The 72089-nt window shown below is 40.4% G+C and overlaps 2 protein-coding genes and 2 long non-coding RNA genes across 5 annotated transcripts in view; 1 reads left to right on the plus strand and 3 right to left on the minus strand.

The window, feature by feature from the left end:
* Nucleotides 1-1302, minus strand: part of lum (lumican) — a 3155-nt gene extending 1853 nt beyond the window's left edge. Inside the window, exons 1-2 of the mRNA XM_053649857.1 lie at nucleotides 1213-1302; nucleotides 1-464 (exon numbers count right to left, since the gene is read on the minus strand). The exon at nucleotides 1-464 is cut by the window's left edge and continues 440 nt beyond it. Coding sequence (XP_053505832.1) covers nucleotides 1-431 — 431 coding nt within the window. The 5' untranslated portion in view covers nucleotides 432-464; nucleotides 1213-1302. The remainder of the gene's footprint in view (nucleotides 465-1212) is intronic.
* Nucleotides 1303-16691: 15389 nt separating this feature from the next.
* dcn (decorin) lies at nucleotides 16692-41877 on the minus strand. The gene is made up of 8 exons (XM_053649856.1): nucleotides 41723-41877; nucleotides 31792-32026; nucleotides 23534-23646; nucleotides 21640-21853; nucleotides 20559-20672; nucleotides 19920-20013; nucleotides 19262-19400; nucleotides 16692-19144 (listed from the first exon to the last, which is right to left on the minus strand). The coding sequence occupies exons 2-8, from the start codon at nucleotides 32012-32014 to the stop codon at nucleotides 18944-18946; spliced, it is 1098 nt and encodes a 365-aa protein (XP_053505831.1). The 5' UTR covers nucleotides 32015-32026; nucleotides 41723-41877; the 3' UTR covers nucleotides 16692-18943.
* LOC128623020 (uncharacterized) lies at nucleotides 25765-31785 on the minus strand. Its single transcript, XR_008388494.1, has 3 exons — nucleotides 27876-31785; nucleotides 27764-27791; nucleotides 25765-27651 (listed from the first exon to the last, which is right to left on the minus strand). It is a non-coding gene; the product is annotated as an uncharacterized LOC128623020 (long non-coding RNA).
* Nucleotides 41878-66066: 24189 nt separating the features above from the next.
* On the plus strand, nucleotides 66067-70000 carry LOC128623669 (uncharacterized). Of its 2 annotated transcripts, none has more exons than XR_008388628.1 (2): nucleotides 66067-68186; nucleotides 68582-70000. It is a non-coding gene; the product is annotated as an uncharacterized LOC128623669 (long non-coding RNA). The 2 variants fall into 2 exon arrangements; XR_008388629.1 differs by having other exon boundaries at nucleotides 68704-70000.
* The last annotated feature ends 2089 nt before the right edge of the window (nucleotides 70001-72089 follow it).

Genomic DNA, 72089 nt, shown 5'->3' on the forward strand with positions numbered 1-72089 from the left:
TTCACTTCATCCAGGGACTTGGATTTAAGGACAGGAGGTTTACTCAGCTTGTTGTAGCTGAAGAGGAGCTTCTCCAGTTTGCCCAACTTGTCAATGGTTCCTGACTGGATCTTGTCGCTGGTGATGTTATTGTTGTCAAGGACAAGCCAGCGCAAGTCAGTGACATTGTCAAAAACACCTGCCTTGATCTCCTCGATTAGGTTGTTCTGCAGGTAGAGGTATTTGATTCCCGTCGGGACAATCGGGATGTACTTCAGGTTGAGGCCATCACAGTACATGGCAGTGGGGAAGTTGATGGGACAGTTGCACTCCTGAGCACAATTGGGCGCGGATGGCATAGACTGTGCCGCAGGCTCGTAGTCATAGTCATAGTACTGACAGATGCACAGACTGACAAGGCCAGCCAGGAGGACAGACCGAACAGGGAACATGGTTTCACAGCAGTGACAAACACAGTGGAAAATCTGGTGGAAAACAAATAAGCAAAAGATACAGAATTAAATTCGATGTATTCTACCTCGACATAAATATCAACACAAATATTGTGTAGTATCTATGAACTCATAATCATCATGAGTTTGTGGAAAATCTTTTAACATGTGAACAATCAGGCCTCAACTGAAATTAAGTGCACACCCCATGTACGCAAATCCAAGCTTATTCCTCATTATAGCTTACTTAAACTGCAATCATGATCCCACCCTGCTTGCCCCTCCTCAACCTACGTAATACACGCCCTACAGCAACCCCTGTTCTTTTTTAGTGTAAACATTTACAGGTGGGATTCGAAGCCCAAAAACAACAATAAGAAAATAAATGACGTACCTCGACTAGACATCATACCAGTATATAAAAAGTTTGCTTAAAAAATGTATTGTATGTCTTGAATTTAGAAATTCCACTAAGCAGACCCGTACTTGGACACATTACTGTAATGTTCGAATATGCAAACTCAGCACAAATCTTTTTTTTTTTTTTTTTAGAAAATGCTAAAGAACATGTAAAGCTAATATGTTCACGCAGTGCACGCACACACATAATCGAACTAGGCAGTTTAATCTCCTCCTCAATCCTAAAATCTCGAATACACCGAAACAGACCACACTTTGAACCTACGCCAAACAGAAAGTCTAAAAGACGTTGCCAAAAACTGAGCACAATCGCTAACTTTTCAGAAGAACTCTTTTTCTTAACAGGTAGGATCTTTCTTACCTTATTCCCTCTCTCTGTGTTTCAGGCTGCAGGCAGAGGTGTCTATGGCCCAAGGTCTCTGGAGAGGACGAGAGAGGGAGGGCGAGAGAGAGGGAGGGATAGAGAGTGAAGAAGAAAGAGAGGAGGGAAATAGAGAATGAGAAGACTGGCTCAGCAAAACTACAGTGGCCCTAGAATGATTGGAAACAGCAGTCAGACAGCCTGCAGAACGTCAGCGGTCTGTGCACCGTGGTATGTCGGTTCTCGCGTGTAACGAGTTTCAGGTGCAGCTCACGCTCCGGCAGAGGTTCTACGCCTGCAAAGGCTCGCAACACACGCTGCAAAATATATATACCTGTGTGGTTTGCACCCACCCACACACCTCAATTACCCAATCGTCCGGAATGACCCTTTAAAAGAAATAAACGATTGTGAAGCAGCAAAACAAACACCAAGACATGCAAAGCATTGCGCCAGCGCTGAACATTTCCAACGCTTAACGTTTCTCTTCCTCGAACAAAATAAAATGTTCGCAACAAAACCGGTCTCATAAAATGTTGTGGAAAGTCGAAGAAGAAAGAAAGAAAGAAAAAAAGCATTTGGCTACATGTGATGCCAACCGCCTACCATTATATTAACCAGTCCACTGCGGTCGTAAATTAGCTTTGGAAAAAGTGACAAGAGGAAGCAGAAGCAGAAACTGAAGCCAGACCAAACTTACATAAGGCCTTTACTACTGTTGCCTTTGCTGGCTGTCTGCAGAGCATGGCATCCAGTGCGAGCAGGTCCAATGCTCTGCAGATGTGTAAATATAAATCAGCCATCCTTTTATCTGCAAACGTATCTCTCTCAGCATGCTCTCATCGTCATCTTGAAGCGTGCTTCTGGATAGCAGACACCCAGATTGCCGCAGAGCTCTCTTGACTGGAGAAAGGAGACTACTTTTATCTCTAAGCTGCGTCTGGTCATTGGCTGGAATGTTCTCTGCACATTTCCTGTGCAAACAAAATAAGATCTGGGTCGGTCAAATTTGTCCCCTTTTCACTTCGACAGTTTTTTGACGATTGTAAGATGCATGTGTTCTGTGATGAGACAGGGTTCCCATAAACATTTCGCACAAAACAAAACAGGCTCTGGCTTTCTCTCTACTTTAAGCTCGATCCCTCCACCCCACTGACATGTGTTAGCACTTGAGAGTCAGGGAAAAAGCAATATATTATTTCTTAGAGCATGCGTTTCTCCAAAGCCAGATTTTGTCTTCCTATTTGAAAGAATGTGATTATATGGACAAGAGCGAAGCCTAGATTCGCTAATATAATAGAATATTATTCATATGATGTGCATATGGACTCTCAGGTGGATATATATTTCAGGTGAAAGGTCTTTTGGAAGAGGTACACTGAAGCAAATCTGTGACCACTTAAGAAGATAGAAAACTGAAACGTCTTCAGACATAGTTTCCTACGGCTCCATCGTTTTTTTGAATTTTTGGGACTTTTTGCTTACCGCAAAATCAGCACAAGCACACACACACACACAGACACACCAAGACCTCATCATTAGTCTGTCTGATCTCATTTCAACAAGGGCGACTAGATTTGGTACAATTTTTACTGTGAAAGAACCTCACCCACAGGACAAGAATTCCATGCATGCAGTTATTTGATATTTATTAACGTGTACACGTGTAGGCTTCATCTCATCAGTTAGCTTAGAGACTCAAAAGTCCACACTAACAAGCGACAAAACGATTGCCAACCATTCGTTTTTTGTATGTACTTCTGTGAGGCGCAATTTTAGCGACAGTGACGAGCTACACTTGACTTGAGATTTTAAATGCAAATTAGGTATGATGCAGTAAAGTGACAAATCCAAACAACTGGCTCAAATGAGTCCTTGGACCAATCCTATGACACGTGTGGTCTGGCAATTCTTCAGTCTCCCACCACTAGTTCCTTCCTAGTCCCATGCGATGAGTTCACATTTACTGTTTGACGGCGAAAATGGAAGAAAACGTACAGTGGTTTCGTCTTAACCTGTTATGAAGCGGCCACTTTATTAGGAACACCTGAACATCTGCACGTCCATGCGGTTATCGAATCAGGCAATCATGTGGCGGTAGCTCAATGCAGAAAATCTTGCAGATACAGGTCAAGAGCTTCAGTTAATGTTCACATCAAAGATCAGGATGTCGGGGGGGGGGGGGGGATCGTGGCATGTTGGTAACAGATGGGCTGGTTTGAGTATTTCAGAAACTACTGATCTCCAGGGATTTTCACACATAACAGTCTATAGCGTTGGTGCGAAAAACTGCAGGTTGAAACACATTGTTGATGAGACTGTGGTGAGCTGAAAAACATCTCAGCATCCACAAAACATGGACAGTGAGTGTATATGACCTCTCATGAAATGTGTATAGAGACATTACAAAGAAAAAAGCAGCTTGGAGGAAAGTAGTAGAAAAATGGCTTTGCTAATCTGTTAGACAGTGACAACAGTAGCGGTTCTACAAGCTGACAAAGAACAAATGACAAGGAACACAAGGAGCTTGTCTCTTGCTAGTGTGAATGCTAGGAATGCAGTGAACCCAGGCAAATCCATCACCTCTACCTCAATGCTGTAGTTTGAGTAACCAAACAAGTGATATTTAGCAACTAGGACTTCAGAATTAAAATTGATTTGTTTCAATGCAGTTCAATTGAAGAACAGTATTGATTATACAACGTGATTTTATGGAGATGCCAGTGATCCTGACCCTTTCTGCTCTCTGGACTTGCCTGATCCGTTTGGATGCCCTACCTCTGGATGGAGCTCTCATCATCTGGAGGCTACAGCCTGTGGAATGCTGAGGACGGTGCCGCTTGAAGTACCATGGAAATGGTTTTGGACGTAAATTCCACATGGACGTTCTCGCTGTGGTTGCTGGGACTACGGTTGCAGCGATGGCCTTGGGACTGAAATGACCACATGCAGTTTTACACTCAGGTCTCCTTTAGTGAACAGTGGACTAGTTCAACAAACAGACTTCATATAAAAACCATAATGAACTTTCTATTACTTTCACACTATCCGTCGTTACCCAGATGAGGACGGGTTCCCTTCTGAGTCTGGTTCCTCTCAAGGTTTCTTCCTCATATCATCTCAGGGAGTTTTTCCTCACCACCATCACCACCGTCTCGCTCAATAGGGATAAATTCACACACTTAAAATCTCTATCCTGTGTTTATATATTTCTGTAAAGCTGCTTTGAGACAATGTCCGCTGTTAAACGTGCTATACGAATAAAACTGAATTGAATTGAATTGAATGTGCAATCAGGAAACAATTGAATTAAACAGAGCGCCACTATTCCATCTTAACTGCTGTTACCATTGACTATAAATGTTATACCATGTGACCCCATATGTACTGTGAGTCTACAGAAGGAAAAGGAGACAAACAACGTCAGCAAATCATGAGTGATAAAAAAAAAAATGAATCAAGCACCTGTTTGCAGTTTAAAAAAAAAGAAGAAGAAAAAAAACACATTTATCCCGTCTTTATATTTATTTAATATTTCCTATTACTAAATTTCCTATTACTAAACAAACAACAACAAAATGAGTGGATGAATAAAAGTCTCTGAACTTTGAATGGCACGTTCACAGAGCTTTATACAGATATTTATAAAGATCAATTTTCACCCGTGAATGGTTTATGAGTTGCTGTTGGCAGAAAAGACAGAAAACTGCCATGACTTATTATTTCACCAATGTTAATATTGCTTATGTCCACTGGCGAGGGTTTTTTTTGGGAGGACACATTGCTCATTGCTTGCTCATATTTAGTTTTAGCTCAGGATTTGGGCTATTACAATGAGAATGAGTCAGTAATTCACTCAGACGAGACATCGTTCTCAAACATCCACTAGGAAAATGTATCTGCCACTGTCTGGAACAGAGCTGGTGCCGTGTAAGAATAACAAATATACTGTTATACTGTATATATATTGTTCCTTGCAAGGATTGCGAGTGAGAATCATCATCTCAATTCTAAGCCAAAAAAAAATAGTGTTTCTTATTTTTTCGAGAATCACGGAGCAACGAACAACAAGCTATTGAGCAACATTCCCTCACCACTAATGGTAGGCTTTAAAACTGTGTAACCCTAACCCTAACCCTAACTGCTCAGTGATTTTCATTGTAAGGTTATAACCAGATAAAGTTCAGTGCAGGGTCTTCCTTCTTTCACCAGCCCTCTTCTCTCATGCTCTCAAAAGAGCAAATATTGAAAAGTGGATTCCTCCCCCCAACAGATCCCAAGGAATGGAAACTGGAAAGACATTCACATATGTTCCATCAGCAAGTCTGGGCTCTGTCCTCTTTTTTAAATTTGTTTACCGGCACATTTGTCTGAATATATTGAACTAAGTTCTCCCCTGCAGCAGCCTGCTGTTTATTATGCGTGTTTATTATTAAAAAGGTGGCTGAGGACCTTAAGAAAAGAAGCTCTGAAGAATGGTAATAAATAGATGATGTTGTTGGCTGTTAAGTCCTAAAACCAGGTCATTATTGGATCTTCCTGTAGGAAAATAATCCAAAGCATTCCCCCAGATGTACACAAAAAAGCAGACTGACCACAAAATCTGCCTTTGGTGATGGCCTTCCCAGTCCTCTAACCTAAACCCCAATAAAACCTATTAAGCCCAAAATGACAGCCATGGAGTATCAAAGACATCCTATATGGATGTTGACTCACTTGAGAGTCAGACATAGTGTGTATACTGTAAATGCAGAATCTCTTTAATTAGGCTTTTCAAAGAATCACGATCCATAGCTTGGATTAGATTAATGTAATACTGAGTCAGAAGCCCAGGAACGCTAAGGTTAACACCTGAAAACACCAGAATAATGAAGTGGAGGTGGTAGGCAATGTGGTATATGTCAATGCATTATGTATAAAGACTGATTGGGATGTTAAAGAAGATGACACAGGTGAAGCGAACGAGATATGTGAAGAGTAGAAGTGAGAATACAACAGCAAAATTTGAAGCACAAAAAAGGACAGCCACTGTGGTGTGAAGGGTCACGGGAGCAGAGGTAGAAGAAGGCCAGAGACAAAAGAAAGTGGACCAGGGTTTGGAGCATGTGGAGAAATTGTTCTGGAGAAGGGCGTAGCCATGGACTGAAGTCAAAGCAGCAAGTCCAGAGCAGTGAAAGAAAAGGGTTCAGCACTAGGGGCTGCGTTTAACCAATAATGGGTATTTACCGAATTTCAAAAGTATTGATGGAAAATTCTGAATTCATGTGTCATTTTGAAGGATACAAAATAAAGCTTTCAATCAAGCTGTGCACCGTATTCATCTTCTGCCATAGTCATAGCACATTAAAACCTTTCTAGGTTTGTTGTACAGGAAGAAAATCCTTCTGCACACATTCATTTAGCACCAGTGGTGGAACCGCACACTTATGAAAGTGTAGGGTTTTAAAACTTCAGGAGAGATAGGGAACAACAACAGCAAATACAGCTCGCCATCATTAAAGCTTCTATAATATAGCTTCTATATCTATATAATATAGCTTCTATAGCTTTTATGTTGACCACTCTAGCTAACTAGTTTATTGGTGTTGTGTTCATTAACAACTGCAACTTGGCCAGGTTGTTGAGCTTCACAAAATGGAGCGTGGCTATAAGAAAATAGTACACGCATTGAAAATGCCCATTTCCACCATCAGGGCAATAATTAAGAAGTTCCAGTCAACTGGAAATGTTATGAATCGACCTGGAATTGGACGAGTGTCTATATCGTCTCAACGCACCGTGAAGAGGACGCTTCGAGCAGCCAAAAAATCTGGTGACAGGATGCACCAAATCTGGAAGTTTCTCCTTCCTAATCATGCTTATACAGTGCTCTCCAGTAATATTGGCACCCTTGGTAAATATGAGCAAAGAAGGCTGTGAAGGCTTTATTGTTTAACTTTTTGATCTTTCGTTAAAAAAAAAATAATCACAAAAATACTCTGCTCTCATGGATCTCAAACAATTGCAAACACAATACAGGTTTATCAAAAAAAAAACTTTGTTAAATATAGTTGTGCAACAATTATTGGCACGCTTTTATTCAATACTTTGTGCTACCTCCCTTTGCCAAGATAACAGCTCTGAATCTTCTCCTATAACGCCTGATGAGGTTGGAGAATACATGGCGAGGGATCTGAGACCGTTCCTCCATACAGAATCTCTCCGGATCCTTCACATTTCGAGGTCCACGCTGGTGGACTCTCCTCTTCAGTTCATCCCACAGGTTTTCTATGGGGTTCAGGTCAGGGGACTGGGATGGTCATGGCAGGACCTTGATTTTGTAGTCAGTAAACCATTTTTGTGTTGATTTTGATGTATGTTTTGGATCATTGTCCTGCTGGAAGATCCAACCACGGCCCATTTGAAGCTTTCTGGCAGAGGCAGTCAGGTTTTCATTTAATATCTGTTGATATTTGGATAAACTTGGGTTGAGTTTGCAATAGTTTGATATCCATAAACAAAAGATCAAAAGGTTAAACAATAAAGACAATTTCTCACAGACGTCTTTGCTCATATTTACCAAGGGTGTCAATATTAGTGGAGGGCTCTGTAGCTCCATGACTGCTCAACATAGTCCACATAGTCTGCAATGACTAAACTTTCCAGAGCAGGTGCTCATACAATGTAATCAAAACTGAGGGAGGAATGGAAATGAAATCTGCTCCTATTCCCATAAGCCATTCCACTGCTGGGAAGAACAGTAGCCATGACCACGTCATGCCGTTCCACACCAACGTGGCCACTTGTAAATGCTCTTGGCTTATTTTTTCCATTTGTTGATCTTATAAAGAAAGTACCAAAGGCAAACTACAGTGATGACAGATAATTGTGTGCTGGGAAAAATGATAGCTGCCATATTTATAAACAATAAAGATGCATCAGTTGTTGCCATGGCTTCCTATTCCATTAACTGTTAATGGGTAGGATTTGTATTTGTATGAGGTCACTGGGCAGTTTAGCACATTGGCTCGGGGTTTCATCCACTTACCATTCAACAACAGTCAGTCAGGACTTGCCCTGAAACTCAGTGCACTGATAGAAATAAAAGACATGAGCTGGGTTTCAATATATCACTTTATGTTTGGTCATTGAACAGTTCTGCTGCATTGAGCCTGGTTAGTTAACCATGCTGAAAAAACTGTACCCAACATGGTGCCAAGGTGGAAATGTTATTGGAACAGTTACTCCCTGTGCACAGAACATTCTGGCCCTACGATGAAAAAGAGGCTATAATGGTTGGTAAACAGTGTCAAGTCCTCTGCAGACATGTGTGAGAATAATGCTTGGTAGAGTGACCAAAGACAAAAGCAGAAGCAGAAGAAAAATAGGAAAGACACATCACTAGACATGGAAAGAAAAAAAAAAAAAGACTCTTGTTGAAGTACTTGTGTACATTTTTCCCTGTAATCCCAGCAGACAGGGGACGTCCCCTGGACGTTGTGAACGTCTACTCAGGTCCGCATTTGGTCCGGTTTATAACGTCTGCTGGCGGACGTTCCGAGGACGTCAGAGGATATCAAATCATAACACTACTGAATGTGTTCATTTCAGCGAAAGTCCCCTAAGCGTCCCGAATGGCCGCTGGACGTCCTGTGAACGTCCCCTTGAACATCCGTAGGACGTAAAGGGGACCCTACACATTGACGTTCATAGAGGCCATTTAGGGGACGTCCTGTGGACCTTTTTTTGTCAGCTGGGATAGTACTTTCTGAGTATGGTTAAATCAGTGCTTTTACTTTTTGAGTTTATTCAAAATGATTTAAAAACCCGTTAAGTTGTAAACCAATTAAAAGTCGCCACTTACACCAGTAACCTGGTGAAGACACACTATCCTTCCATTCGGTCGATGACTACATTTGGATGGTACAAAGGTGCAGCAGATATTCATAGTTTTCTCCAGATATTGGCATGAAAAATACTTCTGAGGTGACAGTGGAAATGGAGATAGACTTTACAGTATTTCCAAAGTAACGGTGATAAAAATTTCTATTACCACTGTGGTAATCTAATTAACCCAGAGAACAAATAGTCCAGATAGCACAGTGGAACACAATGATTCAGACCACAGCAGGGGTGAGGTTAGAAATGGGGTGGCTGTGGCTTAGTTGGTAGAGCGGGTTGACCACTAAATGTAGGGTTGGAGGTTCGATTCGCGGCCCACGTGACTCCACATACCAAACTCCTTGGGCAAGACACTGAACCCCAAGTTGCTCCCGATGGCAAGTTAGTGCCTTGCATGGCAGCTCTGCTACCATTGGTATGTGAGTGTGTGTGTGAATGGGTGAATGGATGACTGAGACACAGTGTAAAGTGCTTTGGATAAAAGCGCTATATAAGTGCAGACCATTTACCATCCGACTGCTCATACAGCTGGCTGGGCAATGAGTCTGGGGTCGGCATTTCATCCTTCTGTAGCTTTCTGGTGCAAATATATGAGGACTTTTGCAAAGGCAAGCACGTATCCTCGTAGGCATAAAAATCCATCAGTGCTCTGGTGCTCAGCTATTTCTCAATAAACACAATGGCTTAAACCTTGCTTACTAAGTGTGATTTAATCATACAGTGATTTTTTAAAGTTATGATCAAGTTGTTAGATATGTATGTGCCATAGCGAAACAGACATAAACCGGTAGTTTTCCAAACTGTATGAAAAATTGATAAAATGTCAAATTTGAACCAATTTGTAAAGGCTTTTTTCATGGCTACAACACACATGATCAAATTATGCCACATCTGTTACTCATTGTAATGTCCCCACAAAACTGTAGGCACCATTTTGGTTTTTGTTCATATTACCTGTTTATACCTGCAGTGATGTGACAAAGCAAAGAGCTGGCTTTCTAAAGGCTGTGTCCGAAACTGCATAATAGCATACTTAACCGTATGGTTAAAATAGGACATCCTGATAACAGGTAACCCACAGTGTACAAATTCAACTGTGCTAGTATGTGATTTGATACACAGCCAGAGACGAGATGTGAAACAGCTGTTGAAAACATTATCAGTGGTTTTTTTGGGTCCAGGTATTTGTTCCCTTTCACGGCTCCTGAACCAGCCTGCGAAAGCTACGACAGGTTTGATTAAATCGAACAAATAGAACGGTACAGAGACGAGGAAAATCACAAAGAGCAAACATTGTTTTCGAATTGTTCAGACATTGGTAGACAGTGATGCACGGGCTGATTTTACATAGGTTTGGTAACCGGGCGATACAAGCGAGAGGAGAAACTCATTCGCTCTGTCAAAATAGAAGGGTGAGCTTGTAGTGATATAGTTTTATGTAGGGGTGGAATATTGTTCTGAAATTGTACAACATCATGCATTTGTAGGTTAGACACACCCCCAAAGAATTGGACAAAATGGGCACTTTTGGACTGAATAACTGCCTAGATAATGTTAGTTAGCTTGTTTGCGTCTCTATTTACTGCATTATTTTTTCACGAGAAGATCGCTGGAGAATGTAGAAAGCATACCGAGAGTCTCACGGGTCTTCGGTGATCCAATTCTTCCACAAAGTTTTGCATAATGTGTTTGTCGGTGATGAGAAACAGTAGCTTGGTTGTTTTCTGGATTTTTCCATGCAGGGGCAACTGGCACATGGTACGTATAATCATTCCGAACAAGTTGTTCAAGGGATACTAATGAATTCAGTACAAGTACTGAATTCTGTTTTGTGGATGTAGGATGTGGACTGAAACGATTTTGCGAATAGATTTTTAAAGATTACGGAGTGATTATCTGGTTATTGTTGAGTTAGTAAATTATCCCTCGTTAACTTGCTAACATGTGAGTCGATTGCAAAATCTGGAATTGTACCATGTCAAATGGGATTCGTAGTAAATCATATCATATTAGAGTTAGATTTAGAGAAACAAGTGATGGGGCTATGCTTTTATCCCTTTTACTGTCTGCACTCATGTAGCAGCGTAAAACCTATTAATTATTAATAGGCCCATGCTTTAAATCTCGCCAGATGCTTGTCAAGTGATCTTAATCAAATAATATCTTATGTTTAATGCTGTAACGAGACACATGTGGTTCCGATTCAGAATATTTACATGTGTCAGTGTGGCAGTAATTTAACCATGCACTAAATTATACAGCTTATAGAACCGCAGAGGCAGACCACAGAAAAGCAAGAAATACTGACTATGTGGGAGTGTGCTTTTAATGTCAGGGTGAGGAATACCTTGGACAAGATGATGAAAGAGAATAGTTGGCCACTTATTCATATGCATCTCGTAAACATCCAGGACCAGTTGGTGGGTCCAGACTTACCTTCCTCAGTCTTTATCTACTGCTTTCACTGTAGCTATTGAAATAATACGTTTATCTTATCTGCCTCAGGAATGAGCAGAGCTTGGTGGGTCGTCTTGTCGACCTCTGGGTTGAACATGTCATGGGAGGTGGTCTTGTCGGCCTCAGGAATGAGCAGAGCTTGGTGGGTCGTTTTGTCGACCTCTGGCTTGAACACGTCATGGGAGGTGGTCTCGTCGGCCTCAGGAATGAGCAGAGCTTGGTGGGTCATCTTGTCGACCTCTGGTTTGAGCATGTCATGGAAGGCTGTGATGTTAGTCCACCCTGTCGGCCTCTGGAGGGAGCTCGGCTGGAGAGGCTACCCTTTTGGCCTTTGGCTCCCTCTTGTAGTAAATGGTAAACGGGTTCGTCTGACAGGCTGACCCTCCCCAAAAATGTTTCCAGGTCGGGTTAGAGATTCCCTCTAGCGCTGAGCTCCAGAGCACTTCTGGTTTGTCAAAAAACCATGTGTGTTTTGTTTTTGTCGCCAGTACCGTACCGAGCCTTTAGTTGTTTCATTGTTCTTTGATTCATAGTTTTTGATTTGATATAGCCTTTGACTGCATTTGTATCTGTCTGCACTCTCCCTATACCTGACATCGGGAGGTTGTCAACTGGTGGACCATGGTGTGGATGTGGACCCGGTGTTGCAAACTCTTTTTAGAGGAAAGTAGCTAAAGTACACTCAAAAAGTCGCTCATGTCGCTAAATGATCTCAGAATAATTTGCATATTAATTTATTCCTCACAAATGTTGGCATATCAAATTACAAATTAGGGTACATGAAGAAGGATTTTCACTTCGAAGATAATAAAATTGAATAGAATAGAGTTTTATCAGAATAGAAAATAATACATTAGTCATCTTTGGTCATGGCACCACAAACTAAACATTACATATCAAGAACTCGGGACAAAAGGAAGCAGTGGCACTGAGTAATCGTGTGAGGTGAGTAATCATGAAGGAAATGGTTACTCTCTTTCTTTACATGCAAATATCTTCAAGAAGAGAACTTAAAATGAAGAGTGAAGAAGTGAGAAGGTGGGACAAACAGTGGAGATCATGGATTGGTCATTGAGAAACAGTGGTGATCAGTGATTGGTCGTTGAGAGACAGTGGTGATCAGTACATGATAAAATACTAAAACAAAACGGATCAATGTATTTTTTTCTTAAAGCACACCTATTATGGTTTTTCAAATATTCCCTTTCATGTAGTGTGTTATATACGTAGCTGTTTGTGAATCTTAAAAAGTCTGTGAAGTTTCATAAATCAAAGCGCACGACAAACGGAGTTATCAACTCCCAAAGAAGGAATCGATTCTGAACAGCTGAATCGAGTCGTTAGTGATTCCAGACTTTACTTCCTGTACTAACCTACGTAGGTTTATAACAATAAACCCCGCCCCTGGTCTTCATCGGCTGCTCGCTGACAGACGGAGCTGAAACTCGTTACGGTAGTGGGCGTTTCCTTTTTGAAACACGCTGACAGCGCAAGACCAATCACGACAGACTGGGACGTCTGACCAATCAGAGCAGAGTATACTCTCTGAAAGGAGTTGTTTAGAACGAATCCTTTAGAACGGATCATTTAACGAGTCGTTTGTGACACTGGGGGGAAACAAGGTAATGCTGCAGTTTAAATTATGAGCACGTTAAAGTGTTTTTTGACCTCGGATGCGTGTAAATCTATCGTATGAGAGCTTTGAAACAAAATTAGGCACGTTTCGAAACCATAATAGGTGCGCTTTAAATGGTCATATTTTAGGCAGCTCATTGAGAAAGGGAATTGTTTTCACAGAATTTAATAGATTTTTTATTTTATTTACGCTCTCTGGTCTGATAGGATACTGTACAAAAAAACAAGCAGTATGTTCTTGAGCTTCACTCACACACACACACACACTTAAAAACACACACGCATGATTGTGCAAGTGGTATGAAAGTCAGCAAGCAAGTGCAGGGTTAATACACATCCAATTAATGACACACAAAGTGGCACAGAGAGGGCATGTGACTGAATTAAAGCCGCTCACACACACACACACACACACACACACACACTAATCCTTCCTATAATGCTCCACACACGAGTCTGCTTTTATCCATGAATGATATGAATTATGATTATAAGTCCTGATTTTCAGTGTAAGCCTCCATGCATTGACCATCGGGTCCTCACAAAATATCTGGTTCCTCTCAAGGTTTCTTCCCCATGTCCACATGTCTCAGTGAGTTTTTCTTTTCCACTGTCTCCTCTGGCTTGTTCGTGAGGGATCTAACTCTGTGTCTGATTTTTTTTTTTTTTTTTTTTCAAAGCTGCTTTGTGACAACGTCTATTGTTAAAAGCTCTCCGGAATATAACATTTACATTGAGTTGCTCAGTGTGTGGAAACTGACACAGAGTTTGCTGTTTTGCAGGACGCATTTAGAAGAGTTTCTTCTTGGACAGCAGTATGAAAGAGTTGAAGCTGTTACATAAGACACACACACACACACACACACACACACACAGGGCCGTTTCTGGACATTTTGGCACCCTAAGCGAAATTCCTCATGGCCTTTTAAGCAGATTACTGGTTAAAAAGAATTCAATAAAAATCTGTGTCGATCCATGTTCCCCTCACACTGACTGTGTGAGCTAGCGGTGGCAGAATTGAGAGACTGTCAGCCAATAAGACACAAGTATTTCCACGTATTTTACTGTAAACCCCGTCTGATTGGTCTTACCTGTGTTCACTGAAGATACAAAATTACAACACTTCAGTCTTCTTTTGCTGACGTTCAGTTACATAGTGACTACAAGACTACAGCCCCGAATGCCCAGCCCAGGTACTCTCTTTCTTGTGGGTGGGTGAGTCGGGTGGGGGCAGGGGATGGGCGTCGGGGCGCTCATCGGCACCCTCAAGCTGGTGGTGTGCTAGGCGACCGGTTACTTTGCCTATGCCTAGAAACAGCCCTGTACACACACACACACACACACACAGACACACACACACACACACACACACACACAGAGCTATACACTGATACACTGTCCATCTCTTTCACTCAATCTCAGAAACGGCCCTGCACACACACACAAACACACACACACACACACACACACACACACACACACCACTATACCCTGAAGGAGGGACTGAACTATTAGAGCCAGTAATCAAATTGTAAAAAGTAAGTAAATAAATAAATGAAGATCCAGGTTGTGGTGACAGGGCACGCAGCAGTTTAAGCCTGGAGGATGTTAGAAATGTAGTTACACAATAAAAATCCATATTAATGTGTTACTTTTCTAGCCATCTTTTTCACTGATTATAACCTTAACTTTCTTGCTTATTTGGTTGTCGGACATGCTTTACACTTTTTTTTTTTTTTTTTTAAAGAAGTTCCCCATTTGCACAAAGCACTTCCCTGCCTTATCAGTGTATCTCATAAGTAAATCCAAAAGTGTGCTTTGGTTTAGTTAGTACATCTTGGTTTGATATGAAATGCCTCCTGATATGCTTAAAGCTTTTTTTTTTTTTTTTAATTATTATTATTGTTAATATCATGAACAGAATTGAAATACTGAGACAGCCTAAATGGTACCAACAACACCATTCCTCTGGAGATGGGAAAAGGCTTTAAAAGTTTACAAGGGGGTGATTATGTTGCTTTATTTTTTGTCCATGTCGTGTTGTGATTGGAAAGTGTGGTATAATTTTACCCACCACAAGGGGGCATCAGAGAAGAGAGAGAGAGCGAGAGAGAGAGAGCGAGAGAGAGAGAGAGAGAGAGAGAGAGAGAGAGAGAGAGAGAGCGAGAGAGTAAAAAAGCTGACGGAAAGAGAGAAAGCCAGAAAAAGAAAGGTGGAATGTAGAAAGAGGGGCTGAAAGAAAGAGAAAGAAGACAGAGAGAAAGAGACAAAGGGAGAGAAAAAAGAGAAATGGATGGGGAGGGGGGGGACTGACAGAAAAAGAAAGATGGAATGTAGAGAGAGGGACAGAAAGGAAGAGAAAGAAGGCAGAGTGCAGACAGAGAGAAAGAGACAGAAAGAAACAAAGGGAGAGAAAAAGAGAAAGGAGAGAGAGAGAGAGAGAGAGAGAGACTGACAGAAAGAGAGAAAGACAGAAAGAAAGATGGAATGTAGAGAGAGGGGCCGAAAGGAAGAGGGAGAAGAAAGGGACAGAAAGAGACAAAGGGAGAGAAAAACAGAAATGGGGGGGGGGGGGGGGGAGACTGACAGAAAAAGAAAGATTGAATGTAGAGAGAGGGACAGAAAGGAAGAGAAAGAAGACACAGTTTGCAGACAGAGAGAAAGAGACAGAAAGAGAGAGGGAGAGAAAAAGGGAAATGGGAGAGAGAGAGAGACCGACAGAAAGATAGAAAGACAGAGAAAAAAGATGGAATGTAGAGAAAGGGGCTGAAAGGAAGAGAAAGAAGAACGAGAGAAAGGGACAGAAAGAGACAAAGGGGGAGAAAAAGAGAAATGGAGGGGAGACAGCGAGAGAGTGAGAGAGATGGAGAGAATAAGAGAGATGGAGAGAATAAGAGAGATGGACTGGATGAGACAGATGGAGAGAATAAGAGAGATGGAGAGTGAGAGAGATGGAGAGAATAAGAGAGATGGACTGAATGAGAGAGACTGCCTTCTACATTCAGTAATTTGTAATAAACCGCTGCGTACACGTTTCATGATCTTTACGCGTTCCTCTTCCTCTTTACGTCCTGAAATCGAATCATTCGAATAAACTCCCGTTTACAATTTAAATGTGATCCGTGATCATTTCCCGACATTCCGTTCTCGTCCATGATGCGTTTGAGTGCAAAAGTTTGTACGCCCTTAGGATGCAGAAATGTCATGTATAACAGCAGGACATTTCGGGCCTTCGGTTTTTCAGACGTTCCTTCGTTTTCACGAGTAACAAAAGTCCTAAAACGATCAAATGAATCGAAATGATATCTGCTCAAATGTTTGTTTCTACCTTTCGGAACGTGATAGAAATATTCTTTAATAACAAAGACGCTTTTATACCGACCTCCAGCCTCTCGTGGTTGTGGAGCAGCGTGTAGATGACCCAGCTCTGGCCAGATGAACAGACACTGTTCTAGCTCGATCATGTGACCAGAGTTTCTTGATAAATCAGTCAGAATGCCATACACTCACTGCCTTAGACCATTTATTTGTAGATAAACATGTAAAACAGAGATATATTTCCCCTTTTTCACACAGTAACCACGGGGTACAATGGGTCATGCGTGCAGTATCGCCTGTTCAACTCTCTTACTCTCTTACTTATTGTAGGTGTAGTTGTGCTGTAAATATACTGTAATTGTATTGTTCCAAGTTGGTCGTTTTGCCACTTTCCAACCATTAGATAGTTATCCACTATCATGCAACCTGGTGAGGGTAAGTGTTAGCATGTGCATCCTTCAAGACACGTGCAGCCTTGTTGTTTCTGCCTCTCATGCTACCTCACACTTTTCCCACGACTGGTTAGGGATTTCAACAATTGACAGGGAAGACAGTAAGACCATCACCCCTCCCACCTAGAGATCCTAATTATTACGCACTCTGGGACTCGGATAGCATCAGCGGGATTCGAACTTGCGATAAGGTGAACGAGCTTCTGTTGTGCCACATTGTGACGTTATGAGAAACCATGCGGTATGTACCATCCATCCATCCATCTTCTATGCCGCTTATCCTTCAGGGTCGCGGGGAACCTGGAGCCTATCCCAAGGAGCATCGGGCACAAGGCGGGCTTACACCCTGGACAGGGTGCCAATCCATCGCAAGGCACATTCATACACTACGGACACTTTGGACATGCCAATCAGCCTACCATGCATGTCTCCGGACTGAGGGAGGAAACCGGAGTACCCGGAGGAAACCCCCAAAGCACGGGGAGAACATGCACACTCCACACACGCAGGGTAGCGGCGGGAATCGAACCTCCAACCCTGGCGGTGTGAGGCGAACCTGCTAAGCCACTAAGCCTCCGTGCTCCTGTATACCATATTTGTGTATACCATATATATCCTATATACCATATTTGTGCAAAGCAATGTGAGACTGTGAAAACATGATTGTCCTTTACTCTTAAAAGGTCACTGTCCATTTGGGATGTGTACAGATGTGGTGTGTGTTGGTGTATGGAAGTTTTAGCTTTGACTCGAGAAAGAAAGAAAGAAAGAATCACCTTTATTGCCGATATATTCAAGTCCGGACGACTACCGTGCTTGTTTTCTTTAAGCAAGGAAAGGGATTTTTTTTTTTTTTTTTTTTTTTTATACAGCATTTATTTACAGCTTCTATACATGTGACAGTCACTAACACAAGGACAGAGGGGGACATGTTCAGCCACGTCTACCTGCTAATTCCACTCCTCTTCAGACACAAATGCACACATTTAAACATGGCAAGCCACCCTTGGTGAAGCAGAACAAGTAAGAAGAATAGTGAAAGAAAAAAAAAGCATAGGTCTTTGGGAATTGCTTCCATTAAAAAGACAATATAGTTTATTCTACCTCTTGAAGAGCTTTTTTTTCCTACCATATGTGGCATGGCAGCTGGTTTTAAAAACGATCAAGACGAACAAACGAACAAACAAAATGCACATCTGAAGCAAGAGGAGGAAAATACTGCAGTGTGACAATTCATTGCATCTCCTAACTGAAAGGAATACTGCGGGGGGGAAAAAAAAAGAAGAGGAAAATGGAAAATTTGAGCATGATGGCTGTATTTCTAACAGTACACGCTGAACACTACTGCTATACAGGTAATAATAGTTGAGTGCACCTAGTATATCAGCTCTTTTTCCTGGTAATGTGGAGCAAATTAACCTTTCGCTGCCCGCTCAGCAGGCCCGCCTTGTCAATTTAGAAAAGTCCCAAAGATCCAGAGAGGGGCCAGGAGTGGATCTTCTTTATATGAACAAGAAATATCCAAATAGAACCACATTCTTTTGAACCAAAGGACTATATATATACGTGCACTTGATTATCCTAAGTGGTCATGGCTTTTTCTTTAACCAATAATACCTCTATGATTATTTTTATTATGCTCTTTCACTTAACACAAGGTTCTAGTAGTGCTATAGGGATGTATAGGAAAAAAAAAAAAAGAGGAACAAAGCCTGATACATGTTTAGCTATTTCTTTTTGTAACATGTAATGTGCAAGATACTTGATGTTGTTACTGTTTATTACTTCGCTATGTGAAATTAGTGCGCAGTATTGCCTGTTGTGTGCCATTATCAGTATACTCAGAACACATTTTGAGTCGTCCGAGTCAGGACATTCGAATTCGAGTTACACACTTGAGGTGCTTTGGAAAGGAGGGGGTGGTTGGGGTGGGTGGGGATGGGGGGATGGGGGGGTTATAAGGACAGTGGTCAGGCACTCTAGACGCCTTATTTCTTCCTGTAGTTGCCCAGCTGAACAGCAGAGCGGTCAAAAACGCAACGGAAAGTGATGGGTTGGACCTCCCAGTACGGCACGGGGTTGCTGAACAGACTGATGCCGGAATACATGGCCTTCTTGGTGTTGAAGCTGGCAGGGCAGAAGTCTTCCGTTCCCACAGAGGCTATCTTGTTGGCATGAAGATAGATCACCTAAAAAGAAAAAAAAAAGACCAACGTGGTCTACCAACTAATTTCAAGAAGCGCAACCTAACAAGCATGTTCGAGATTGTATTGGAGAACATGTATCTTATGAAGGTCGATGCTCACCTGGATGTACTTGTGGTCAGGAAGACCAGCAGGCACACTGGTTAGAGCATTGTGGTCCAGGTGGAGCTCCCTCAAGTGTGGAATCATGGGCAGAGTCCCGTTCTCCACAACACTGATCTCATTACTGCTCAGGCCAAGCCTACACACACACACACACACACACACACACACCCGCACACACACTATATTAGTATCTTTTTTCATATACTCATTTTCAGGAACCACTTTATTCACAGGATTTCAGGAACACTGGGATGCGAGGTAGGAATAGGCCCTGGATTAGACGCCAATCCGTCACCAGACACGATGCACACACGTTCATTCAAACCTAGGTTCAATGTAGTGTACCAGAGTGTATTTGGGAGGTGGGAGGAAGGGAAACCAGAGAACCCTGAGGAATCCCGAGCTGACATGCATAGTTACTGCGAACTCAGGATCAAACCAGGTATCCTGGATACCCCTAACCTCTTTCAATACCTGAAAGAAAATCTTTTGGCACCTTTGTTTTTTTCCCAAATAAAAGCTGTATCTTTCATAAAATAATGCTTTTATCACATAGGGACCCAACAAATCTTCCCACAGCATATGATCACTCAGCCGTGGAAAGAGTTTTTAAGTTAGCAAAAGTGGTACATTCATAGGTTTTTAACGTTCTTACTTGGCTAGGTGCTTGAGACCTTTCAGGCTGTCGGCAGTGACCTTGGTAATCCTGTTCCCATCCAGGTGCAGCTCTGACAGAGAGGTGGGCAGACCTGCAAGGATTTGTAAGCAGGATAAAGACGTGAACAATGACGTCAAGTGCTGTGTAGTCCATCCATCCATCCATCCATCTCCCATACCACTTATCCTACACAGGGTTCTAGGGCACTAGATCTCAGGGGATCTCAGGGGACTCAGGGCACAAGGCAGGGGACACCCTGGATGTGGTACCAACCCATCTCAGAGCACAACTGCACACACTCACACGCTATGGACAATTTAGAAATGCCAATCAGCCTATGATGCATGCCTTTGGACTGGGAGAGGAAACCCCAGAAGAACATACAAGCTCTGCACATACATGGTAGAGACAGGAATCGAAACCCGGAGGTGTGAGGCAAATGTGCTAACCACCGTGCCCTCATAATAGGAATTGTAGGAATGGGTATGCAGTCACGTATGAGCAGTGTTCTCCTGTGTGACCTTTGGTCTCAAATAGCCTTTTTAGCTGTAATTCTCCACATAAAATGTCTACATGTAATTACTGTAGTCCATCTCTAAGCAAAAATAATCACAGATAGACTTCAGAATTCCTGACCTTTGGGAATGCTGGTAATGTTGGTGTCAGCGATACGGATGTAGGAAACCCTCTTCAGATCCTTGAAAGCATCTGCGTCCACACCTGAACTGGTCAAGGGGTTGGAGCCAAGCTCTGAAAGGTCAGAATGATAGCTTTACTCATTATTTAAGCTTAAATTCTTGCTACAAGATAACAGTACAATCTTTCGGAGACCTCTCGAGTGTTCTCTGTGTGTATGGAACACTTTGAAATGGCTGGGAATTTATTTGCATTTGCATAAGCTGATTGGCTGATATGTGCAGGTGCGTCGAATGCCAGGGGCAATGACGCTGTAGCCATGCTGGAACAGTCCGCTTATAAAAACACGGCTGAACGGGTCCAAACGGAAAACAGGTTTTTATGGTGTTCGGCTGAATAAATGCGTATGAATGAAGAGTGGAGGTGCTCTGCACTGCAATGGAAAACCATGAACTGTGTAATTATATGCAAGAGAACACACAGGTGCTGGAACACACACACACACACACCACCTCTACACCGGCCACCATCCAAGCAGCAACTCAAACCTATTTTAGATGCTGTTTCATCAGAACTCGGAGAAACTTCATGATGCCAGGTTTTGTTGGGTTTTCATCACGCCACATGCTGCATGGGAATCTTAAAACGACTTGTCAGCGACTCTGTGTAAAGGATTTTGAATAGCTCTTAATTGACGATAAGCTGGAGAACGGATTGTAGATCTACCCATAACAGATTACTAATTAGTTCTGGATTTAGTTCTTTATACACCTAGAAAAAAAGGGTCCTTCAAAGGTTCTTTGTACAGCCAATGGTTTTAAACTGTTTTAGGGTTCCCTTTAAGAAGTGTTTAAGATTGAACTGTTTTTCTAAGCACGTGTTTTATCTAACAGACTCTTAATTCGTTGTTTCCAAAAAATGGATAAAAGTTAAGGAGTATTGTCTCTTGTTGTAGAGTTCTACTGAACCATTAAGGTTTACAAAGAACCTGCATGGTGCTAGATTAAGCCTGTGTAGAAAGTGCTAAAACCGAGGCATGGTCTGATACAGAAGAACATGTCACGCTGACTTCCTGTCTTACCCATGACAATGACATTAACCATGCCAGTGAAGGAGGCCTTCTTGATTTTAGTGATCTGGTTCTCGTGGATGCGCAGCTCCTGGACGCTCTTGGGCATGTTGCTGGGAATATCCTTCAGCAGGTTCTTAGACAGGTAAAGCCTCTGAAGGTTGACCAGAGGAGAAAAGGCCTTGGCGTGGATGATGGTGATCTTGTTGTTTACCAGAATGAGAGCCTATAACAGCCGAGAAGCAGAGGATTAGTTGTACATTGTTGGTTTTCAGTGGCATTAATATGAATCGAATTGCATTGAGAAGAACATCTTAATGTAAGTACAGCTGTATGATTCAAATGTCTATCTTTTTATCTGACATTTTGAATTGAGTAAGATCAGATCAGCATGGTGAGTGTGTTCAGCGCACTTTATGCTACATGAAATGGTCCTTAAGTTGTGTGTTAGTCCTTTGGGTATCCGTGCAATGCCGTGCTCTTTGATGAATCAAAGCTGTGCTCTGAAGAGGAACTACAGCTACCTTACTATACAAGTAAGCTGATAAAACATCTTAAACATAAAACCCAGCACAGGGAGATCATTGCTAGTGGGACAAGGCAAAAACCGATGCTACATAGGCAAGGAAAAATGTCTGTAAACAACGCTAAGTGAGTGCAAATAACAGCTCTTACCCAGTATATTGTTCTTGATGATCAGCTGCTATCGGTCAACGACAAACGAAGGATTCAGACGCGATGAAGACAAAAACGTGCTTTTACTTACAGCTGTATGGAAGAAGTTCTTCCAACGTGAAACAGAACCCACTCTTCTCCACTGCAACCCGATTCAATCCGAGGTAACTAGCGTAGCTAGCAAATGCACTTCATTTAAAATCGACTCGCTGATGTTATGAAGAATAAACCTCACGGCCGGAGCGCATGAACACACACGCGTGCTTTTCACGGCCACTGTTTAAACCGCGGGACATTTCGACGAATCTACCAGATTCGTCCCTGATCGCTTAACACTAATTACATTACTCCTTTCAGTACCAAATCATGTACTCAAATCGGTGCATTCCTACCAAGGACAGTCATCAATTCCGACATTCTACCACTTAAAAACAAGCAATTAAACAGTCGTCGATAATTCAGCATCTGATTGTTTTCTTAGGATCAGGTTTAAATCCCAACGGACCCAGACACTGGGGCTGTTAGAACGTTTCTACCAAATATAGCGTGAAAGATCTCTCCCTCCACCCACTTCTGACATCCGCCCAGATCGAGAGAAATGCTGGGAATGTGTTACTTCACACAGGGCAAGTAATGTAGCATAGAAACAGCTCTGAGTCCGTGACAGGAGTCTGAATTTATTGTGCTTAAAGTGCTATAAATGCGCGGCTGATTTCCAAAAGAAAACGGTTTCACGCCCTGCGATCGGACCCGCAGGATTATACTATGGCTGACAACAAAGTTTAGAAAAGAGATTTGATACATGAGCTCAAAACTTTCTTTTATGTGTGCATATTTGTAGGAGTTTAGGATTGAGCTATGGCTGAGGTTTTGTTCTGGAACCCAGGAATGATACTCAACTCCTTAATTGTTCAGAAATGTTGTTGTTGTTGTTGGTGGTGGTGTTTTTTTTTTTTTTTTTTTTTTTTGGAAGAACAAAATAGTTGTTCCAGAATTGTTTTTAGTGACAGTTATTGTAAAAATAGAGAAGAAGAACATTAAGCCGACATCCTCACAGCGTTCACTGGGGTCTGGAACAGCTGAATTATTTTCAACAAAGTTCTCCTCATGAAATTTACTCTGGAGCTGAGAGAATTTGGGAAGTTTACCAAAATAAATAAATAAATAAATAAATAAAACAAAGGCTGTGGTAGAGATAGAGAGAGAAAGAGAAAGATAGAGGGGGGGTTACATGAAGTGCTTTGAGGCCTTTGAAGTCGTTCTCTCTGATCTCGGTGATCTTGTTGTTTTGCAGGTCCAGCAGTTGGGCGTCTGATGGGATATCCTCAGGAACGTTTTTCATCCCTGTGGAGGACACGGGCGGGATTTAATAAAAACAGCCGAAGGTGAAAAGTTGAAACAAATGCAGACGCCGGTCTTACAGCTTGGGTCAAGCTTTCCATATTCCTATGTATTTACTTCAGTCAATGTTCTGAAAAAACTCTGAAGAAATTCAGTCAAAAGCAAACATACAGTCAACTCTAGAATTATTGGCACCCCTTATGAGTTAAAACAAATATGCAATTATTCCAAATTTTCCACTCAAACTACATGGAAACTACCCAACCTTTCTCTATATCATTCACATGTTTTAAAAAAAAAAAATCAATAATAATATTTTATCTCATAAAAATTCATCATTATAATTGGGGAAAACCAATGCTTGTTGACCTGCACAAGTCAGTTACCAGAAGAAATATACAACCACTTAAAAATTTACCACTAAGTGCAATGAGGTCCACAGAAGAACAAGTGCCAGAAGTCTGGAACAGTTTAGTTCTAGACATTTGCAACAATGAGCAATAAAAGTTTAAGGTTAGCTTTCAAATGACATAAAAAAAAAAAGAAATCCACCCACATCACATTATTCGCTGGAATTTCCATTAACTTTGTTAAGTTTTTGTTCTTTTTTTTTCACTACTTACATTGTCATTGAGATTCTTTTGTTGGGCCTCAAATTTAATCAATTGCATTTCTGTGCTTTCAAACATATAATCTATCATTTAAAACATTCAGTCACAATTATACTCATTTATATAAACACCAGAACCAATCAAAACTGTAATATGGATAGCTTGTACTCTTATTTTATTTTCATATTGTGCTTACTTTAATTAAAAAAAAAAAAAAAAAAAGATGTTCAAGATGTTATATATATGAAAATATAACAACTTTAAGTGATCAAAAGCACTGTGTCATTCAATTTCAATTGAATGCTAACCTAAACCTTAGCAACTGGGGGGGGGGGGGGGGGGGGGGAAACATGCCCAAAGTTTTAATTTCATATCAAATTCTTTCTTTCTTTCTTTTTTTTTTTTAAATTATAATTATATGTTTTGGCTATTTCCACTTGTAGTTTAATGTAATACCTATACTTTCATTGGATTTTTCTGTATCCCAGAATAAATTGGATAAAATAACCCTTGCTCTTTAGAATTTCTGCTGATTTTCCTTTAGATTGGACTGTTATAGTAGATCTTGAATTCCTAAATAACCCTAAGAGAACCCTTGCATAGTAAAAGAACATGGAGAGAAATCTTTGCATTTGTTCAAATAACCCTCTCAGAACATTTACAGACTTTTATTTATTCATCCATCCATCCATCCATCCACTTTTCCTACACAGGGTCATAGGGAGCCTGGAGCCTATCCCAGGGAACTCGGGGCATGAGGTGGGGGACACTCTAAATGGGGTGCCAACCCATCACGGGGCCCAAACACACACACACACACACACATTCACACACTACGGACAATTAGAAGATTCAGCCACTCAGCTTGCAGCGCATGTCTTTGGACTTGCGGAGGAAACCTGAGTACCCAGAGGAAACCGCCAAAGCACAGGGGGAACATGCAAACCCTGCACACACAGAGCAAATATAGGCTTCAAACCCCTGACCTTGAAGGTGTGAGGCAAACGTACTAACCACTAAGCCACCGTGCCATATTAATCTTCATACTAACACGTCAACCCGATTTCACACGAAATGAGCATGTCAGTGAACGTCCTACGTCCTATAACAAAGTACAAATGTTAACCTTGCCCCTAGACATAACCTTAACCATTGTAAAAAAAAATTTCCACAAGTAATTCAAGATGTCTTGAGTCATGCGAATCATAACAAATTTGCAAGTGTGGAACCATGTTGAATCTGTTGTAAGAGGTCTGGTGGGACATTGTAAGGGATATGGCTGCAATCACGCATCACATGCCTGGGCTCTGAGATCAGTGCGTAGTACTTGCTGAAGATAATACGAAAGGAACACATCTCATAGGCCATTAAAAAAATACATTTTGTTTTGACTACCTTGGCTAAAGAAACTGCAGTCATTTAGACTGTAATGTGCCAGATATGACTCAAGTCATTTTCAGTTTGTTTTAAGTGCTAATGTGCCTGACTCTGCTCCTAAAAGCCCAACAACGCTCTCTGTCCATTTCCGTGTGTACACGTATATAAACAGTTTGGATAATACGTCTATGTGTATGATCTACCAGCAACAATATGGACACCTAAACACTCGACGTGCCATTATTCATAAGAAATGCCTCTCATAGGTTTTTCCTCAGCCTGCTCTGTTTAGTCTCATCTCCTGCCTCTGAATCCAGAGCACTTCCATGAATGTAGGTCATGCATGGCCTGTTTACTCAAAATGGATTCTCATATTATCATTTACAAAGTTTATATCAGCAATATAATTCTAGAGACGAGTCTACATGGCCGCTCTGGATAAACAATGCCGAAACGTCGCTAAAACGCCCCACGTTTCACAATTTACTGAAGATATTACAAAGGTTGTTTACACAATTTAATACTGGAGAGAAATCCTTCTCTTTCATTCTAAGTAAACAGGTCAGATCAAGTGAATTGCAGAACATAACCGGAGTCAAGTCACGGCAGGATGTAATAGGGGAATAAAGTGCTTCGGATTTCCATAACAAATCGTGCTCTAATGATAATAATGGTATGATTTGAGGCAGAGGTCAAAAGAAGAGAAAACAAGAGAAGAAAACAAGAGAACTGGACATGTAACAAGGTCCACCTGCCTCTTTATCAATTATAAAATGAATGCATTATAAATCTTTTTTGTCATAGTCACTGTTCTTTGCTCCTAAAAACAGCCAAAGCAAGCGTGTTTCAGAGCAAACAACCTGCGGAGTCTGTTATTACGAAATATCCAGTTACAAATAACTATAACTTTTGTTGTACTTACCACAGAATACCTTTTAATACTCTCAAAATAATAAGGGCACTGTGCATGACGCTACATAACACCTTCATAAATCTCATAGCTACATAACACCTTCATAAATCTCATAGCTACATAACACCTTCATAAATCTCATAGCTACATAACACCTTCATAAATCCCATAGCTACATAACACCTTCATAAAGCCCATAGCTACATAACACCTTCATAAATCCCATAGCTACATAACACCTTCATAAATCTCATAGCTACATAACACCTTCATAAATCCTATAGCTACATAACACCTTCATAAATCCTATAGCTACATAACACCTTCATAAATCTCATAGCTACATAACACCTTCATAAATCCCATAGCTACATAACACCTTCATAAAGCCCATAGCTACATAACACCTTCATAAATCTCATAGCTACATAACACCTTCATAAATCCTATAGCTACATAACACCTTCATAAAGCCCATAGCTACATAACACCTTCATAAATCCCATAGCTACAGAACACCTTCATAAATCCCATAGCTACATAACACCTTCATAAATCCCATAGCTACATAACACCTTCATAAATCCCATAGCTACATAACACCTTCATAAAGCCCATAGCTACATAACACCTTCATAAAGCCCATAGCTACATAACACCTTCATAAAGCCCATAGCTACATAACACCTTCATAAATCCCATAGCTACATAACACCTTCATAAATCTCATAGCTACATAACACCTTCATAAATCTCATAGCTACATAACACCTTCATAAATCTCATAGCTACATAACACCTTCATAAATCTCATAGCTACATAACACCTTCATAAATCCCATAGCTACATAACACCTTCATAAATCCCATAGCTACATAACACCTTCATAAATCTCATAGCTACATAACACCTTCATAAATCCCATAGCTACATAACACCTTCATAAATCTCATAGCTACATAACACCTTCATAAATCTCATAGCTACATAACACCTTCATAAATCCCATAGCTACATAACACCTTCATAAATCTCATAGCTACATAACACCTTCATAAATCCCATAGCTACATAACACCTTCATAAATCTCATAGCTACATAACACCTTCATAAATCCTATAGCTACATAACACCTTCATAAAGCCCATAGCTACATAACACCGTTATAAATCTCATAGCTACATAACACATTCATAAAGCCCATAGCTACATAACACCTTCATAAATCCCATAGCTACATAACACCTTCATAAATCCCATAGCTACATAACACCTTCATAAATCCTATAGCTACATAACACCTTCATAAATCCTATAGCTACATAACACCTTCATAAATCCCATAGCTACATAACTCCTTCATAAATCCCATAGCTACATAACACCTTCATAAATCTCATAGCTACATAACACCTTCATAAATCCCATAGCTACATAACACCTTCATAAATCCCATAGCTACATAACACCTTCATAAATCTCATAGCTACATAACACCTTCATAAATCCCATAGCTACATAACACCTTCATAAATCCCATAGCTACATAACACCTTCATAAATCTCATAGCTACATAACACCTTCATAAATCCCATAGCTACATAACACCTTCATAAATCCCATAGCTACATAACACCTTCATAAATCCCATAGCTACAGAACACCTTCATAAATCCCATAGCTACATGGTTTAAATAACCCTTTGCACTAAGCAACCCTAACGAACATCTAATTATAAGAGGACCTTCATGCATTTCCTCAGGGAACAGGTTCAGTTTTATGAGCTTGAGTTTGAGTTCATGCTCTGTTTCCTGTTTTATATCTATGTGTTCTCAGGACAGCGTGATGTAAATAAGGCTCATGGCTGGGGTTAGATAGAGAACAGACCTGTCACCTCCCTCCTCTATCCTCTCCTTCGCCCCCTGATGCCTGCCAGGAGGCCTGTGGAACAGATGAGGCCTGCACGGTAGTGAGTCCAACCTTCACTCCATCTTTTTACTCCCTCTTTTTTTTCTCTTTACCCTTTAGGAAGCTTTACCAAATGGAATAACAGCCTTCGTCAGAGCACGTCTGTCTTGGTAGCGTTCCGCCTGATCATCTGTTTGCTTTTAATGGTTCTTCCAATAAGTATAATCTTAGGATCAGTTTTTGGGAGGCTTATGACTAAAATCACCATAAGCATGATTTTCCACTATTGCTTAAAGTGTATTAGTAATGAAATAAGCTTCAACAGGATTTTCATTTATTTATTTTTTAAAATTAAAAACACATTCGATGTTGATCATTATTTATCCTGGATTTGAAGTTGAATAGTCTGTTACTTTAGAAACCAAAACAACAATAAACTTTTACGTTTAATCACGTGAAGGAGAAAGAAGATTAGCTGTTAACTGGAGATCAGCTACACACCATTGCATCCTAAAAAACACAGAATTACAGATTTTAAAGATAGCGGCTAATCTTAGGAGTCTGCTTCAGTTAAAAAAAAAACAAAGAGGCCTCACATCTAAAACACCGAAAACAAACCGGAAGGACAGAGGCGTCGACATCCACAGCATAGCTGTAGTATTTGTGATTTGTTGATTTTTCCGATAAAACCTCAGTCAGACCAAACGCAAATAAATTCAACCTGAGCAAAAGTTTATCCACTGAAGGGGAAAGGACGCAGGAAGTGAAAGACGTGCTCCTGGTAGTGGTTGGTTTCGCTTCTGGTTGAATTCACGAGCCTTGGTCTCGCCAGCCAATAGAAACCAAGTGGGCGGGACTGTGGTCTGTTTGGTCGGTATAAAATGTGAGAGCTGCTCATTATTAAGCATTAATATCAGACTCTTACATCTGTGTTTTATTACAGTCACTTGGCGTACATGGTGTACATGGTGTACTACACTTGGAGTTTTGTCTTAAAATTGAGTCTGCACCCAGCGTTTGCACCCGTGGACCTAATTCAGTGGAATGATATGAAAACAATGCATTGTACGACTGATTATAGTTTTGTTTAAAGTTTCTTGGAAGAACCAGGACCAAGATTTTCTTCCACATCCTTTCTTGTTGGGAAGTATCTCATCTTCAGGACCCAAGCCTTTTCAGAAACGCTCACACGCACAAAAAAAAAATCTGTGGAAGTAATTAGGAACACTGGGCCGTCTTTGTGCTCGCTCGTGAAAGGAAGTGAAGTATTACAGACATTTACAGAGACAGGCATGTTATTAACCTAATGACTTGAAGATGGTAGGATCAAGCAAGAAAAAAAAAAAAGAAAAGAAGCTGTCTTCTTAGAGGCTCCATTTTTGAGTAATAAAAAGTGAAAAGTCAGAGCTTTCTCAGGCCTGAAACTCAACACCTACTGTTAGGCCACTTGTTAATGTGAATTAAAGGCTGACAGAGTTGTAAAAGCGACGGCGGAGACGAACAGGAAAACAGCACACGAGCCAAAGTTCTGTCTTCATGATTATAAATCTTTTTTTTTCTTCTTTTTCTGCTTCATACTTTGGATCATCAACACAGCTTATCTAAGACTAGAGTAGTACACAGTCAGGGAAAAGTCAAGAGAAAAGGATTTATATCACGTCCAAAATCAGCATTCCATTCAGCCAGCTAAAGTCATGTCCTATAGCATCGTTTGTTTAATTAAAATCCAGTACACTTTACGGTAATTATAACACGTTTGGTAGCTACACATGAGTGCAAACGATGGAATCCAAAGGGGCTTTACAGGTTCAGAGAAATGACATTTTGCTCCAGTGTATACACGTTATATAGAGGAATGGCAATACAAACACACTTGTTTTGAATTTTGTGAAGAAAAGTTGGGTGAATGAAGCAACTTGAACGAAACAGAAATAATTTCCGATCAGCTACATTTTTCAATAAAGGAGTAACGAAGGAGTTACAAAAGCACCAACACATGACAATAAGGAAAAGTGTATCAGGATGTTGTTATCTCAAGGTCAAGTTATTGAAACAATATCTAAATTCTTTAAAGGGCACCTATTATGGTTTTTCAAATATTACCCTTCATGTAGTGTGTTATATACGTAGCTGCTTGTGATTGGTCGTTAGGAAACAGTGGTGATCAATGATTGGTCGTTAGGAAACAATGGGGATCAGGGATTGGTCGTTAGGAAACAGTGGTGATCAATGATTGGCCGTTAGGAAACAGTGGTGATCAATGAATGGCCGTTAGGAAACAATGGTGATCAGGGATTGGTCATTAGGAAACAGTAGTGATCAATGATTGGCCGTTAGGAAACAGTGGTGATCAGGGATTGGTCATTAGGAAACAGTAGTGATCAATGATTGGCCTTTAGGAAACAGTGGTGATCAGTGATTGGTCGTTAAGAAACAGTGGTGAGCAGTGATTGGCCGTTAGGAAACAGTGGTGATCAGTGGTATTTTTTTTAAGTGCACCTATTATTCTTTTTCAAATATTCCCTTTCATGTAGTGTGTTATATACGTAGCTGTTTGTGAATCTTAAAAAGTCTGCAAAGTTTCAAAAATCAAAGCGCACGACAAATGGAGTTATCGACTCCCAAAAGAAGGTATCGATTCTGAACAGCTGAATCGAGTCGTTAGTGATTCCAGACTTTACTTCCTGTTCTAACCTACGTAGGTTTATAACAATAAACCCCGCCTCTGGTCTTCATCGGCTGCTCGCTGACAGACTCGTTATGGTAGTGGGCGTTTCCTTTTTGAAACACGCTGACAGCGGTAGACCAATCACAACAGACTGGGACGTCTGACCAATCAGAGCAGAGTATACTCTCTGAAAGGAGTTGTTTAGAACGAATCCTTTAGAACGGATCATTTAACGAGTCGTTTGTGACACTGGGGGGAAAAAGGTAATGCTGCAGTTTAAATTATGAGCACGTTAAAGTGTTTTTTGACCTTGGATGCGTGTAAATCTATCGTATGAGAGCTTTAAAACAAAATTAGGCACGTTTCAAATCCACAATAGGTGTGCTTTAACTAATAATATCACTTTTTGACCTTTTAGTTTTGTTGTGTGTGAAAATAACAGAACATCTACAATAGCTTCCTTTGAACTTTTCGGCATTTTGTAACTGTTATAACCTGGAACTGAAATGGATTTAATTGGAGTTAGATGTCATATAGTGCTATAATATCGTCCTGGAAATTTTCAACTGGGTGAATACTAATGCAAGCTACTGTACAACAGCTAACACATTTTGCAATACTGCATAACATGATTAACATTATACATGTCATGTAATAGTGAACATTACCTAGGTCAGAGCACTGCACCACATGCAGATGGCACTGGCATCTGAATGGACAAACGGGTCCAATAGGTACTTCAGGGGGAAACTCTTGCTTCGTTGTGACGACAGGTGGCCCTTCACCTGAAATTTGCTCGTCCTCCATCATGAAGTCCAGAAAGCCAGACTGACGGAAGGGCAGGGCCCAGCACACGGACACCAGGAGCAGGGTAAGACAGGCCAACCTCATGCTGTCAATGACCTGGAGGGTGGAGGAGACAGGGCAAAGGTCAGAGTTCAGAGGTTGAAAAGGCAGGAGGGGGTTTTTTAGCTCAAGGAGCGAAAGGAGTTTAGGAGAACTGAGGCACATGTATGGTGTTTCTAATGCAGCAGAGAAGAGGAGCAAAATGATCTTTTGAGAGATTGAAATCTCAATCTTGCACAATTGTGACACATGCAAATGCTCCTAAAATTGTGTTTTTTGTTAGATTAGACTTGAAATTAGGCTGAGTGGGAACCAAATCTCTATCACAGTGTTACTTAGACAGCAGTGTTACTTAAACACTGTTAAAACCACAGCGCTATTGATTTCTTGATTCTGATTGGTCAGGAGGTGCTAATTACTTTTCACTAACAGCAGCTCTGACAGTAGACATCATTAAATGCTATATGACTATTAACTCTATAACTATAAGAGGGGTTAAGGCTCTGGGTTACTGATCGGAAGGTCGGGGGTTCAAGCTCCAGCTCTGCCAAGCTGAGCACTGTTGGGCCCTGGAACAAGGCCCTTAACCCTCTCTGCTCCAGGAACGCCGTATCATGGCCGACCCTGCGCTCTGACCCACGTTGGGGTATTCGAAGAAAAGAATTTCACTGTGCTGTAATGTATATATAACCAATAAAGACTCATTACTCATTACATTACTCATTACATTACATTAAAGTATGTTTCGCTCTAATAAATTGGTAAAATGCGGTGGTATAAAAGGAATAAAACACTTCAAAATGTGTTGTTATAGTAAAATAATCAATGACAGGGCGTTGTGATGAAGCGGTTACTGTTACCACCCCAATGCTGATTATTTGCCTATAACAGCAAAGTGTTTTATTCCCTGAAACCGATGAAACACCCCTTCAAAATATGTGCAAGGGTTTTAAGACTCTATTCTAACTGGACCCATTCCACCTTTAGTCATGGGGAAGAAAATTGTCTTCACACTGCAGAGACTCCTGCCACACACACAAGTCTTGGGCAGGGCAACAGGCTCTTGAATGAAAGTAAAATTGCTGGGTAAGTAAATTCAATGTTAAGTCAGCTCCGAACAATTTCACGTCTCTCATTCTTGCTTTTGGCATACGATATAATTATGGTATGGCGAGCAAAAACTCTGAGATGGTGACCTCTAAGGGACTTAAGGGTTTGAATCTGACAACCTCATAAGCAAGCAAAAAGCTCATACATTTGGATTTGAGCTTTGAGATATTTGCATATTAAACAAAGGACCAGAAAATCAGTGAATAAAATGATAGAGCCAAATCTATTCAAGGATTTTCAGCCATGGATCCAACAAAAATATCTTCGTCATTATGAAAAGCTCTAGCACGACTCCAAATAGCTGACTTCATCAGTTGGATGAACATCTGAGTATCTCTATTGTCCCCGAGAGAACGACATATCGTGTACCAAACCCGTAAAAGTGATTAATAAATAGACCAGCAGTGCATCCTTTGACCCTTGATTTCTGCAACTCTACACCAGTGATACATATCGTAAGTATCCTCTTGTTTGCATCCGTCCATCCATTTTCTGTAATGCTTATCCTACACAGGGTTGCGTGTCCCAGGGAACTCGGGGCACAAGGTGGGGGACACCCTGGACGGGTTGCCAACCCATCGCAGTATCCCCTTATTTACTGAAGCTAAACGTTTAAATGTTTTGAATGAAATTATGAACAACACATAAAGTGAGCTGTAAGTGTAGAATGCTTGGTCAGCTTATCCTTCAAACCGTAAGCACTGTTGGCATTGATTTATTCATTCAACAAATCAAAATGGCGAATTAAATCATGATAAAATAGATTATATCCTTTGCATACATTAAGATTTGACAATATAAAACAATAAAACACAATATAATAGGATGTGCTGGATCAAGTGCTATTTTAGAAGCTGCTGGTTAATGAGAGTAGAAGCCATATTGTTAAATTAAACCATATTTGCAGTGATTAATGTGATCAACTAGGACTGCTCATGCAGCAAGATATTAGCAATACTTTGTGCTTGCCATCTTCTCATTCGTATGTCATCAAAATCGTCTTTTTTATTGTTGTTTTTCAAAATTAAACCAATTGTCTCTTGCTTACATCATATTACATTTGACATTTGAGATCTTCACTTTGCGTTTTCTATCCCTGATTTTTTTCTGTCTTAAAGGCGAGTGCTTGTGTTTAAACCATATTCAGTCTGACACTATTAAAGACTGCAAACTGTTTCTAACTCGTCCAAAAAAACTAGAAATTCTCAGCAGGCTGAAAGAGCTCTGACTGCAACTACTAGCAATGTAATTAATTGATGGATCGTACTTTCACACTATCCGTTGTTACCCAGAGTCTGGTTCCACTCAAGGTTTCTTCCTCGTATCATCTCAGGGAGTTTTTCCTCACCACCGTCACCACCGGCTCGCTCAATAGGGATAAATTCACACACTTAAAATCTCTCTCCTGTGTTTATATGTTTCTGTAAAGCTGCATTGAGACAACGTCCATTGTTAAAGCGCTATACAAATACAATTGAATTGAATCGAATTGAATGTCTCCTTTATACAATAAACACTCTGACTCTGTTAAACTGTTACTTAATACAAGATGTGTCTCATTCGTCCAGAATAAAAATTAAAAAAAAGAGAAATTCTCATTAGGCTGAAAGAACAAAACTCGGCCTGAAGCTAAAACTCTTTTTAAATGGTCTTCGCTCTGAAAGAACAGGCCAAGACAGGACCGAAGTGCCTCGGGCTCTGTCCTACTCTGCTTTCTAAACAGAGAATTAGATTCCTGCCATGGCTATCTGACCACCCACCCAGCTAAGACACGTTTTCACTTCTTTTTTTTCTTCTTCTTTTTTTTCTCCAGTGTTATGTGTTCAGCCCTGTTTTGTCAGTGAAATGAAAACCATGACAAAGGCCAGAGAGCTCAAATTGAAGCCCTGTTTGTTGAAATGAAAAAGATGAATGTTTGCTTTCCTAATGAAATATGCTAACGGTGCAGGCAGGTTGTAACAGAGCTACTCTTGGAATGAGATTGATCAGCGTAGCCAGAGATCATCAATACTGTAGATGTGGATAAAAGTCTTTTCAGGTACCTGACCGAGTTTCCAGTCTTAATCTTAATATCTCAGAAATGGCACCTACCTGATTTTGCATGTTCGTTTCCGAACTAGAGTTTTTATTATAGCGTGGAACTGATTCACAGTAACACATAAAATGTTTTTATAGGGCATTTTATGTCTCGTGTTCTTGATCCTAGGAGTGATTTTAGGGTGTAATCACAAGGAGGCATGACATCATCAAAAAAAAAATGATTTACATGACTTGCTTTCTTGTCAGCTTTTTTTTTTTGATGTGCCAACAATTTGAAACAGACCCCCCCCCCCCCCAAAAAAAAAAAACAACAAAAAAAAAACATTTGCTCCTGAATGGAAAAAAGAGAAAACCTGAAAACATCTATTTTGCACTTTATCAATTTAAGTAGTTTATTATTAATATATATATATATATATGCATATATATATATATATATATATATATATATATACACATATATATATATATATATATGTGTATATATATATATATCTATATAATTTCTAATACATATATTTTAATATATATATATATATATATATATATATATATATATATATATATATATTACTGTTATTATTTATTGCATTTGCCTGCATATTTTTGACTACCGTTTGTTTCTTAATATCTCTTTATTATTTCACTTTGAGCTGAATTTTTACATAATAATAATAATAACAATAGTAATAATAATAGTGGCCAGGTTAGTGCCTATGAGTCACCGAACTACAATACCCATCAGCCACTGCATGTCACATGACCGTGTCTCAATCAGCCTCACCTGTGTCTTGTTTTCACGCTGATTATCACCAGTACATAAGTTCCTTTGTTCCCGTTTCTGTTGTATATTTAGCCCTGTAGCTCCTGCTTGCGGTTATGTATCTAGTTTTCTCACTCTTTTAATTCATGGTTTGCACTTTCTTAAAATAAAGTCTGTACCTGCATCCACCGCCTCTACTTTACAGGACAATCATAATATACTAAACTTGAGCTAAATGGTAATGGGGGTCAGTGGTTTGTATAAAACGGACTGAAAATCCAATCTCTCTGCCTTTGTTTGTTTCAAATCGTAAACATTTATCATGAGATCAGTTATTTATCATCATGTACACACTGGTCCAATCTAATTTCAATTCCAGCACAAAACCCGTCTTTGTTGTGCACAGTAGAGTATTGTCCGTGTGGCCTAATGAGACTCGTATTAGCAGGTTATTAAAACTGCATGGAGATGACGTTATCCAGAAAGAGCAAACACGGGATATTTTACTTCACTCCAACGCTGGAGAGTGTTAACAAGCAAATCCTGCCAGGTCATTACACACCCTCAGCACTAATGGAAACTGCTTCACTCCGGTGAACTTCTAGAGGCGACCCGTGTGTGTGTGTGTGTGTGTGTGTGTGTGTGTGTGTGTTTGTGCGCATTCATGTGTGTGTGTGTGTGTGTGTGTGTGTGTGTGTTCAGCCCAACAAAGATGCACTACTGGCTTTTTCCAGGCTTTGAAATAGTGCCTGGCTGAAAGCATCACCCCTGGCCTCCAATCTCTGAGAAAACGGATACGTGGCTCTTGAAACAGCTTGCAATTATTTTGCCTTCGACTCTGCTCGTATGTTTTTACTTTGTGTCAGTCCAGGCTTTAGTCATGTCCGCAGGTGAGAATTAAATCAGTGAGAAAAAGGGGGTATGGTTGTTTTTTTTGTTTGTTTTTTTTTACGCTTCCTGTCTAAAACACAACCGAACACACACATTGCTTTTCCATTTTACAGTGTAAGCAAATTACCGACAGGAAGCACAACGCAATCTGCAGGAGATTAAAGACACGCGTTCTGAGCTATAGCTTCACTTTCTCCCCATAGCCACTAATTCAACATAGTGTTTGAGGTTAAAACCACAGCGCTGCTGAAGTCTCGATTCTGATTGGCTGTTGCTCTGGCACAAAAAAAAACAAAAAACCCAACAACAACAAATATGTAATTATCGATAAGGTGACGCTTACTACGACATTTATGGAAGGAGTCTCCAGTGTCGGCGCTTTGTATCAGTCAGGGGTGAAGCTGTAACTTTAAGGAGTTTATGTGGAGTTTATGCTTTGAGGTTTCTCAGTAACATGACAAGTTTCTCTGTCTTATGTGTAAAGCTGCGATAATGTAAGTTAGACGTGGATGTTCCACAATATTTAATGTGACTATAAATGGATTTTAAACAATGGATTAAAGAAGAAGAAGAAGAAGAAGAAGAAGAAAACAATTTGGGACAGTAACTCAATCAGTTCTTGATTATTTTCCTATATAAAGGTTTTATTCCTATGTGATACTATATCATTTTATATAATGAGAATGTTGCTGTTTAAGTTTGATGTAATTATAGTTGCTAAACTATTTTTATATGCACCCTGAAGGCACCTAACAAGTCTGTTCCTTGACTTTTGATGCACTTTTTTTTTTTTTATGATGAAAGGTTTATTATGGTTAGCTCTGTGTGTGTGTGTGTGTGTGTGTGTGTGTGTGTGTGTGTGTGTGTGGGATACAGGAAGAAAGGAGACACCTTTCTACCTTTCTATACTGAATAAAAATACAAACTAAGTCATGGGTTTTGCTCTGAAACATAAATCTTCACTCTTTTGAAACCAGTGGAGCAGAAAAAATTTAAGGTTTGTCGGCACAATTTATCAATTGTGTTAGCATTCCCAATTACCGCACATGATTTTTTGCTAGAATTTATGCTAGTTACTTCAACAAAACATGAGGGAAGCAGGAGTGAGTGTCTTAGCAGCTGAAAGTTGTACTTGTTTTATACTTTAGCTAACTGAACTAGCTGACACTACTGTTACTAAATCCTAGCTAAATGCTAGCTGAAGCATCAAACTAGCCAGCTAACCGCTTTACATTTTCTTGTTTGGTACATTGACTATTCAAATTTCAAAAGAAATGTATTTTTTTTTTTAAACATGATATATTATGTTTGTCCAGAAATGTATTGAAAGCAATAGACAGGAAGGTGGATGATTAGGAGTTTACATACAGGAGTCTTCAAGTATGACGAAGGAAGGCATTAGCAATCGTATATGCACACAGTTCACACATACTGTATCTTACTAGCCAGCTAGTTAACTTTAGCTAATCTTACAGGGTTTCTGTGAGACTTACCTCTGTCATATTCAGAAATGTTCTTACTGTAATGTTCATACTCGCTGCTAATGCTAGCTAGCTAACATAAGCTAACCAGAACACATTTTTAAGCTTGCTTTTAAGTCATATTCACAAATATAACGTCATTTCTGAGATTTTTTTTTCTCTCCAAGCCATACAGTATTCTTAGATGCTAATACTCTTGACTGCTAATGCTAAAATATGCTAACCAATCAACATTTTTAATGGGAATATAAAAGTCAAATGCTCATAATCTCACAACTATCTAGCGAACAATTTCAATTTCTGGTAGAGTTTCTGCGTAACTAGCTAACACTGGCTCAGCTGACAAGATTTCTGTCAGATTGATTTGAGTCATATTCATAATCTTCACTGCTAATGCTAGCTAGTTAGCCAACAAAAGCTAACCAGACATTTCTAAGGGTATTATTTAAGTCATATTCATAGATGTTTCTAATTTTCACTGATGTTGATAACTCTGTAGCTAATATGGAACTGCTGTGAGTTGTTTATTTATTTATTTATTTATTTATTTTTTTGGTGAGTTGTTATCATATTCCTGTTAATGCTAACCAGCTAGAGTACACCAATTGACCTGAATGATTCTTTTTAAATGAATTTGGCTAGATGATTTTGGTATTGAACGTAATAATGTAGTGTCTGAGTAGCGACAAATGAATGGTTTGTTTTGAATTAAATAATTTAGTCATGTTTTATTTGTTGTTGCAGAAACTGGAGATGAAAAATCAGGAAAATACCGTTTGTGTCTGACTAAAAGGGAGGTTGTGAGAGGTTGTATTTCATTTCCTGTTGCACCATTTTGTCCAGTTTTTTTCTTTTTTTTTTTTTTTTAGTTTTGACCAGAGAACTATCAGTGGATGAGCATCTGAATGAAGGAAAAACTGGCTTACGTCCAGATAACCTACAGTATCACGACACCTGCTTGGACCTGCATGAAAATAAATCAGGAAATGACTTGCACTCCTGGTGGTTCAATCATCCCATTCTCACCAAGCGAAAATAAAATGAAGACTTTCCCACAGAGCTTTAGAAAATTCCATCTCTTGAGATCCACAGAAAAGGGAGAAAGAAAAAAAAAAACGCCACAGTATGTTGTTTAATAGTGAAAACATTCCGAGTGTTTACAGTCAGTTTGAGAGAAGGTATGCGTCTAGTTAAGCCACATCACAACCATTCCATTTACGTTAATCGTTCTCATCGACCCGATGTGTTAACTTTGGGTTTGGGTCTAGCAATGGAAATTCCAGCTATAAACTCCAGACGGGATGGGAATGGGAGTTGGGGAAATCAGGACGATAGCCAGTGTCCAGCGTGGCTCTTCTTTACCGTGTCTCACTTCTGGCACTGCTCGGTAACATGATCTGCTGCAGGAACCGAATAACGGGGTAAAGAAACTATCTGTCGGCGTTTATTAGGAGCGCCATCAAGACACAAAACGTTCCCATTTGCCTCTGTTAAAGCTGCACTTCCAAATTTGGGAAATACTGTAAAGGCCTCTGTATATTTGTCTGGACCCCTGTCTCCCCCCTCCGCTTCCTCCGCCCCCTCTCATTGCCTAACTCTGGTTGTGTTTTGAGTTAGTTGGGAATTTTGGTGGGGGTTTGATGGGAAGTGCATGGTCGGCTCAGCCTGCGCTCGGAAGGAAAGCTGTGTCATTAAAGTATTTATGAGACCACGGTGCCAGGAAATCATCTCTTTCTCTATCTCACAAGTTTTCATTACATTTTTTATTTCAATATGTACATACATACATACATACATACATACATATATATATATATATATATATATATATAAGTCTAGTGATGCACCTGGGAGCTATGAGGAAGATTTCAGGCCCACAAACAGATTGAAACTTAATCCCAGTGTCTCCAAACTTGCCAAGAAATCTGGGATATAAGGACTAGATTAAGAGATGAGAAAGTAGCAGAAGCCAAGTTAATGCCGTTTCCACCAAAATCCGATTTCCATACGAAAACGAAGCGTACTTAAGTGCATGAAGAGTATGGAAAACTTTTCCACGTGCATTCCTGTGGCGCCTGTAAGATACTTTTCTGTGTTCCGTGTCAAAATTTTTAAGTACATGATGCTTAAGTGTCCTTAAACTAAAGTGTATTTAATTGCCGTGTCAACTATTTGAAAAGACATTTAAATGATGTTGTAGTATCTCACAGATGTGCGTCTCAATGACTATTTCCCAACATAATAAAAGCGTCGTTTAAAACGCACTTAAGTGTGTTTTCGCTGCAGTGACCTAGTACTGAAGTGTATGTGACATGTCTATCATTATATTTATCATTTACATCATATTACAGTGTATATTTCTTTATATAAGTTGTTAAAGAAAAGGCTGAGCTGTATATTTAATCATAGCGCCATTATCTTTCCCTGGGATAGGCTCCGGGTTCCCCGTGACCCTGAAAAGGAGTAAGCGGTAGAAGATGGATGGATGGATGGACGGTAATTATCATTTAAGTTCTTTCAAAATAATACAGTTAGTACGTCTGTGTACGTGTTAGCACTCTCAGGGTGTACTTTTGATATTAATTATACTTTAGAAAAGGACACTTAAATACAGGTTTCTTTAACGAGGGTCTTGTTAGTCGTGGAGGGCGGAGTTTGATGATTTCTCTCATCAAACACACCTGATTCAGGAGCAGCAGGTTGTTACTGAGTTTGCGAGCTGTGTTAGAGCAGAAGAAGAAGATCTCCACATCTTTTTTTTTGTTTGTTTTTTTTCCAGGACACCAGGCCTCCGGGTGAGGAATATGAGCACTTTTACGACTTTAGAGAATCTCAACAATGTCTTGCTCATTTCTGTCTCTCTCTCTCTCTCTCTCTCTCTCTCTCTCTCTCACACACACACACACTCACCATGTCTGAAAATACAAATGGTGAACATAAACACTGTTTTATCAGCGTAACGAATATATATATAAACAGGTTAGGAATGGTGGAAACTGGGAAATATATGATGATTTCAGCAGAAATTCAGTGACACATATATATGTATGAGATGTGCAAAAAGCAGCACCACACCCCCCTTATAAACTCTCTCTCTTTCTCTCTCTCACACACACACACACACACATACATTGTATGGCTTCACTTTTCAAAATGCTAACAGTATTCATACATCAAGCAACCTCGCCACACACACACACACGCACGCACACACGCACACACACACACGCACACACACACACACACACACACACACAGAGTACATCAATTAGTCTCGATGTGCAAACTCTACACAAACATGACTAGCACCGAAAAACTTTACCTCGACCCCCAAAGTGTTTTATGGCAAGTACGGAAAGCGTTAACGCGTTCCCAGGATCCCAAATCCGAGAGGAATCTATCACCCAAATTCCTGTGCGTTCTGTTTAGGAGAAAAGGGAGAGAAAGTGCGTGAAGCGCGAGTCGTACCTGTGCCGTTTGCAGGAACGGGAGAGAAAGACGGCCACCCGAAAATCCAGAGAGGGATGGAGTGAAGCTGCAGCGCGGCAGGCCAAAGAGCTGATCACTGTGAGAATGCGTGCAGCCAAGAGAAAGCAGGTGTGCTGTAGCAGGGGAGGAGGGGACGAGATCGAGAGAGGAGCAAGCTGAGAGAGAGAGGGAGAAGGAGGAAGAAGAAGAAAGGAAAAAAAAAAAAAAGGAGGGAGGGGTTGGTTTCTGAGTCCCTCTCGAATTAGATAATTGGTGGAGAACTTTCCTTGCATGCACTTCCCGAAAAAAGTTGGAAGACGAGAGACGGGGAACGGGAGAGTAGGGCAGAGAGAGAGAGAGTGAGAAAAGCTGGATATCTGTCATACTGTGTCATGAGTGCAGAGAAGTTCAAAACACATCCATCTCTCTCGCTCACTCTCTCTCTCTCTCTCTTTTAGTGCTTTCTCTATAGTGGAAACGTTCCCTCCTTTCTACCCACCATGCTTTTGTTTCTCTGACAGACGATCACTGGACCATACACTAGTTTCTCACACACACTCAGGCCCTGATCCTTATGCGTGTGTGTGTGTGTGTGTGTGTTTACTCGGAGAGGCTTTCAGTGTGAAAATGGGGTGACTGGAGGTGATAAGAGAGGAGAAAACTAGCTTTCACTCAACCTAAGCCACGGTTCAGATTTCATTTCCAAGCACGTTAAAAGGTTAGGATAACGTAGTTCAGTTCCATCGACTTGGATCCTTTTGCGTAAAAGCGTGAAAACAGGAAACGGCCCGTCGGATGCAGTGCAATCCCTTCAACTTCTACCTTATTGTGCATTTATAGGGGTTAAAATGTGAACGTAATATGAATAAGATTCCTAAGTAAGGAATAAAACATAACGTGGGACGCTGTTAATGGAAAATAATCAATGGTGTCACGTAACGAAGCGGAGTTACTGCTACCGTCCCAAAGTGTTTTATTCCTCTCATACCACAGCAATTTGCCAATGACTAAAATTTCATATGAATGTACTTTTGAACAATTTAAACGTGTCGAACGTGCGTGAAAACAAGTTACTTCCTGTTCTCGTTCACTTTGTAGCAGCGCTAAACAGTTGTTCCCGCACGCGCCTCTCATTCTGCTTCACGAAGTTAATAAAAATGCAGCTTGTCATGCTAGCGAGAAGCCACGAAGCGGTCCTGAAGATGCCTGAAAACTTAACGTTGCGGCTTTATCCATGTTACAAAGCGCTGACAATGGAAACTCCTTCCATCCATCCATCCATCCATCCATTTTTGCACCACTTATCCAAGACAGGGTCGCGGGGGAGCCTGGAGCCTATCCCAGGGGAATCGGGGCACACGGTGGGGGACACGCTGGATGGGGTGCCGACCCATCGCAGGGCACAATCGCACACACATTCACACACTACGGGCAATTTGGAAATGCCAATCAGCCTACAGTACAGCGCATGTCTTTGGACTGTGGGAGGAAACCAGAGTACCCGGAGGAAACCCCCGAAGCATGTGGAGAACATGCAAGCTCCACACACACGGGGCAGACGCAGGAAACGAACCCCCAACCCCAAACCTGCTAACCACTAGCAGCTAATATATTTAACTGACTGTTGCTAAGGAACATGTACAGCTAGCTAGCTAGCTAGTCGAGGAGTCTTGCTAGTTACATTTCCATGATATTATGTGAAAGAAGTAGAGCTCCCCAAACTCCTGGAGAAAACTGACCTGATCTCATTTACCTGTCGCTAACATGGTCACACTTCTAGTTCTCATTAGAAGCATTAGCATTTTGTTTGGTTGGGGGGGGATTAAACTCTACATCTATTTCAGCTCAGCGAGTGGATCGTGGGAGGATGTTAGCGTTAGCTCTCTGGAGGTTACAGATGGTGACCTGCTTATCTTCTTTGCTGAATTCCAGAGTCCAGCCCACGGACGTTATGTGTTTTGCAGAGCATTTAGAGCTCCATTCAAGAGGGACACAGTGCTAACATAGCATACTCCTATTATTACTGTAGCTTCTCATTTTATCCACAGCTTTCCAGCTTGAAATTTGCGACACCTTTTCTGGGATGTATCGTGTATGACATACAACAGGGTTCAATTCCATATCAACATAAATACTGTATATTTACACACATACATATCCCCCCGAAAAACATACATAGTGCATTTTCACTTCAGCTGCAGATATAATGGCAAAACTGATTGTAAAGACCAAATGCTCTACAGACAATAAATTGAGTCATAAGGAATAAAACGCTGCAGGAGGCGCTGTCATGGGAAAATAATCAGTGACAGCGCGATGCGACTCTTACCGCCGCAAAGCCGATTATTTTCACCACATCGAAGTGTTTTATTCCTCTTATATGACATCAGTTTGCCAAGGATAACATTGTATTTCTGAAAGATTGACACATTTTATCCATTTAGAGTTTCATTTAATGCCGTTTAACGAGGTACTTCCTGTTCTCACTTACGTTACAGCAGCTACAAACAGTCATTTCCTCATCAGCAAATCTTCTGACACTGGAGACTCCTTACATAAATGCTAAATAATGAAATCTAAACGATTTCCAGAGAAATGTTGGGATTTCTTTGCTTTAACATGATCGTATTCTGGAGATCGGAGGAGTTCTGAAGCCTGAAATGCAAAAATAAAGCGAAAAACTGTTAACCGTATGCATCCAGATAAAGATCTGCTTCTAATATTCCCAGCTCTCCCAGCTCAATTGTTGTTGTTGTTGTTGTTTTTTTTTAAAAAATGATTTATTTTCAAAGCACAGGCGATGGAGACGGTTCCTCAGTGTAGGAGGACAAAATGTTCCCACATGAAATCGAACATTTTTATATTACTATAAAATATTTTTTCATTTATTTTATTTATTTCTCGTTTTTTAACCTAAAAGCCAGATTCCAGTGGAATCCTTACTAACACTTCGAACAACTCCTACACTAAAAGTTTTCTGTACCCATACAAGCTGAAAACAGAAAGGTTTCTGAAATTATTCAGGACTTCTATAATGCTATATGTTGAAGTTTAATACTATACATGTACAATCGATGGGGGCATGGTGGCTTAATGTTTGCATCTCGCACCTCCGGGGTCGGGGGCTCGATTCCCGCCTCCGCCCTGTGCGTGTGGAGTTTGCATGTTCTCCCTGTGCTTCAGGGGTTCCTTCTGGGTACTCCAGTTTCCTCCCCCAGTCCAAAGACATGCATTGTAGGCTGATTGGCGTGTCCAAACTGTCTGTAGTGTGCGTTTCTGCCCTGCCTTGTGCCCCGAGTCCCCTGGGATAGGCTCCAGACTCCCCCACGACCCTGCGTAGGATAAGCAGAGAAGAAAACGGATGGATGGATGGATCTACAAGCAATATTATATTATTTACTTTAGATCTTTAGGCTAGTCATATAACATTTTCATAATTCTCTCTCTCTCTCTCTCTCTCTCTCTCTCTCTCTCTCTATATATATATATATATATATATATATATATATATATATATATCTAGCGAGAGAGAGAGAGAGCGAGAGAGAGAGAGAGTCTGAATCTTGCTTGACCATTTACTGCTCTGTTTTTGGAAATTGTATCCCCATGCCATTCCCTACGAGAAGCAGTAGTCATGTGTACATTTGTTATCATGTCAAAACACAGTAAAATTATATTTATACCGTTGTTTAGCCATTTACGACTCGGTAATTTTACCAAAGTGGTCAATTTACTCACAGTTCCCGTCGCACCGTGCCATGCGCAAAACCAGCACACTCTAATTAAACTGTGATGTATACGCTATAATGCTTGCAACATATTTTATTTATTTTATTCCAGGTACGTAGCACCGAACCTAAGCAGAACAAAGCTACCGTTACAGTTAAGTCAAACTGTTTTCCCCTGTTTGTTCGTTTTCACAAACATTTGTGTGGGAAGAACCATTTTAAACGTGTCACTGTTAGAAATAATGTCATGGTATACCCTCGAGGTTTCAAGAGGTACCTATTTTGCAGGCCTGTATCTAAACAATCAAAGTCAGTGGTAATTACATGTGAGGGGGATTTAATCCTGAATGGATTGCAGATGATGCAGGTACATGAAAAACAAAAACAAAAAACCCACCCCGTGCTTTAAAGAGTCTTTTCAAAGGAGTGGTTTCTAAACCCTGCTTAAAGTGGAGCACTTTGCCAACAGCTAAACGCACACAGCTTGCATAAGCAAAGAGTAAACTCGAATGGCACAGGGAACTAAACGCATGTGCTTCAATCGGTGTGTGTGTTTAAGTGCAAGAGAAGAAAAGGCAGGTATAGTCTTGCTACTGCCTGGATGTCTGTAACTACCATCAATCTTTCAGAAAATGGGCTCGATCATCCTTCATGTGCTTTCTTCCGTTGTCGTGTCTCTTTCCTGGGAATACTCTCAATCACACTTTGTCATTGAAATCCTTGTACTTAAGATATATATATATATATATATATATATATATATATATATATATATATATATATATATATATATATATAACGTATATAATATATGCATTCGTGAGTAAAAGATTTTTTTCAGAATGTTACATTAAGGAAATCTTCAGTGTCCATGAACAGTTTGCAACACTGACCCTGGGTCAAAACATCATTGTCTCCCATGTGCTAATTCCCATCCACAAGCTAGCTCCTCCCATCACACAGCAGCTACTAACCAGGAAGGGTGAAGGCTAGCATGTGCTTCCTCTGAGACATGTGAAGCCAGACACGTCGAAAAGCAATGTACAGTAACACACTCGGAGGAAAGCTCTATCTGCCTTCGTCTGCATACATGAGCTCAGAGATGCCGACGATTATCAGATGCCGCTGTGATTGACAGTAGAGTATACGGTAATGCCATCTCTCCCGCCCAGCAAGTGTGGCCGATGACTGTGGCACTGTTAGGATTCGATCTCCCAACGTTAGGAGAGATACTGTTCTGTTGCGCCGCTCGAGAGTCATGTTATCTTTTGTCCTGAAACAAAAAGTTTTAATTTTTTTTTTTTTTTTTTAAATAAAACAAACATTGGAAGCGTTGCTGCCTCACAGCTCACCGGTTCAATCCTGAGTTTAGATTACTGTCTGTGTGGAGTTTTGCATCTTCTGGTGTCCCATCCAGGAAGTGTTCCCAGGATAAAGAGCTTACTGAAAATGAATGAAAAGATTAACAAAGTGAACAAAAGTGTAACCAGAGACAGTTAGGGTTAGGGAAGGACAAATCTTTATTGTGGTACTCCCAGTACTCCCAGTCCACGACTGTGATCAGTTAAAGCTCTATGTTGGCAGATCCGTTACCTGAAAACAGACAGGCTGAACTCACCGTCGTAAACCAACCAGAACATGCAATAAACAGAAACTAACCTTATGTCCAAAACGTACCCTACTGACTATTCCCTACTAACCACAAGTAACACACTTACCATTTTGAGTGTTACATTCATATTTCAAGCAGTGGCCTGTCTCTGCTGAATACTGACATGACTAATTATGAGGAATATTTGTGAGTAAACAAGACCCAGGTGCTAGCAATGATCTGAGCAGAACTGGGGCAGGAATTGAGGACAACAGGAAGCTGAACCATGAAGACAATTTGACAAAATGCAAAGGAAATTCGTAGCATGCTAGGAAAGTGTGTAGCTGTTAGCATTTTTAATAATGCTAGTTTCATGGATATAAAACTACCCTAATGAGTTCTCACTTGATTCCTCTGATGGTGGCGGTGTAGGTTCTGTGTGAAACCCTACATTAAAAAAATGGTTCCCCTACCAGAGAGGTTTCCAAGCAGAACCAATTTAGTGAGTGAAGAACCCATAACTATCCAAAGAACCCTCGACGAACCCAAAGTGTAATTGGTCTTGAGTGATACAATCCCTTGCATAAGTATTCACCCTCTTTGAAGATTTCTTCACGGTAGAACCCGAAACTGAAATGGACTTAATTGGGATTTTATATAAAAAAAAATCAAATAAAAAAAAACCCAAAACAATATATATTGCTATAACAATCTAGAAAAATTTTGACAAAGAAAAAATGTAGAAGTTGTGATTGCATAAGTATTCACACCCATTGCTGCGAAACCCCTAAATTAGTTCCAGTGGAACCAGTTGCCATCTGAAAATAAATTTTAATATTATGCTATCTGTCTATATGTCTGTATATAAATACACCTGCTTCTGGAAGAACCCATAAGTTGTCAGAAAATATATCTAGACAAACAGCATCATGCAGCCCAAGAAGCAATCAAAACAAGTCCGGACAAAGTACCGGAAAAGTATAAATCATTAGAATACAGCACAACTGCGACTTCGTCTAGAGGAGACGGTCCAGCAAAAGTCAGTGACTGGGTAAAGAGGGAATTAGTCAGAGGAGCAAGCATGAAGCCATGTCTAATTCTGAATATGATGCTCCCACCACCATGTTTCACAGCAGGGATGTTTTCACAGTGATGAGGATGGTTGGGGTTGGGGGTAGGCAGCATGATACATTAAGAGCCAGGCAGGTGTAAACTTTTAAACAGGATGATCAGTGTAAATTGTTAATATTTTGTTTAAAGAGCTTATTTTTTTAAATTCAGTACCGCCCTTCTGATGCTAAATAAGATAATTACATGTCTCCCAGAAGACAGAATAATAACAATTACACCAATCATCATGATGTTCAAAAGGATGATCCCCCCCCCCGGCTCTTAACGTATCGTGTCGCCTTCTTGAGCATCAGTGAGCGTTTGCACCTTTTGTAATAGTAGTGTACGAGTCCCTCAGACGTCCACAGTGTGAGAAGATGGATCTGAACATCATATAAACTCTGCTGGAAAGGGGTCAGGTATGCAGAAGATGCTGGAAAAGTAAAGAATGTGCAGGACCGGGAGGATTTTTCTGAAGAACAGTGAGCAGTTTAACTTCTCAGAACAAACAAGTGACTCATGAACAACTCTCACAAAACATAAACACATCATGTCGAGGATCACCCAGGCAACAACACACAGTATTAATAATCAAGGGTGTGTAAACTTTTGAACGGGGGAATGTTGATAGATTCAGCTATAATCTTGTCTTGTGGACTATAATGTAAACATCTCTTATGTGAAATAGTTTATTCAGGACAGGACTAAATAAACAACAACATGGGATTTTGTGACCCGTCTTATTTTGTTAACAGTATTAAGATTTAGCAGATTCTGCCAGGGGTGCGCAAACTTTTAGGCACCACTGTATATCATATTTTTAAAGCGCTGCACAAAGACAGTGAACAGAAATATTCCAGAGCTCGAGGCAGCGTGTGGTTTTGGTGTTACATCTAAGGAACTACACCTGCAATTACAGTAAGTAAGTGTCTATGTAAGTGCTCATTTATGGGATGTGAAGAGAGCTATTATAAACACATAGCCTGTCAGTAGGAATGTTATACCTGTACAATCTACACTCATGTCCTGTGGGGTGGGGGTGCGGTGGGGGGGGGGGGTCTCAGTCATTTCCTGTGTGAGCCCATCGTGTAGGAGCCTGTAACCACACAGCGTGCGTCTGCATCTCGGACTGCTGACTCAATTGCTGTAAACAATCTGGATGCAATTTAGAAGTCAAGAACGGTCGTTGGCTGATGTGGCTGTGTCTGCTTAAGTCTTGGCACTGCTTCTGATCTGATGGCTGCTTTCTCAACACACACACACACGCACACACACACAAGCTAATTTGTATGAAGAGTTTATAATTAAGGTCAAGCCTTTCTTACAACTTCTTTTACGCAAAACCCCAACAACGCTGTTCTAAATCATCATATAAGCGTCATAGTAAATGGACTAAAAACGTGTTTTTAACAAAGAGAAGCATACAGTCATTGTTATGGTGAAGGTTTCTGGGAGGAGACATTTAAGTTTACCGAAACAAGGAAAGTCAATCTAATCATCATCAAGAGAGAGAAAAAGCTGTTTGTTTACTGATAACAGGAACTAACTTGCTTCGCGGACTTTCCAAAACATTAAATTAAATGGTAAATGGCGCACTTATATAGCGCTTTTATCCAAAGCGTTTTACACTGGTTCTCATTCACCCATTCACACACACACCAAGGGTAGCAGAGCTGCCATGCAAGGCGCTAACTTGCCGTCGGGAGCAACTTGGGGTTCAGTGTCTTGCCCAAGGACACTCTGGCATGTGGAGTCACGTGGGCCGGGAATCGAACCTCCAACCCTACGATTAGTGGGTTATTAGTGAGCCACAGCCACCCCTTGTCGTACTAAATTGACAATCTTGACTAAATTGTACTAAATGGACCAAAAAGGTATTGTGTCACTCTGAAATAAAAAAAAAAAATTGCAATCATTGGTAAATTACTGTAGTGTAAGAGGAATAAAACACTTCGGGATGTGTTTCAGTAACTTTGCTTCTATATCCTATACCCAGCATGCGCCCATGTCTTTTATTCCTTACTTAACTAACAAAGTAAGTTAACACATGAATTCATCGATGTTTGTTTAAATTACAGACCCACCGATACTAAATTTCCCAGCCGATATCGATAAGCGATTATTCAGAGCGATACCGATAACCGATACCGATAGTTCTGCCTTTTATACCTTCTTATAAACGAATAATAATGAATTCCACAATTCTGAAAGAAATGCAAATAAAAACTTTATTCTCTCCATTTCAACAAGTTGCTTGACAGTAACTGCTCTCATCAACAGAAAACACATGACTCTAATTAACATGAACACATGAACTCAATTCTGAAGATTAAAGTAAGATTATTAACTTGTTGAATGTTATTCATTCATATTAATGTTGACTGAAGTATAAAAACCCTCCTGTTAGTCTCACATTCACTCTCCACAAACACAAGCATTTCTACTTCATCATTAAACATCAAACTGGTCGTATATAATATCGACTTTTTTTATACATTAACATTAACTGGATATGAAATACACTACTCTATAAATATATTTTCCTGTGCAATATATACTTTTTTGTCAACTCATCTTCATTTAAATCTTTCAACGGTGTACTGGCGCTTTAATTCAGCTCGAGCAGTGCGGCACAAATAATAATTTCGACTCGACGCTGAAACTCCCGCTTCACTGCTGCAGCGTCCGGTGTCAGATTTTATCAATGCAGAGATTACAGAGATTACAAACTGCAGTTTTGTCGTCGTTCCACACGAGAGACATCATCTTTACACACAGCACCAAATCCATGTGTTTTCCCGCCCTCTTTTGATTGACAGGAAATAATCGTCCCTGATCATCGGATGTTTCTAAGCGTGACAGATTGCCTTTATCGGCTGATACTGATACATCGGTGCATCTCTAGCTTAAATGTTAATGAAATGGACTAATTTAATACACAAACGCATTGACCTAAGTGTATTCAAACCAGGAGTAATAAAAAAAAAAGTCCACAGAAATGAACATAAAATGATAACGTCTTCCTAAATGTTGATCATTTATTGAAGTTTAGTCTCCGGGTATACGTATCGTAACCTGCTTCGGAGTCGATTCTGAATGTTTCCTAGGTAACAGCGACAACAACGTTCATTAAGATTGTGGGTTTCTTGTAGCTCATTATGAGCATTGGGGCATATTAGCCTTATTGTTTTTCTTTTATTTGATTGATTGATTTTATTTAAAAACTACACCCACGAATGACGTGTTCGTTCATCTGTTCGTGTAGAATTGTGTATCGATGCAGATGTTATCCTGGCGAACATGTTCACGTTAACATCATGTTAAATAATATCCATTAAGGGAAGACTATTGTAAAGCGTCACCAGAATTCTTATGATTTTTGCCTTAAACCGGCTCAGGTTTCTTGTGAGGCAGGAAGAGAGGCAGGTTTTCCATGACTGGGATTCATGAAGCTGAGGCCAGGTTTACATCTGTTAGATCCATCAGGACGTGTGTGAAATGACCTGTTACAAAGGCCAAACTCTGCAGCAAAGATCTGATATTCACCACCTGTTGAAGCACGGAGGCAGAAAGGAAAAGACAGAACGCGTAAGCCAAAGAACCGGGTTGTGCGAGACCGGTGGAGTGAAAAGCATCGACTGTGTTCACCTTATCGATCCCAGTGCCGTCAATATACACTATCACTCCTTCCTCATGCACAACCGCTCATAATCTGGCCCCGATCACACGCACATGATGTTTAACTCTCACAGCAGTAGCCTGATCAACCATTACGACAAAATAAAAGCAGCTATGTGATTAGTGGTACAAGGAAACCAGCCTTGTGTAAACTCTTGGGCTTGAAGGTCACAGTGGTCACATGAAGAAAGAAAGAAAAACAACACCACAGATTCATTGGGCTGTAGTAAATGATCATGGCACACGTAAGGATGGCGTGTTTTAAAAACACGGAGACTCGCACCTTGTTTGCAGAGCACCGCTATAGACTATACATCTTCATTTTACAGATATCCGAGCTGTTGAGCAATCACAGGGCAGCCTGTTCACTGCCCCGCTTAGCTTCTCTAGCGTTATTATTATTGCACCGCATGGTCAGGCATGGGAACGATAAAAAGCTCCAATAGAGGTCCACTGCTGGAAGGAATCATGCTGCCCCGTGCTCGGGGTAGAAGCAGCGGACAGGGAAGGTTATGACGTCTTCGATTAAATTGGGGTGATGCGTGTTTTTATTTCTTTTTCCTCTAAGCAATGTGCCAACAATTATTCCATCCATTTTCTGTATCGCTTATCCTACACAGTGTTGCAGGGATCCTGGAGCTTCTCTCAAGGGACTCGGGGCACAAAGGGGGTTCACAACCTATCGCAGCGCACAATCGGTCACACATTCACACACCCATTGACACACTACAGATGATTTAGAAATGCCACTCAGCCTACAACTCTCATGTCTTTGGACTGGGGGAGGAAATAGGAGAATGAGGAGGAAACCGCTGAGGCACTGAGGCGAGAATCAATCCCCTAAACCTGGAGGAGGCAAACGTACTAACCACTAAGCCACTAAGGCCACATTCGCACTACATGGTTCAAGTGACCCAATTCCGATTTTTTCTTCCCATGTGGCACTGACCCACGAACGTGTAAGCAGGAAAAAAAGCACACGGGTTCCGATATCCTCAGATCCGTTTCAGACCTCGTTCATATGTGGGAATGAATCTGATATGAATCGGATACGTGCGTTCGCGTCCGCCGTGTAAGCGGACAGATCGGATACGCATCCCCTGTCGATGCGAGTCGTACATCATTGACAAAGCCACGGTGGCGAATGACGTCATCTCAGGTGGACACCAACCGCGATAACACAACTCTCAACAAGGGCTCTCTTCTTTTTTCTCTCCGCCTTAAGAGGCTGGTGTTTTGCTGACCTTTAAACATGGTGCGGAAAGCAAAAGCTTCTATTATATTTTCGTCTGCGTCCGTTGCAAATTGCGCTGTTTTTTATTTCCTTTTACGGCCTAGGCTTCCGGTGACATATTATTATTAATAATAATAATAATAATAATAATAATAATAATAATAAAAATAATAGTGATAATTTTGAGAATATGTTGTACTATTTTTATCCATTTATAGTTACATTAAATGTTGTGGAACATCCATGAAATAGTTTTTTTTTTTTTTTTTTTTTAAGTACTATGAATTATTCAGTAATTACAGTGAAACTAAAAGGAAAATGTTTGTAGTTAATAGACAGATGAATATACAGTAGGCTTGGATAGCAATAGGAGATCAATAGAGCAGAAAGTTGCACTGGTACATATGGTTTAAATTGGCCTTTATTGATACTGTACACATTCCCGTTCCAGACCCCACAAACGGAGAGTGTACTGGATATTTTGTGTCTGCTGTATTCTACTAAACGTCATTATTTTCATTATGTGAGTGATGTATTGTATTCGTTATCATGGGTTTGTCCTTACTGTTGCAACAGATTATGACTCACCATTTCCCAGAAATGGTATAGCTCCAGGAGGAAAAAAAAAATAATAAGAGTGAAAATTGAGGGTAAACGTGGCAGAGTAAAGACTTGCAGAATATAATAGAGAAAATCGTTTACACAGAGTTTAGCATGCTGTGAGTGAGGGCAGGACATGAGTGTGTAAACTCAGCATGTGTTTTATTTGGAGAAATCCCAGAATCATCATCATGGTCCATTGCGTGGATCAATACACAAGCAGGCGGCAACAGATTAAGATGATCCGTGGTTGGAAAATGGGAAAAGGTGGAGGGTGAGGGTGGAACGAAGACTTCCAAAATGCAGAAACACAGCTTGAATGTAATAAAGCATGATCAGACTAATCAGCGAAACACAGAAACAGCAGGCGAACTGAGTGAGGGTTCAGCGTGAATAGGTGATCACAGTGGGGTAAGAGACCAATGACAAGACAGGAGCGGAGACAGGACCAGAACCAAAACAAAGGCACATGTCAAAACAAATAAAAGCACAGAGATTTAATGATAAGCACTGACGATCAGCTTCAAGCAGAAACCCGTAACAGTAAGTCTGTCGACGGTTCCCATGGCGATAAGTGCCACGTCGGTTTATGTTTTGGTCTTGTCTCCAGCTCCCATTTCATCACATCGTCCTATTATCTGGCTGTGTGCACCTGTTTTTGTATTAGTTCATGATTAGTTTGCCTATTAATGCCTTCTTTTGACTTTTTTTCAGTTTATAAAATCTTATCATTCGTTTTGTACTGCTACCCAACTCTATTGTTTTCACTGCACATCGAAGACATTTGTGCTCGAGATCAAATGATGAATATGAGACGGCGGATCAGAATTTCGGCTTTCGGATCCTCATATTTATTTATTTCTAGATGTGTTGAACAACTTAGGACATGGCGGCGTTTCTTTAAACCCACTCGTTTTTTCAAGCGATCAAGTGTTTCATATTGGAACATGTGACTGACAGGTGTTTCTTGAATAAATAGCTCTGAGTGTCTAGCATTAAGCTCATTAATAGCTCTGAAGACTACATTTGTTGGTAAAAAGGATAAACCAACATGAAGACCAAAGAGCTGTCTATGGGAGAGAAGCGAGCTTTTTTGAAGCTGAGGAAAGAGGGGAAATCTATCCGAGCCAATGGACAAGCATTTTGCATAGCCAATACAACCATTTGGAATGTCCTGAAAAAGGAAGGAACCACTGGTGTACTAACAACCAGACGTGGAACAGGCCGGATGAGGAAAACAACATCAGTTGTATTCAGTGTTTAGCAAAACCAAAAGAATTGACCTTGCCGTTCCAATACTTTCAGAGAGGACTGTAAGTTCTTATCTGTATTCCCATGATTCCTAGTTTTGGCCGTGCTCGTGTTTTTTTGTTTTTGTTTGTTTGTTGGTTTTATGAATATGAATTTGCCACTTTCGAGGTCTTTGAGTGGTTATATATAAGAAAATATTCAACTAAGAAAATTCTCGAATAAGTAACACAGAGAGGTAATCCAGTGCACTGTCTGTCCTGCTCCATGGCTCTCAGTCCCGTTCAGACTGCCAGGAAGGAGAGGTGTTGTAGCGCCTAATGGCAGAAGGTTAAAAAAACCCCTCACATCTCTCTGTCTGGAACAGTCTGTTACTGAAAGTGCTCAGTTATTTACCTAGGCACAGTTTACCGAGTGTCCTTCGTTCTGCCATGACTGTGAATACTTTTTTTTTTTTTTTTTGCCTAATTTTATGTAAAGCACTTTAAAATTTTGGACCCTAATGGAAAGTGTTATATGAATAAGGAGAATAAGAAGTGTAGTAATGATTTGACCGGGATTTCAAAGTGCATCATTAACCTTCTTAAGTCTTCTGTTTGGGTCATCTAAACCATAGTCACTGTTTTCAACACGAATCCTCTCTATTGGGCATGAAAAAGGACACCGTGATTTTTTTTTTTTTCGGTGAATCTGCTATAAAAGGTGAATTCACGCTACTTATTTACACTCGTACCTGTTTACACACCTGCTGGTATGTCACATCAAGAGCCTCATCAAAACCACACCATGAGCACAAACCTCCTTTCTCCGAGCCTGTCTGGCCATTACTTCACTCCCGGACAACTAGTCAGCTGTTACTCATTTAGGACTCTCATCGCCATTGTTTGTCTTTGTGTGTTTCTGTTACCCGTGCATGTTCGACTTCAACTGTCCTTAATGACTTCAATTTGTTGTAATGAATAAATAAGTAATAAATAGTAGAGTTCTGGTTGCCACTTCGAACACTCTTTAGGTACAGTATATATTTAGGTGCAGTATATAGCTGGCTACACTTGGCTAGCAAGCTAGTTTGTTTAAATCACAGTTGCTATTGAACACAGCACCGGTAAACTAGCTAGGAAATGTGCAGGGCGTGATGAAAAGTGTGGCTTTATAATATTTTTAACCTATAATGTATACTGTATTTCTAAAAGCTCCTACAAACACTGCTGGCTTTTCTGAGTTTGTCAAAAACATTTCAGCAGACAGCAGAGGTTTGATATGTTTCAGCCAGTGGTTTTTGAGTAGTCAGGTACTTTGAAACGCTAACTATACAGTACTGTGCAAAAGTATTTGTCCCCATCCTGATTTCTCATACTAAATTGTTTCTTAAATGAAAACAAAATCTAATTTAAAAAAAAACAAAGGCAACCTGAGTAAACACAAAATACAGTTTTTAAATGATAATGTTGTTTATTGAAGCAAGAAAAGTTCTCCAATACCAACTGGGTCTGTGGGAAAATGTCCCTGTAGTTATTAATTCCCCAAATCTATGAAACTGTTCATAATGGGGTTCAGCTGGATTAGACACAACCAGACCTGATTACTGCAAACCCTGTTCAATCACATCAACACTTAAATAGAACTTTTTCAGCAGCATGAAGATGGTTAAAAGATCTTACCCAGTAACACACTATGATAAAATTGAAAGAAATTCCAGAAATGATAAGGAAGAAGGTGATTGAAATACATCAGTCTGGGAAGGGTTACACAGCTATTTACAAAGGCTCTGGGACCACAAAGAACCACAGCGAGAGCCGTTATCTCCAAATGGAAAAACTCAGCGCAGTAGTGAACCTTCCCAGAAGTGTCTGACCTTCCAAAATTCCTCCGAGAGCACAGCGACGACTCATCCAGGAAGTCACAAAAGACCTTTTGGGAGAATGTTCTGTGGACTGATGAGCTGAAAGTGGAACTGTTTGGAAGACAGGGGTCCTGTTACATCTGGAGTAAACCAAACACCGAATTCCACAAAAAGATCATCATAGCTACAGTCCAGCATGGTGGAGGCAGTGTGATGGTGTGGGGATGCTTTGCTGCTTCAGGGCCTGGACAACTTGCAGTAATTGAGAGAAACATGAATTCTGCGCTGTACCAGAAATCTGATCTCCTGTTATCAGAAGCGTTTAGTTGCAGTTATTGCTGTTAAAATACTGTAGATGTACATGCTCCCTCTTAAAATGCTCGTCCTGATGAATGGCACAAAGCCGTTTCTTTCTCGCAAGCACATCGGTGCCCCATACACACGTTTGCTTGAAATATTTGTGCATTTATCGACACGACAGTGGGATTGATGCGAGCTGTGTCTCAGTGGAAGATTCATAAACATTTCAAATTCATCGATGAAGCCTGCGTTTGTGTCCAAACACCTCAGTCTTCATTGTTAGAAAGACATTATCTGCTACAGCAGATTCATAGACATTACAAATATCATTATTATTATCCGTCTCAGCTTCCCAAACTCAATTTGACTCGTGAACAGTACATCTATTGTTATGTGTCAAACAGAACACAAGGCTTAAAGGGTGCTGGGTTATCAACAACAGCGCCAAGTGTTTCAATTCCACCTGTTTCCGTACACAGCGTGCCACGGCTTCATGAACAGGAACTGTGTGAAGTGGATTTTATATTCTTCATATCCTTTTCCCCTCAGCATGTGAATAATTATTAGGCCTTCGAGCTGGACTTTGTTGTCCATGCATAACTTTTAATGTTCTTGTGTTGGTTTGAAAGACTCACCACTGGCCTATTAAAGCACCTCAGGCTGCAACATTATAGGTCTTTAATCAAAATCCAATGTTTTTTTTTTTTTTACCGTCTTTAACTAGTGCCAGAACTTCACGTAAGTTTAGCCTCGTCTTAACGTAGTGCTTCCAGGCATAGAACATCTCGTCTGTATCTTATTTTGTGTAATAGGAGGAAAATATTTGATTGTACCTTCAAATATTTGATTGCACCTTGGTTTACATTAGTGGTTGTTACCTTCAGACAAAGCAATCCATGTCTGAGAACATTTTTTTTTTTTTCCATCTATAACTAATTGGACCGTCTGGTTCAGTCTGGTTTTAATTTATTGCTCTCACCAAACAGCACTGCCAGCTCTTTGCCTTTGCTTGAATGTCTTAAACTCATAAAAAGAGTTACACCTCTTACCCAGAACCGGGCGCAAGAAACTGGAGAGATTTTTATTTTTTATTTTATTTTATTTTATTTTTTGCGACTGCATGAGGTACGAAAAATGCAATGAAATTCACACAGTAGGAAATTCATTGCCATTTCAGTGCGACATTGTTGCCAATTTATCACAAAAGACCCTTCTGTAGAGTGTAAGTGCATGTTGGTGTGTGTGCGTGTGTGAGAGAGAGAGTGCCCAAGTTTAGTGGACATCTGTGCAATATCAATGTTTCAAGGAAGTATTAGTCTTTCTGCAATGGGAAAAAAAAAAAACTTTTTGAAATGAAAATGCACCAAACATGAAAACAGGGTGGATATGAGATACATTCCGAGCAGAAATATTAATAATACAAAACAGACCAGACTTTACAGAACAGTAATATATATACCAGATGACAATTTTAACGGGTTTTATGTCAATTTTTTTTTTTTTTTTACATGAATTTTATATGAATTGTCTCTTTATCCAAACACATATTTTTACAGACTCTCTAGGCAAAGTGAAAACAGGAACTGACTTGTTTTATGGATGTATAAAATGGATAAAAGTATGACATGTTCTGTAAAAAATTAACTGTTTTCTAATATACGAGGATTAAAACACTTAAGGATGTGTTGTTATTTACAAATAATCAACTTCAAGGTGATACCAGTGTCACCGCTTCGTCCCATCACCCCGGCACTGATTATTTTCTCCAACAGCATGACATGGGGGACCCTGAGACCCTCTAAATGAGTTACTCATATACAGCACAAGTCCATCCATGCATCCTATACAGGGTTGCGGGGAACCTGGAGCCTATCACAAGGAACTCGGGGCACAAGGCGTGGAACACACTGGACGGGGTGCCAACCCATCGCAGGGCAAACACACTGGCACACACACTCACACCCATTCACACACTTCAGACAATTTGGAAAGGCCAATCACCATACAGCGCATGTCTTTGGACTGGGGGAGGAAACCGGAGTACCCGAGGAAAGCCCCGAATCACAAGGAGAACATGTAAACCCCCAACCCCGGAGGTGCAAGGCATACGTGCTAATCACTGATCTCTCTAATCGCTGCCTTGATCCTATAAAATAAAATCACTTCTAACATCGGTTCATTTACCAAAATTAATAATAGACATTTCAAAAATTCCCACTTAAACCTATTCCTTGGTCACATTTCCTTTTTCTTTTCTTCTTCCAAGAATTAGGTCATTTAAACAAAATCGCTAAAACAGCAGTATACAAATGTCTGTTTTGCCAGTGATTTTGTTTTGTTTTCTGTCCACGCCACACGACCACATGTTATACTCTCTCTAACCAAACAATGACGGAAAAAATCATCCCAATGTCAAGATTGTGGTTGATGACACGCTCCACTTGTTTAGTCTCGCCTTGGTCTATCCTTCACCGTTATACAGCAGTTAGCAACACAAGCGATTATACATTGCGGTTTTTCTACATTTTTATTTTTCTGTGTGTTTATGTTTAGATCCATATCGCTTAACCTACTCAGGGTTGTGAGGGAGCCTGGAGGGTATCCCAGGGAACTCGGGAGACGCCAAGGACAGGGTGTCAACCCATCGCAAGGCACAATCACACACTACAGACAATTTGGAAATGCCAATCAGACTACAATATGTCTTTGAACTGGGGGAGGAAACCCCTAAAACTTGGGGAAGAACACCAACTCGGCGCACACGGGGCAGATTCGAACTCCCAGCCCTGAAGTTGTAAGGCAAACATGCTAACCACTAAGCCATCGTGCATCCAGCGATTAGAAGACTTGGATGGCAATTTCATACAATAAATACTCTCACTGTGTGTATTTGATCTTTCTTACTGTTCTTGCTGACAGTCTGATTACATCCTGAAGAACAGCTGCTTGTTTTTTAGTACATATTACACTAACGCAAATCACTGAATGTCAGATTTCCACCACAATTTCCAACTCTGTTTACTTTTTCTTTCCAGATAATACAAATGAATCAGTTGCCTTGATTCATTTCAATTCATTTGCCTTTTAAATCAATGCATCCGATCCACATGGGCCGATTGTTACACTGTTAGTATGAAGTTCATTCAATCAGTCATCTTCGGTAAATGCTTTATCCTGTACAGGGGTCTCGGCGGATCCAGAACCTATCAATGCAGACATGCAGTACACCCCGAATGGTACACCATCCATCACAGAGCACCAAGAGTGTGAAGATTTCGACGTGATTTCGAAGTGTACTGCGTAATAAAAGTCTGTTTTGTACCTCACTTGGATGGAAAATGTTTTTTAGTCATTTAGAAACCTGTGCTAGTGTGCAAAAACCCGTCCATCCATCCTCTTTCCGTAGCACTTATCCTACACAGGGTTGCGGGAGCCTGGAGCCTATCCCAGGGAGCTCAGGGCACAAGGCGATAGACACCTTGGACAGGGTGCCAAACCACCTCAGTACACAATCACGTACATTCACACACCCATTCACACACTATGGACAATTTGGAAATGCCAATCAGACTATAACGCATGTGTTTGGACTGTTGGAGGAAACTAGAGTACCCCGAGGAACGCCCCGAAGCACGAGGAGAACATGCAAGCTCCGCACACATAGGTTGGAGGTGGAATCTGGACCCCCAACCCCGGCGGTGCGAGGCAAACGTAAACATAAAACACCTTTCCTAATGCTCTCTGCAAGTCCATGTGCAAGTCCATGTGTGTTTTCTCTTACGTTTCAAAATGTTGGCTTAGCAAAACTGCCTAAACCGCCCCTAGGTGGGAATGAATGTGTGAGAGTGTGTATGTGGTGCCCTGTGATGGGTTGGTGTCCCATATGGGGTTTCTTCCTGCCTCTCACCCTCTGTTCCTGGGATAGACTCTGGATCCACCATGACCATGATCAGAATAAAGTGCTTACTGAACATGAATCGATGATTTCTCAGCAAATTGACCAAATCTGCTGTTTTCACTAAGAATTGGCATAGAAAAGACTAATCAGGATTTTGGTACTGACCTGGTTTTAATGACCACCGGGTTTAGACTTTGTGCTCGTTTTAAATGGCCACATGGCTTGTTATATATGCAGACCCGGCAATCCTCTCGCCGCTAGCTAATCACACTCACCTGAGTCAACAATATAACGAGTGCCATCTCAACCACAACACCTGTGAGATGCACAAAAGACAACAACACTCCATGAGAGTGAGGTAAATCACTAACATACAGTACCGCACAGGAGCCGTAGCACACATTAGTTCAGTTAAGTTGCTCAGTTTCTCTGCCGCATTTTCAGTCATTTCGATCAGTTGTGCTCGAGGAATGAAATAAAAATTTTCCCTCTATGTTAAAGGGGCTCGAGAGATGTCTTGGAGGGAATGTAAGAGTAAAACGGATGCCTTTGACCACGAGGAACTGTGTGTGAAGAGCAGACGAGGTTTTGTTGTGTTTCTTTGTCCGTTGAAAGGAAGGGTGTGTGAGAGTACGAGCGAGTTTTCTTTGGAAGCGTGTCAGATTTTCCTTGGATACATACTAATCAGACTGGAAAATATTAGAGTCTTTAGAGAAGCATTATGAGCATCAAGTATGTCTGGAGCCCTTGTTCAATATGCCTCATTTATCAACCTTTAATAAAAGTTGTGTCTAAATGTTTTCATAAGCCAAACCAAACAAAAAAATTTTTTTTTGACACAATCTGTCTGACTGTGGTTTGGTGGAGTTCAAACTCTTTAGAGATGGTGTTGTGACCTGTTCCAGCCTGATGAGCGCCAATAAAAGAAATCTCCTCGGTTCGTGCCATGATAGACTTCCACAAACACGTGTTGTGAAGATCAGACTCTGACACATCTCTGTTCTTTAAATAAAACAGGGCGCTCACTCACTCACTCACACCTGATCATCATCCCATTGATTGAAAACACCTGACTCTAATCTCACCTTCAAAATTAAACCTCATACTTTTACCGCTCACAGATATGTAATATTGGATCATTTTCCTCAAGAGATAAATGACCGAGTATAATATTGTTGTCTCGTCTGTTTAATCGGGTTCTCGTTGTCTACTTTTATGACTTGTGTGAAAATCCGATGATGTTTTAGGTCATGTTTATCCAGAAATATAGAAAATTCGAAAGGGTTCACAAACTTTCAAGCACCACTGTATGCAGAAGACGGTAGATAGCACTTTCTTCGAAGAGTCTTACACTGCTCTGTGATGCAGAAAACATGTGATTGGCTAGGTGCTCAGAGGAAACACATGTTAGTCTTCAACCTTCCTGGTTGGTATGATAGGGGATTGGGCTGGTGGGTGGGAACTGGCCGGTGACCAAATTAGGGAGGAAAAGGGGGAAAGTACAGAAAAACCCCAAAACGAACCAAAAATTGTTTCACGTCCATCATGATAAATGAGGACACGGTGCCTCGTTTATCATGATGGACGTGAAACAATTTTTGGTTTGTTTTGTGTGTGTGTGTGTGTGTATAGTGATAGTATGACAAGTATAGACATTCTTGTTTTTTTCTCATTTCATATAGCACCTGCAGTCAGAATTCGAGCAAGAAACATCTGTACAGATTAATCAGTTTGTGCAGGAACATCTGAAATTTCCAAAAACTGTCCTCTAGTGAGACCTCTCTGGAAAAAACATTACTGATAGCAATAAAAGCAGATGCTCCCACCCTGAAATATCCGATTGTGTAACGCTCAGAAATCCATGCACTTCCTCTCTTTTTTTTTTTTAGGAGAAGCATTAGGCAACGTTGGAGGAATGCTTGAATACTGAGATATAAACTTAGTCAGAACAGAGAGGGCCAGTGAAAAGGAAAATGGGGGAGAAGCGCAGTCTCCATCCTGGTGTCCTGACTTGAGTACACTCAGGATTATGTACTGATACACACTCCATTCCAAGGCAGAAAGGAGAACATGTTGTCCCGAATCGCTCGGTTTCTTCTACTACGACTCTCAAACCTAGCACGTGTCGGATTCTGCACTGGGCAAGCAAAGTGGGCCGGTGCTGCGAAAATGAGCTCATGCTTTCATTTACACGCTAAAACTAACATTCAACTCAACCTGCTGAGTGCTCTCGTGGTGTGCACACGTTCCGCTTTTCATCATCATTTACTGCAAACCAGCATCAAATCAGCATTCCCATCAGCTTATTGTTACCAGACTAACAATTCCTCCTGAGCTTTATCACAAACTTTTCTCTGCTTTTTCCAGAGTGTAGACACACAAAAAAGGTCAGCTCTCGCTCATACATCTTGAGTTGTTCTTCTCGGCCCTTTCATCCCAAACCACTGCAGGGTTAACCACAGCAACGAGCGAGACATCTACTCTATACTTATACCACTGGCACCCTAAGCCCTAAACTCCAGCAAACTGCAAGGAATCGGTGCAGTCGTCGAATCAATCCTGTCTTTAAAGTACCGCAATCCACCAGAACACACAGGGTTCATGTTAAAGTACAACCACTTTTGAATTCTCTGATCTGATTGGACCGCAGCACATTCTAATATGTTATGGTTTCTAAAGTAACAGCTCATTCGCAAGGACTTGTACGGCGGATGCTCCGCATAAGCGGATTAAAAACTCATCGATATGGTGAAGTTACTTAACATTCATGGAAGGAGTCTCCAGTGTCAGCGCGTTGTAAAAGTCAGAGGTTAAAGCTGTATATTCGTTTGAAGTTTTCTGACATCTTCAGGATGGAGGTGTTTACCCTTTTTGCAGTTTCTCAATAACGTGACAAGCTGTATTTTTCTTTTTCTTTTCGTCTTATTAACTTCATGAGAGAGGAAAAAAAAAGAGAGGCTGGTGAGGAAAATTCCACAACATTAAATGTAATATAGTGGTGCTTGAAAGTTTTGAATTTTCTGTGTTTCTGGATAAATATGTCCTAAAACATCATCAGATTTTTTGACCGAGATCAATTTCAAGACCATTGTTCCCCTCCTCAGGAGTGGAGACCAAGAAAGATCACTCCAAGAGCAAGACGTGTAATAGTCCACGAGGTCACAAAGGAACTCAGGGTAACTTCTAATCCACTAAAGGAACTCTCTCACATTGGACATTAATGTTATGTTAATGAACATTAATGTTAATGTTCATGAGTCCACCATCAGGAGAACACTGAACAACAATGGTGTGCATCGCAGGGCTGCAAGGAGAAAGCCACTGCTGTTCTCCAAAAAGAACATTGCTCCTCATCTGCAGTTTGCCTGTGATTCATTTCCGTATGATTCATTTTCATGTGATTCATATTCATGAGATTCATATTCAAGTGATACATTTTCATGTGATTCATTTACGTATGATTCATTTACATTGATTCATTTTCATGAGGTTCATTTTCATGTCATTCATATTCAAGAGATACATTTTCATGTGATTCATTTACGTATGATTCATTTACATGTGATTCATTTACTAATTTGCTTCTCTTTATGCAGTTTGCTAAAGATCACATGGACGAGCCAGGAGGCTACTTGAAAAATGTTTTGTGGACAGATGAGACCAAAGTACAACTTTTTTTTTGGTTTAAATGAGAAGTGTTATTTTTGGAGAAAGGAAAAACACTGCTTTCCAGCAGAAGAACCTTCTCCCATCTGTGAAACATGGTGGTGGTAGTGTCATGGTTTGGGGCTGTTTTGCTGCATCTGGGCCATGATGACTCACCATCATTGATGGAACAATGAATCTGAATTATTCCAGTGAATTCTAAAGGAAAATGTCAGGACATCTGTCTGTGATCTGAATCCGAAAAGAAAGCGGGTCATGCAGCAAGACAGCGATCCTAAGCACACGAGTCGTTCTACTAAAGAATGCTTAAAGAAGAATAACGTTAATGTTTTGGAATGGCCGAGTCAGAGTCCTGACCTTAATCCAGTAGAAATGTTGTGGAAGAACCTGAAGCAAGCAGTTCATGTGAGGAAACCCACCAACATCCCAGAGTTGAAGCTGTTCTGTACTGAGGAACGGGATAAAACTCCTCCGAGCCGATCCGCAGGACCGATCAACACTTACCCCAAACGTTTAGTTACAGTTATTACTGCACAAGAGGATCACAGCAGATACTGAAAGAAAACGTTCACATATTTTTGCCGCTCACAGATGTGTAATATTGGATCATTTTCCTCAATAAATAAATGACCAAGTATAATATTTTTGTCTCATTTGTTTAATTAGGTTCTCTTTGTCTAGTTTTAGGACTTTTAGGACTCCTGAACGGCAGCAAGACAAAAGAACTGATAGTGGACTTCAGCACAAAGAAGGAGAGGAGCTAGCTACCAGACCCTTATATTGAATGGGACCCCAGTGGAGAGAGTGGACACTTTTCAGTACCTTGATGTTCACATCATGCAGGGTGAAGAAGTGAACCTGGTGAAGAAGGCCCATCAACATCTTTACTCTTTACCACCTTAGACTCTTAAGAGACTTTAAACTGCCCTCTAAGGTGATAAGGAACTTTTACACCTGCACCATTGAGAACATCCTGGTAGGAAGCATTACAGCCTGGTTTGGGAACAGCACCATGTAGGATGGGCGCACTCTCCGGAGGGTGGTGCGACCAGCTGAGTGCACCATCCGCACTGAGCTTCCCTGACCTGAAGTGCGTCTACAGCAAAAATACTTTCAAAAAATACTTTCCCTTTTTCTAACTCTATGTCAATTCTATTTCGTGTCACGGACAGTCTTAAAAAGCATTTCACTGCACGTTGTACTGTGTGTGGTTGTGTGTGTGACAAAGAAAATTTGAATTTGAATTGAATTTGTTTAAATAAAATTAAGATGTGTTATGATGTGTGTCCTTAATCATTTATTCATTGTAAAATTGCTGGTGGTATAAAACCAATAAAACAGTTCAGTAACTTCTGTTACTGTAAAATAATCAATATAATATAATATAATATAATATAATAAGTACTCTCCAGTAATATTGGCACCCTTGGTAAATATGAGCAAAGAATGCTGTGAAAAATTGTCATTATTGTTTAACCTTTTGATCTTTTGTTAAAGAAAATCACAAAAATACTCTGCTGTCATGGACATCAAACAATTTCAAACACAACACGGGTTTATAAAAAAAACACTCTTTGTTAAATATAGGTGTTGAACAATTATTGGCACCCTTTTAGTCAATACTTTGTGCTACCTCCCTTTGCCAAGATAACAGCTCTGAGTCTTCTCCTATAACGCCTGATGAGGTTGGAGAATACATGGCGAGGGATCTGAGAGCGTTCCTCCATACAGAATCTCTCCAGATCCTTCAGATTTCGAGGTCCATGCTGGTGGACTCTCCTCTTCAGTTCACCCCACAGGTTTTCTATGGGGTTCAGGTCAGGGGACTGGGATGGTCATGGCAGGACCTTGATTTTGTGGTCAGTAAACCATTTTTGTGTTGATTCTGATGTATGTTTTGGATCATTGTCCTGCTGGAAGAGCCAACCACGGCCCATTTGAAGCTTTCTGGCAGAGGCAGTCAGGTTTTCATTTAATATCTGTTGATATCTTTTTGATTTTTTTTTTTTTTTAAAAGGTGAGGTTAAAAAAAATATTAAATATTTTCTTTGTAAATCATGAAACTTTATATAAAAAAGTGTCGCATATTTTCACGTCACTACCGAAACAATATATATTTCAGTCCATTGGCTGAGACTGATTTTAACCACATTTTTGATCAGGAAATATACCCCTCTCTCTCATAGCTACATGATGAGTACATAGGTCCTATCAATTTTATGGATAAAATTATATATATATATATATATTAAGCTTACTGATATTTTACATATTATTCTGGGTTTCTAGAAGGATCTTAGTAAACATCTAAGTTTTGAATACTTAAATGCTTTTTAAACGTGTTTTTTGGTTGTAGTGCAGCAGTTTGCACCAGTTCTGTAGAATTGGTAGAAGAATCTTCGTAAACATCCACCTTTTCACCACGATGATGTAAACTGCATGAAAAGCAATGTCCCGATCGTTACGCGTTCAGAACACTCGCATATTTGTTTGGTGAAACGTCACTTTTCTGGCTTCTTTAACAGGACCGTTTCTGAGTTTTATCCTTTCATTTAACTGAAACTAATCCCAGGGAACGTTGCATAATACAGCCATGACACACGACAGAATGATCCAAAATACAAAACGGGGGAATTTGGCAAGAACATCATTACATTTACATTTACATTTATTCATTTAGCAGACGCTTTTATCCAAAGCGACTTACAAATGAGAAAATACAAGCAAAGAGATATATCAAGCAGAGAACAATACAAGTAGTGCTACCGTACAAGATCTGTTAACTGAGTTCCAGAAGAAACAACATGCGCAGAGTAGATGTGTAAGTGCCAGAGTAATTTTTTTTTTTTTTTTTTTTATGGGTTGGTTAGGTGTTCAGGGAAGAGGTGGGTCTTTAGCTGTTTTTTGAAGATAGAGAGAGATTCTGCGGTCCGGATTGAGGTTGGAAGTTCATTCCACCACTGAGGAACAGTTAGTGTGAAGGTTCTGGAACGGGACCTTGCGCCACACTGAGTAGGAACTACTAAGCGTCGGTCGTTAACCGATCGCAGATTGCGTGAGGGAACGTAAGCCTTCAGGAGAGAGTTGAGGTAGGAGGGCGCTGTTCCAGACAAGGTCTTGTAGGTGAGCATCAAGGCCTTGAATTTGATACGGGAGGCTACAGGAAATCAGCGGAGAGAGATGAAGATGGGTGTGACTTGGGTTCTCTTGGTCTGGTTGAAGACGAGGCGTGCTGCTGCATTCTGAATCATCTGAAGGGGTTTGATGGAGCTGACCGGGAGGCCCGAGAGTAGTGAGTTGCAATAGTCCAGTTTTGAGATAACAAGAGCCTGGACTAGTATCTGTGTAGCCAACATCAAAGAACATCGTTATCACCTATGATAAAAAAAATAGGTTGTGCTTATGCATATGCATGTGCTCGTCTTTTTATTGTGTGTATCTCTGCGAGAACAAAAAACTTCGATGTCTTCTATACATAAGGCTTACAAACTTTTTTAAGGCAGAGCTCCACCCAATGAAATGGTGGCCTTTCCAGCAGGCAGAAGCCCAGAACTCAGCCAAATAAAAGGTCAGCCATCTTTTTTACCTCATCCGTTCAATAGCATAGTGTGTGTGTGTGTGTGTGTGTGTGTGTGTGTGTGTGTGTGTGTGTGAGTTTCTCTCTGATGGCTGTTCAGAGTCCCTGGTAACACTGATTGCCAGGCGAAACACTTTCTTTGTATGTGTGAGGTCTGGGAATTCCGCCATTTCTTGATTTGTATTTATCTAAAACTAAAGTGTGTATGTGCGTGTGTGTGTGTGAGAGAGAGAGAGAGAGAGAGAGAGAGAGAGAGAAAGAGAGAGAGAGAAAGAGAGAGCTCTACTACATTCTCCTTCTTTGTGTCTATTTATTTGGGGTGCCAAGAGTCGTCTAATCTCCAGTGTTAGCAGAGACTTGATTTGTGTTTTTGTGAATCCATCCAGGGAAGCTTGTTTGGTGACTGAACTTCTCATCTCTGTGACATTTTTTTTTTGTTTTGAGACACGAGAAGCCTCACGATTCCCTCAAATGTGCAGATAAACTGTGTATCATTTCTGTATCTCAGTCTCTCCAGGGTACAAAAGATCTTTGCACTGCTTTTACGTGAACTCCACCTAACATTTCCCATCGTCCTACAAAGTTCCATGACATCAATGTTAAGAGTTCTTTATTGCTTGGAAATTGGACGTTTTGCCAAAATTCCTGAAGACCGGAGACAAGTCGAGTCGGGAAACGGGACTGATTAGAAACACAGCAGAGACGGTGGCTTCCGCGTGCGTCTGCTCTCGCTAGAGAGAGAGAGAACTGATTTTCAGTGTGTAGTAATTTCACAGTGTCTCAGTACTTGAACATGAATACACACCTTATATACTCACAAACAAAGCAATGTAGACCACATCACTTTTAAATTCTTGATTTTGATTGGTCAGAACGTCAGTGGGTCATACTTAGCCATTTGTGTAGTAAGAGCTTATACAAGGACATCAAATCTAGAGTCACTCTAATTGAGGGTCAGAGAAAGTATACCATGTAGAAAAAAGTCTGTGTTGGAATATAAGCTGCTATAAATGTTCATAAAAGTCTTATGTAGGTGTCATTTCGAACAAGAGATGTTATTAAATGTTCATAAAGGGCTTATGTAGGTGTCATGTTGGAACAAGAGATGTTATTAAATGTTTATAAAACGCATATGTAGTCATGCTGGAACAAGCGATATTAAATGTTTCTAAAGGGCTTATGTAGGTGTCATGTTGCAACAAGAGATGTTATTAAATGTTTATAAAGGGCTTATGTAGGTGTCATGTTGGAACAAGAGGTGTTATTAAATGTTCATAAAGGGCTTATGTAAGTGTCATGTTGGAACAAGAGATGTTATTAAATGTTTATAAAGGGCTTATGTAGGTGTCATGTTGGAACAAGAGGTGTTATTAAATGTTCATAAAGGGCTTATGTAAGTGTCATGTTGGAACAAGAGATGTTATTAAATGTTTATAAAGGGCTTATGTAGGTGTCATGTTGGAACAAGAGGTGTTATTAAATGTTCATAAAGGGCTTATGTAAGTGTCATGTTGGAACAAGAGATGTTATTAAATGTTTATAAAATGCATATGTAGTCATGCTGGAACAAAAGATGTTATTAAATGTTTATAAAATGCATATGTAGTGTCATGTTGGAACAAGAGATGTTATTAAATGTTTATAAAACGCATATGTAGTCATGCTGGAACAAAAGATGTTATTAAATGTTTATAAAGGGCTTATGTAGGTGTCATGTTGGAACAAGAGATGTTATTAAATGTTTATAAAGGGCTTATGTAGGTGTCATGTTGGAACAAGAGGAGTTATTAAATGTTTATAAAGGGCTTATGTAGTCATGTTGGAACAAGAGGAGTTATTAAATGTTTATAAAGGGCTTATGTAGGTGTCATGTTGGAACAAGAGGAGTTATTAAATGTTCATAAAGGGCTTATGTAGGTGTCATGTTGGAACAAGAGATGTTATTAAATGTTTATAAAACGCATATGTAGTCATGTTGGAACAAGAGGAGTTATTAAATGTTCATAAAGGGCTTATGTCGGTGTCACATTTCTTTGTCCTTTGCTAAACGAATAAGAATAATAACAAAAAAAAATAATTCATGAACGTAACTATATACATATATATGTATACTCCAGTTTCCTGAGTGTAAGAGTGACTACCCGGGCTCGTGAGCAATTGCTGACTGAATAAAATATTACGTGCACATTCAAGTCTTGGTAGTGATTTCTCATTTTACAGGTGAATTTCCACTACACTTCGGTTTGAGATGAAGAGATGAAGCGAGTAAGTAACTCTGAAATGTCGATGAAAAAAAATTTAACTCAAAAAAATAAATAAATAAAAGTCACTTCAGAATTTTGCTTTTTCAGTGTCCATTTCAGGACATAATTACAAGCATTTCAACTATCAGAGTTTCTGTGTGTGTGCGTGTGTGTGTGTGTGTGTGTGTGTGTCCACGTTCTCTCTGTGACACCTGCCAATTTGATGGTTCCGACCACAAAAGTACTAGTTGATTTAACCCACAGATTCATCTCCCCCATCATCCTCCATGTTTCATCCATCTCCCAGCTGTGTGTCTTTGTGCATGTACACGTGTCTGTGAGTTTAGTGGGGTGACGGTGTGTGTGTGTGTGTGTGTGTGTGTGTGCATGCATTTCTGTGCGTTCAAGGTCATTCATCTACAATTGGCTCTATCCCTCCTAACCCAGCTGGTGTGCAGCAGAAAGTGATGAAGCGCTCTCCTCTTTACCTGCTTACGCTAAGTGCAGTGTGTGAAGTGATGGATGGATTTCTTACACAAGCACACTCTTGGCTTTTCTCCTCGTTCCATCGTGGTTGGGAGTCTTCGTGCTGTTTTCTTTTGACGCATATTTGAAACATCTGCTTTTGCTCTTCTTTCTATCCCTTTTTCCTCTGCCCTCGTCTTGGATAAGCGTGGTGAGTTACCATTGCCTGGAGGTTTCGGCGTGAGGAAACAGCCTAAAGAAGTCATCGTCGAAGACTGAAACAAATAAAGAACAAACACGTTGGACGCATTTAATCCTGTACAAGTTTTAGGACCTATTTTTCTGCTCTTTTGTTTTCACAAAATTATTGGCGCCCTCCGGGTTGCTGCGAAACACTTGTGTGCAATATGATCGGCACTCTTATGGTTCATATTTGATGAACCCTCCTCTAGAGAGAATCATAACTGTGGATCATTCACGGTAATGTCTAAACAATTTGCAGACACTCGTAACGGATCGTCCTCCAGGCGGAACCTTTCAAGCTGCCTTACATATATTCTTAGGTTTGTGCAGGTACATGTGAATGCTCATTTTAATTCAGACCACATGGTGTCAATAAGGAAACTGAAAGTTCTATCAAGAAGCTAAGATTGATTTTTTTTTGTCCTGCGACTATTTCTTAACCTTGGTGAAGTTAATTTCTTAAGACCAAGTCTTAACCACATTGTAGAGGCAACCAAGTGTTTGGATAAAGGATCCTGGTACTGACCCTCTTCAATTAAGACCTCATGGTTTTAATGGGGTTTAAATTGATGAACTCACTTATTTTGTGTCCTGCGACCATTTCTGTCTTGCAAGTTTTAGCAACATGGCAGACGCAACCAAGTGTTTTCGATAGAATATCTAACCCTAAATCTGGACATCAGGGCTGATTGATTATGTGTCCTGTAATCAATTCCGTCTTCTAAGACTTAACCTCCTGGCAGAGCCAACCAGGACTTGGGCATATAAAGTATCCGAGTACATACCTTCTTCAATTTAGACCACAGGATTTCAACAGGGTTCAAATCCAAAGATTGACATTGATTTTGTTTCCTGCAACCATTTAACCTCATGGCAGAGACAACCAAGATTTGTGATCAAAACATCCTGGTACTCACTGTCTTCACTTCAGACCTCACGGTAT

The sequence above is a fragment of the Ictalurus furcatus genome, chromosome 19, assembly GCF_023375685.1.
Source record: "Ictalurus furcatus strain D&B chromosome 19, Billie_1.0, whole genome shotgun sequence".
NCBI classification, from domain to species: domain Eukaryota; kingdom Metazoa; phylum Chordata; class Actinopteri; order Siluriformes; family Ictaluridae; genus Ictalurus; species Ictalurus furcatus.

Excerpts from the sequence above, each read along its gene's own strand:
- dcn (XM_053649856.1), bottom strand. The coding sequence starts at position 32,014 with ATGAGGTTGGCCTGTCTTACCCTGCTCCTGGTGTCCGTGTGCTGGGCC. Across the intron at positions 19,401-19,919 it reads GGTCTCAAGCACCTAGCCAA|GCTTGGCCTGAGCAGTAATG; the intron begins GTAAGAACGTTA and ends GTGTGTGTGTAG. Across the intron at positions 19,145-19,261 it reads CTGACCACAAGTACATCCAG|GTGATCTATCTTCATGCCAA; the intron begins GTGAGCATCGAC and ends TTTTCTTTTTAG.